Source organism: Neophocaena asiaeorientalis, unplaced genomic scaffold, assembly GCF_003031525.2.
Source record: "Neophocaena asiaeorientalis asiaeorientalis breed wild unplaced genomic scaffold, Neophocaena_asiaeorientalis_V1.1 scaffold182, whole genome shotgun sequence".
Classification (NCBI taxonomy): Eukaryota; Metazoa; Chordata; class Mammalia; order Artiodactyla; family Phocoenidae; genus Neophocaena; species Neophocaena asiaeorientalis.
This window is the reverse complement of record NW_020174648.1, coordinates 5,550,809-5,622,398: the sequence shown is the minus strand read 5'-3', so window position 1 is coordinate 5,622,398 and position 71,590 is coordinate 5,550,809. Positions and strand designations below refer to the sequence as shown.

The following is a 71,590-nucleotide window of genomic DNA, read 5'->3' as shown; positions in this document are numbered from 1 at the left end:
TTACTGTTCTTATCCTGACTGTTGACTTGAACAGGCCAGTTTGGTCCTTTTGACTGATTGGAGAGAGCCACTTGAATCAGGTCAATCAACTTGATAAGAAACAAATTATGCTGTGTTTACTTAATTGATTAATCTCAAGATCAGTTTATCAAAGGGTATTTGTTAAGGACCTAGTGGGAACCTGGCACTTAAAAGTCACAACTATTAGGCACTGGACCCACTGATGTGTGGACATGGCCAATTGGACTGAGCGTTCCTAATCAACTGATAGAATAAGTAAACATTTCTTCCAGGTGAGCAGAGGTAAATACTCAAAAAAATACATGACTGTGATTTTCAAGATGGGTGCCAGGACAATTTAATTGGGGAAAGAATAGTCTTTCTAACAAATATTGCTGAGACAACTGGATATCCACATGCAAAAGAGTAGAGTCGAACCCTTACCTTACACCATATACCAAAATTAACTCAAAATGGATCACTGACCTAGATGTAAGAGCCTAAACCATAAAAAATTTAGAAGAAAACTTGTAAATCTCATGACCTTAGGTTAGTCAATGGTTTCTTATACATGACACCTAAAGCATAAATAACAAAATAAAAAATAATAAAAAAAATTTATTTTTAAAAATTAAAAAATTTTGTACTTCAAAGTACACTATCAAGAAGGTGAAAAGACAATCCAAAGAATGGGAGAAAATATTTACACATCATACATTTATTGAGTCTCTTGTCCAGAATATATAATGAACTCTTACAACTCAACAATAAAAATATGAATAATTCAATTAAAAAGTGGACAAAGGATTTGAATAGACATGTCTCCAAAGAAGATATACAAATGGCCAATAAGCACATAAAAAGAAGCTCAACGTTATTAATCATTGATGAAGTGCAAATCAAAACCTCAAGATATTACTTCACACACACTAGGATGACTATAATAAAAAAGACAGATAATAACAAGTGTTGGAGGGGACATGGAGAAACTGGAACTCCTATACATGGCCAGTGAGAATGTAAAACGGTGTAGCCACTTTGGAAACCATTTGACAGTTCCTTAAAAAGTTAAACATAATAAAGTTACCATATGGCCTAGCAATCAATTTCATTCCTAGGTAAATATGAAGAGAAATGAAAACATAACATCCACACAAAAACTTGTGCACAAATGTTCATAGCAGTAACATTCATTATAGGCAAAAAGTGGAAACAACCTAAATTTCCATCAGTGGATGAATGGATAAACAAAATGTGATATATCTACATGATGGAATTTCATTTGGCCAGGAAAAGGAATGAACTACTGATATGTGCTATAGAATGGATAAATTTTAAAAACACTATGTTAAGTGAAAGAAACCACTCACAAAAGATCATATACTGTATGATTCCATCTATTTGAAATATCTAGAATAGATAAATTCGTAGAGACTGCAAGCATATTAGGGTTTGTCACGGGCTGGAGGAGGGGGAAATGAGAAGTGACTATTAATGGATATGGTGTTTGTTTTTAGGTTGAAGAAAATGTTCTCAAAGTAAATAATAGTGATGGCTACACAACCTCACTAATATACTAAGAACCACTGAACTTTACACTTTAAAAGAATGAATTCTATAGTATTTGAGTTATATTACAACAAAAATATTTATAGGACTGTCTCAGGCCTTGGCGCGGGGGACAAAAAAAATCAGTGAGCTAATAAATGTTTAGTTTGCAAAATTTACAAAATTCTTTTACGATTCTGAAATTTACACATTCCATTTTATCTCCTTCTGCCTCTTTGGTCCAAAGAATTATTGTACAGACCAGTGGATCTCAACCCTGGCTGCGCATTTTGGAAATCACCAAGGGAGCTTTCAGAAAACATAATGCTTTGGCCCCACCCATGGCCAATCAAATCAGAGCCTCTGGTTTCCTTCCCCAAAGCCCTGGCATCTTATTTCATTAAAAACTCCCAAGTGATTCCCATGTGTTGTCAAGACAGAAATTTAAAAGTAGACCAAGATCTGGGCAGCACTGGTTCATAGTTTGAGATGGTTCTTTAGCTAATTCTTTTTTCCCCCTTGAGTTTATTGAGATATAACTTATATACATTAAAATTTACCCTTTTAAAGTATACAGTTTAATGAATTTTGACAAATGTATACAGTCCTATGATAACCACAACAATCAAGATAGAGACCATTTCTATTACTCCCCCAAATGCCTTCCTTTCCCTTTGTAATCAGTCCTTTCCCTGATGTATTAGATGCATGTACTAGAATACTACGAAACATTAAAAAGCAGGTCCTTGAAAATACATATAAGAAAATGGAGAAAAAAATTTACTATGTACAGTTAAGAGCAAAGAGCAGAAAAAATATATAAAGTAATCTTAATTGTTAATCTTTTTTTACGTGTGTGCACAGATATATACATCTCTTCATATAGGTATACATTTGTGGAAAACAAACCAGTGGTTATCTCGGGTTGTGGGAATTTTAGGAAACGTTAATTTTCTTCTTTACATTTTTCTCCATGTTCTAGTTGGTCTATAATAATGTTACTTTTATAATGAAAATAGCAATGATATCTACAAAAGAGTGATCTATGGGCAAGTGATACATGAAGAGCCTCTTACAGGCCAAACTGCCATCCCCTACACGGTTCCAGGCCCCTACCTGCAAATCTAGCCCTCTGACCCCATCCACTTCAGGTCATGGGCTCATAGCAACTGTTATAGCCAGAAGAGATTAATAAGAAGATATTGACTTCTACTGAGATAGATGTCAAAAAATATTGAACCAGAGAAGAAAATATTGATGGAAGAAGAATCAAGGTCTTCCATTGCCTTGAAGGGAGTAATAAACCTTCCTGTTTGTCGAATGCCATATTCTGTTTATTTCGCAAACACTTGTGCATTTAAAGCCAAAGATGGCACATCCCTGTCACGCTATTAGAAGTTTGAATTCAGAAACTACCACGAAGGGAAAGTGTCCGTATGGGTACAAAATAGATATAATTTATAGCGGAGAGAGGAGTAAGTGAGCTGAGACAAGATCTTGACAGTGGAAGTCTATTCAGGTTTGGTTTCAGTTCCTGTAGATTCAGCAGAATCCTAATGAAAGATACTAAAGACATATCTTCCAACCAGCTCAAACCAGACCCAAACCAGCTGAAACCAGCTCCAGGTCTCCAAACTAGACACAATTGATTCAAGCTCCCTCAGAGCCAGCACACTGGTCTTCTGGATTTGGGGTGATTTCTTAGGACAAATAAAATTGGATATGACTGCAGTTGGCATGCTTTTTCCAACATTTTTCTCAAATAAAAGAAGCTGATATAATAACATGTTGGGTGAACCACCATTTGATCCAGCAACTTTGGTGTTCTGGAATGGGTTACACTTATTTGGATGAAATAAAGGGGTGAAATTAGTTTCAAGTTAAACTATTCCCCTAGTTTGGGTAGAGGCTCTGTATCATTTTTCCATTGTTGCATAGCAAACCTGTCCAAAATACAGAGACTTAAAATAATTACTTCTTTGCTCATCATTCTGTGGGTTGGCAGTTTGGGGTAGACTGAACTGGGATGGCCCACATAGTATTGGCTGGGCTCATTCATGTGTCTGCGGCCTCAGCTAGGACAGTGAGGCCTCTTTGTCCTCGTGCTCCTTCATCCTCAGAAGGCACTTGTATTCCAAGAGGGTGAGAGCAGAAGCTGCAAGGCCACTTAAGGCCCAAGCTCAGGTTCATAGTGTCACTTAGTGTCACATTCTCTAGGGCAAAGGAAATCACAAAGGTAGGCCAGGTTCAAGTGGTAGGGAAGTGGACCCAACCTCTTGCAGGGAGAAGCTGCAAAGAATCTATGGCCATTGAAAATCCACATGGACTCTCAAACTGAAGGCAATACAGTGTAGCTAGAAAAACAGAAAGCTTTGGAAACTGACTTCCCAGACTCCAAGTTATGGCCTGTCCCTGGCTGTAATGATTTCTTCCTGGAGTTCCCTACATCTCTCTCTCTATGTTCTCAGCAGGATGTCAATAAATCTCTTTGCTACCAAGAAATTAACTGAGCAATGTGGAATCCCTTAGAATGCTTTCAATTCTAAGAAACAAAATCCTAACTCAAGAAAGTTCCGAAGTAGAAAAACTTGAGGGGCAGTGAATTCAGTAGCTCAGTAGTGATACATTTTCTTTGTCTTTGGCTAGGACCCCTTACATTTGGTTACAAGGTGTCTGACACAGTTTCAGGAATTATATAAAGATGTAACGATGTCTGTCTCTTCTTTGGGTCATTTATTTATTTTTTGAGTGAAGACTTTTCCTCGAAGCCCCACCAGCAGCCTCTCTCCACAACTCACTGATCCCAAATGCATTGCATGTTCCTATCTGAATCAGTCAGTGGCAAAGACCATGGGATTACTGGTTGGTTTAGGTCAGTCAGAAGTCACCTCCTGGAGCCCAGACTCCCCTGAAGCCCAAGATCAGGAAGAGGTGAGTGGATATCTAAATAAAATTGGGGTTCTCTTGGGAAAGAGGAAGGGCAAGGCTCTTCAATAGGCAGACAAACCAATGCCTTCCACCGCGGATTAGGCCTCATATGTTTGGGGAATCTGCTTTGTCCTTAGGCATCTTGAGGCATAAATGATGGAAGTTAAGGGAACATATTATGTACTTTGTAACACCATAGATAGTGAGGGGAAAAGAGGAAAACTAAGTCCTTATTCTCCAGGAGCTCATATTGAAGTTACGGAGCCTCTGCATAAACACATGGAAAAGCCAACCAGCACTACGGGTCTCGATATGAAGACTACTGAGAAGAAATCCTGTAACTCACGTTCCAGCTGAAGTCACCCTTCTTAGAGAGTTAACTAAAATCAGCTCCAGCGTCCCCCTAACAACCTGTGGCAAATCCAAAGCACCCTCTGCCCCTGTTCCCATCACCAATCTCTGTGAATTCTGTCTTGGACAGGGCGAAGGGGCTTATGGCCTGTGGTCACATCTGGCTCTGGATTCTTGCTTCCTCTGAACTCTATTGCACTGTGTCTTACATCTTATGGCTGTTTCCTTCTCTTTGTGCAATGCTGACCTGATGAAGGACCCCACTCCTCTCCTCTGATTTTTTTTTCTTCCCTTCAGGCCAGTGGGGTGAAAAAAAGTCCTTTTCAGGTTCTTTTCCATTATAGGTTATTACAAGATAATTGGGTTTTGTTTTGTTTTTGTTTTTGTTTTTTTGGCCACACCGCGTGGCACAAAGGATCTTAGTTCCCCAACCACGGATTGAACCTGCACCCCCTGCATTGGAGCAGCAGAGTCTTAAACAACGGACCACCAGGAAAGTCCTTATTACAAGATATTGAATAAAGTTCCCTGTGCTGTACAGTAGGTCCTTGTTATTTATTTTATATATAGTAGTATGTATCTGTTAATCCCCAATTCTTAATTTATCCCTTCCCCACCCCAAAACTAACGTTTATTGAACCATCATTGTGTCCCTGGGACTAGTCAAAATTCTTTACACGTATCAACTCATTTAATCCTCACCATAACCATATTATTCCTCTTTTAGAGAGACGTAAAAGGAGGCAGGAAGGCGTTAAGTCAAAGGTCATTTGCAAGTAGCAGACACAAGCTTCAGACACAAGCAATCTGGTTCTGGACACACCCTCACACTTCTGGGGGCAACTCCTTGATCCCCCATCTCTCCTGTCCTCTTCCTTCTCCTTCTCTCCCTCTGACAACATTTGATTTCTATGGAGGTGAATGGAAAACACGTGGGCTCCTTCCATCACGTAGATCTGCGCTCCAGAATCTGCCTCAGGCAGGGCAGGAGAGGGGTGGAGGGTAGGGCTGTGACCTATTGGAATAGCTCTGGTTTGTAGAAAGTGTAAAGGCCTGGCCATCTGATGGCAAAAGAGGAAGGGTGCTGTGAAAGTGTACCTCTATGCTTTCCTGGTGATGGGGGTCTTCTGTGTGTGGTGTGTGGGAGGCCTCTGGGAAGGGGTAGGGGCCAGAATGGGCTGTGGAATGGACTCCCTGGGTCTGCCATTGCTCTCAGGTGTCCTCAGAACCCTGCCACTCCCAGCTGTGAGCTGATGCAGGGAGGAGGTGGGAGAATCACAGGAAGTTCTGTCTCTGAGGGTCTCTGATCATTTCTTTCTGTGATGAAGGTCTCTTCCTATTTTAAAAATGGTAGACAATAAATCCCAGAGTGGCTGAAACAGAAAAAGAGAGAAAGAGACTTTATGAATGCACTTGCAAACCAAGCTCTTGGCCAGGAGACATGCAAACTCTTTCAATAACCTTATTCTGGACCTACTTAAATGGAAACAGCCTCCTGTATTTTTAGCTGCTGTGTAATTGAAGTAAAAATGAAGGGGGAAATGTGTATTTTTTTTTCCTTTCCTAGTTAGAGGAAGAAAGAGTTGCTCTTTATCTCTTAATAGAATTTTTGCCTGGAAGAGAAAGGAAGACCCCAGAGTCCTTGTTGGCTCCTCCCCTTGTCTGGATGGGATTTAAACCCAGAGAGGGAAGCCGAGGAGAGGAGAGAACGAGGGACAGACAAGCACCAAGGTCTGCAGCCCCAGGGGCCTGGCTCCTGGGTGGCAGAATTGTTGGAAGTGGTGCCCAGCAGCCTCCAAGGTAAGAGCACTAATCTCTGAAGATTTTACCTGTGTGAGGGAGGATGGTGGCCAGGTGGGATGAAATTCACATGCCTCAGTTCCTGAGCCTGAATATCCAGGCAGTGTAACTGGTCTCCTGTCACCTCCATAAGGAGTGAAAACGCAATTACGAAATATTTCCCAGGACCTGAGTAACGTGTCCTTAGATAGTAGTATACTTGGTTCCGCGACAGGGCCAAGTACAATATTCTTCTTACTTGGCCAGATGCAGTCTGTGTTGTAGGGAAATTTCTACCTGGAGTAATAGATTTCTATGTTAAATGTTTCTTTTAAGTCTAGCGTGTTCTCATCTCTATTTTTTTGTTGTTGTTTGCTTCTTTACCATGTCAAAGATCTCTCTTTTTGTAATTTATCTGTTATAGCTCACTTTTTTAATCCTAAAATGGCACTTTTATTTCGGTTGTGATCAGGAAACTATTATAACTTTTCCTTTTTCTGGATTTTGTATATACCAATTAAGATGATGTTTGTGAATGTACTTGAAGAGCTTTAAAGTTTATTCAAATGTTAAGTTTCATCAGTTTTGATTCTTATTTGTAAGAGGACAACTTCTCAACATTCTTATGCTATTACCCTCACAATGCTGCAAAGGAAATATTTTGAAACATTTCAAGAAATGATATGGTGGGCTAATTTTTGGAAGTCTTTTTATTTATTTATCCATTTGTTTATTTTTATGTTTGAGAGAGAGCTGGGGGAAGGAGAGAGAAAGAATGAGTCAGAACAATCACTTAAAAGCACAGAACTGAGTTGCTTATATAAGCATTAAAAAAAAGAACAAGTCTTAACATAAAAACGAGAAACTGCCCACATCTGGACATAGGTTAACCACAGTGCCCGAAGTCCATTGGTTCGTGGAGAAGCCAAAGTATCACTAAAGTATCAGGTGACACCTGATCAGCCAGGACTATAGATTGGTAGCTGGCAGAACACAGGATCTTCATGGGAAAAAATCAGTGATTTTTGGCCTTTGGGCATTTGTTGGAGACTCAGAGTTAAGGTGTTGGAAGAAGGGACTCAGGAAGGAATAAAGAGTACCAACATCAGTATCATTTTCCCAGGGAGGAGGGAAAAAAAACCACCTGACATTCTTTTATGCAATTCTGAATCCTGCTATGTCCCCAAGTATGTGGGCCGCAACTGACTCCTAGAAGAGGGAAAATAGGACAGCATGACTTCAAATCATCTTGTGGCTTCTGTTTCCATTCTAGCCCTGTTCTGTGGTTTGAAATGAAGGGTAGACTGAGGTCTGTTCCTGAGAAGTTGCTTGAGGAAATTGTGCCCAGACCCAGTGGAAACTCTTGTCCACCCAGTGCTCATTCCAGAGCCTTTGTTCCTACAGGGTCTGGATACAGACATGAGATCATGGTTTAGGTTCTGCGGCAGCATCTGGAGCTGCCAATCTGTGAGCTGATGATGCTAAGATCTCAGACCTGATCCCTGGATGGGCAGGGGCTTTGCCGGGTTTCACCGCAGTAGACTCACTGCTAATGCCAACCAGCCACCATCTGAATATGTGCTGTTGGCTTCAGAGAGGCCCAGGGAGAGTGGGTGGAGCAGTGCAAGTCCTCGGAAATTAACAAGGAAAAGCCTCTCCTCTTTGATAGAAGGCTGGAACTTTGAAGTTATTTCAATATGTGGAAAACCACACACTAAACTAAAGAAAGGAATTGCAACTTTTTCATCAGGTGCCTCTCTTCATTATCAATCAGTTGAAGTAGAGTTTGTCATCAGATGCCCTAAGGACCATGGGGAATAAGGCTAATTGTATATAAGGTAATACTTAGTCATTTTGGATACTGGGTATTTGGTTTGATGTGATGTGAGGTTCCTGAATTCTTGTCCTTGTGTCCATTTTATCTCCTCCTTGTAGAAAATGGTAGCCACCATTCTCATCACCCATTTGAGCCTTTACAAGGTGGATCAAGATTCAGTTGATAGAAAAAAACAATCACACAAGCCTGTGGCCACCCGTGAAAAAGTGATTGAGTGCTGAGGCTGAGTCAGCAAATGCCATCCTTTATCTTTTCCAGCCTATGGCATATGGCAGACTTGATGGAAAGAGTTCTTTTGGGAGAAGGGGTATTGCATGGCAGTGTGCGGTCTCTACAAAGATTTCTTGGGCATTCATTGGGTATATTCTACTGAACTACAAGAGTGGCCGGGGTGGGGCGGGGGGAGAAATGATGCCTGCAATATGACTATATTAAGCCTTATGACATGAAATCAATTTTTCATTCTCATCCACACTCAGCTGCCTCGTGTCCTATAGGGCAGGGGTCCCCAGCCCCCAGGCCGTGGACCGGTTGAGCCATCCCCCTCATTGCTCACGTTACTGCCTGAACCCTCCTCCCCCTGCCACCCTCCCTGTCCATGGGAAAACTGTCTTCCACGAAACTGGTCCCTGGTGCCAAAAAGGTTGGGGACCGCTGCTATAGGGAATGCCTGTGTAGAGAGTTCAATGTTGCAGAGATTAGAAATAAAAGTGTTGTATATAATTGGTCTGTCTGGAGTTGGACCCAACAGAAACAGTACGGCCTTGTGCATCATATGTGCTTGCAAACTGAAGGAGGAAGAGACACAGAGGTGAAACCCGTTACCTAAGGTCTCCAGTCCAGGATGAGTTGAGCCAGGGCAAGTCCTCAGCTGCACAAGAACTTGCTCTCCTAGACTGAGTATTTGGGTCAAAAGATCCTAGATTCACTCAGTGTCCAGGCTGTAGATCACTGGTAGAATACACCCAAGGGAGTTTGGGGAAGGAGTAAATTTTCCAGGGGACTTTTGTGACATCGATGTATCCCTAGCTACCCACCTCCCTCACTTTTTCTTCATAGTCCAATGATGTCCACCCTGTCATTTGGGGATAGAATATCTTCTTTTTAAGTGATTCCACTAGAAACCCAAGATAATACAGTTTTTCTAAAACCCAAAGTAGCGCTCTTATTTGCTTGTGGTTAACTGTAAGGGCAAGATGAAGTCATAAGGGAACCCGAGAAAACCCTAAATTTAAGTAGTAAGATCTGTAACGGTGGCTAAGGAATTGGCTGCCACTCTATTTGGTGTAAGTAGTATATTTTATTCCTGCCCTTCTTTGGAGAAAACGAGGTGACACGAAGATCATCAGCTCTAAGATGGGAGAGGACCATCTGGGATCAGAGTCCATCCTTCTCCTCTGGCCAAAGGCTTGGTTGGTAACTGACCCTACAGACAGAAGTCTTCGTCTGCTTTGTGTTTCCTAGGAAGGGAATTTTCCAGCCTCTCATGAGAAGTGACTAGAATTTAACCTCTCTATGGGACAAACACTAATTTATCTTTCCAGGGAATCATCCTCGGTACTGCGCAGAGAAAAGTACAGGCATAGGATTTAGTTACTGAGCAACTAATGTTTAACTGAGCGCTCAGTACACCTTGGGTTTCCTTTATTTCCAGGAGAACCCCTCTCTTAAATATCCAGGAAGGAGGACATTTGGTCTCTTTTTCACATGTAGTAATCTTCTCATTGGATTTTTTTCATTTGAGGCAGTACATATAGCAAAGAGATAAAGAACACAGATATGGGGAATGGGCTGACCTGGTGCTGGTCCCAGCTTTGCTGCTTATTAGCTGTGTGTCCTTAGGCAACTTAACCTCTCTGAGCACGTGTAACAAAGAATGACATCAATTGACTCCCAGGATTTTGAGGATTAAATGAGAATAATGTCTATAAACTGTCCAGCACAGTACCTGTCACCTAAAAAAGACACATGCAGAAAACCCGGTGGCTATTATTATTTACATAAAATATTACTTTGGCCGGGACTGTGCTGTGAGGCTGTGAGTATGGAGGGAATCAACGCAGTCATGGCCACTGTCATCCCTGAGCTTATAGGGATGTCTGGGCTTAGGAACTCACACACAGATTTGGGAGATGTCAGTGTTTGGCTGGAAGTTAAAGCCACAGGGGTAGATGTGGCCACCAAGAGAGAATGAATAGGGCATAGATGTAGAGGCCAGTGACATCAGTGCGCCTCCAGGGCTGAACCAGGAGGACCATCCACCCTTTTCATGGTGCTTCCAGTTCATCGTCACCAGGACACACCTCAAAGAGCCTTTCTCGAAATAGCAACAGCAGGCAGCTTCATCCTGAGTCTTAATGTGCCCTGGCTCCCATTTCCCATGTCACCTACCACCCTTCCTGCAGTCAGAATTAAAGACATGTTCAGTCAATGAGACTGATTCTTGCGGACGTCTGGTTTCCTGCGTGCACATTCCCAGCATGCAAATGGCCTTCGGTACATTCCTTTAGCAGTTACCTCTCTTTCGGTGGGAAACTATTCCTCAACAGAATAATCATCCCCATTCAGAAACTTATTACCCTGCATTTGTCTGAGTGACATTAGCTGCCCTCACCACCCCTCCCCATCCTTGTAGAGCTCGGTCTGTGGTCGCTGTGCACAGAAGAGGCGGGGAAGTCATCCCTTCCTTATGCTGATTTTCCTGCCACGTGTCGAAGGGAGAGAGCCAGAAGGCTTCTCCTGCTGCTCATTAACCTTGACAGAAGTGCTAGGCTGAGGACTTCCCTGCTCTCATCTTCTTTCGAGCAATCACCCTGCCCAGGAAAATCTGAGCTCAATGTGTGGCATCTGAGAGGCTGTAATTAACGGGAACGTCTTGCTATAACTCAGAAGGACGGGTGACAGCGAACGTTCCTACAAGGGCTTCTGGGGTTACTCCTATTCCAGGCTTCAAACACAAACACTGTGAGACGGCTACGCACAGCCCTGCTGCGGCTTGTGGCAAGAGTCCATGGCTTTTTTGCATTAGTTCAGAACTGCTGAAAACCATCTGCACTCCATTTATATCTCGGAGAATAGTGAGCCGCAGGCTGGGGTTGGGGGGTTGGATGCCAACAGTGGACAGAGAGGTCTGAAGCCTGTCTTTTTAACTCTATCGTTGCCTGGGAAGGGGAGATTTGACAGTGCAAACTCGCGTGCAGCCCATCCATAGTAGGTGCTTTTCAGATCCATCGGTGTGGTTATTGGTGATGGCAGAGCGCTCAGGTGTTAACAGCTCAGTTAGTGGACACCATGTGTCTGGGTTCCAATCTGCGATCTTGCAGTCTCATTGCATAATCAGGGGCACATTGCTTGTTGCCTCTGAGCCTCAGTTTCCATCCTAGGGAGTAAACAGAGAATGAGTGTGTGTGACTGACTTATCATTGGGCTGAACTTTTGAAGATAGCAACGGTGAAAAATCATAATTTTTATCCTATACCTGCCTTCCAATCACTCTACTGGTGTTCTTCACCTCCCCCATCCTCTGACAAAAGTCTCAAGCAGATTCCAGGGCTTTTCTGGTCATTTGGGGGGTTGGAAGAGAGCGTTTTTGTGAAAGCCAGGTCCATTCCCCATATCAGAGCCTCAGTGTCCTATCCAGACCACGTCTTTTCTTTTCACCCAGTTTAGGCCGATGCTGGAATCCACAGATGAGCGGGAGGGCAGGGGACCTCGGTTGGCCCGGTGCTTTCTTTCCTGCATCCCCCCCAGTCCAACTGGCACGTTGCTGACTGAGGCAGGGACGGATGTCAGAAGAGAAGGAAAAAGGTGTCTTTATTTAGCGGGGGCTGGTGCAGTTCCCTCCGGTTGTCAGAAGCCCTTGTTATGGCAGCTGCTCCCAGTGCTGGCTCCATCTGCCCCCTCTTTTATTCAGACAGTCCGCATTCTACCTTTTGTCACCTCCTCTGGTAGTTTGCCCACTGGGGTGAGCTGTGGGGCTGCACCGTAACTCTGGCCCCAGCGGCATTGTTTCTGTGACATGGACTTGACCTATGGCAGGACTTAGATATCTTTGTCTCCCCACACTCTGGGGTGCAACCCCCTCCCTCTGTGGCCTCCCTCCACTGTCTGCTATGCAGCCTGTTCCAGGCAAAATCCCATCTCTGAATTCCTCCGGGCACGGGGCAGGCACTGGTCTCTTACCCTCCACCTCCTGTTTACCTCAATCTCCCAGCCCCAGAAAAACCTTCGGTAGAGCAGCTTTCTTTAAACTGTGTGGACATTTATTACCCACTGTCCAAATCGCCTGACAACAAGAAATGTCTCACCGACCATTCCATTACCTCTGCAAGGTGTTGCATCCAGTTTCTGGGATGTAGTAGGTGCTCAGAAAAGGTGAGCTATTACTATTATCAAGAATACATGCTTCAGATAAGAGAAAGAGCCAAGAAGGAGCGTGGGGCAAAGGGGTAACATGAAGAAGAACTTTCCTTTGGAGTCATTCTGTTGAGTTCGCAGTGGTGGCATGACCTTTGGGTACAACATACAGGACATTTTTCCAAAGGAGGACATTGCATAGAAATGGTATACACTGAACTCATTTGTTCTTTGTATCGGAATGTCAGTTGTATCGATGCAGAACAAGCACAGGCTTGCAATCAAATGCACTTAAATTAGAATCCTGACTGTGCCGCTTACTAGTTGAGCAACTCCTGGTAAGTGAGTTTCCTTTCAACACCTGGTTCTTCACCCGGGGTAAGCAGAGTAGCACCAATCTTACATGAGGATTAAGTATGAGGATTAATGCACGTAGCCAGTGCCTAGCACGTAGCGGCAACCTGACAAATAACCTTTAATATTATTGTAATGTTATTATTATTTTTTCACATAACAATTCTGCCAGGGTCCTTCAGCCTCTATTTCCTCCACTTTCTGATACTGAATAAATGATGACTATTAAGAATTAAAGATTTTACACAGTATTAGAATTTGGTTTCATGACTAGGAAGTTGTCTTCCTTTTCTGAAGTTATCTGCCCAGGTCAATTCTTTTGATGGTGTTTTCAACTATGTATTTGGAGAAGAGGCAGCATCCCATGAGGGCACATGGGGGACTTCTAGGAGCTAGCAATATTCTTATTCTTTTTAAAAAATTTCTAACTGAAGTGTAGTTGACTTACTACATTATATTAGTTTCAGGTGTACAACATAGTAATTTGATATTTTCATAAGTTACAAGCCATACAAAGTTATAAAATATTGACCATATTCCCTCTGCTGTACGTTATATCCTTGTAACTTATTTATTTTATACCTAGTAGTGTGTACCTCTTAATCCACTTCACCTCTTTTGTCCCTCCCCTAACCCCACACCCTCTGGTAACCACTAGTTTATTCTCTGTATCTGTGAGTCTGTTTCTGTTTTGTTATATTTATTCATTTGTTTTGTTTTTTAGATTGCACATATAAGTGAAAACATACAGTATTTGTTTTTCTCTGTCTGACTTATTTCACTAAGTATGATACCTTTCAGGTCCACATTATTCTAGTTCTTAACTTGGGTGGTGGTTCCATGGCTGTTGCCTTTATAACAATCCATTAAAACTATACAATTTATGTTGTATATTCTTTTCAATATTGATATCACCCTTCCCAATAAAAAAAAGATAACAGAGAAAAGGAAGTCATACTCAGTAGTTGATTAAAAACCAAACAAACCTCAAAACATTTATTGGGCCCTTACTATGTGCTTGGCATGGCGCTAAGTGCTTTCCACATACAACGCAGTCAAGCAGGCACTGTCATTCCCACTTTACGGCTGAGGAGACTAAAGCTTAGGATAAGGTAGTCTTCGCAAGGCTAGACACCTAGGACCTGTCGATTCGCCCTTTCAGTACGTCGCAGTTGCCTTGCACAATGGGGAAGGAGAGCCCGGGCTTGCATGGGACACCAGGAAAGGACTAGGCTTCCTGACTTCTTCAATCTCTGGTCCAAATGCTTACGAGTCTCGAGTTGGTCACAGAAGTCCATTGTCAAGAGGCAGCTCTGAGATTGGTTTCTGGATGACAGCCTGACTGAGAGATGTCCTGGTGACTGAGTGCCTGTAAGTCAATGCGAGGCACAAACCCAGTCCCTGTGGTCTGCCCTGACTCGGTTTGTTAGTGGTCAAGAATGTGCCGTCCCAGAGGGGGGTCAGGGGCACCAGGGGAGAGGGGTCCTCTTACACACTGATGGTGCTGGAGGCCCTCACCTCCTGCTGGCGGTAGAGGTGGCAGAACCTAACAGCCAGCTCTGGTCCGGGTGGTCTGACTTACTAACCATCTAAGCGCTGGAGGAGTGGAGGCTGACTGAACCCCTCAGCACATGCGCTTCTGTGCTCCTGCCTTGGGAGGTCCCCGAGAGGAATTGGCCTTGGGTCCTATCCTTACGAGGCTTACAGCCTCGCATGGACACGAGCTGCATACAAGAGTGATTACAACACAAGAATAACCGCCAAGAGATGCACAGAGGGACCGATACATTTTTCTGAACGCTTAGCAGAAGGAGAGCTAGTTTCCAGCTGGGGTGAGGCAGGGGGTGTGAGAGAAGACTTCGTGCAGAAGGTATTTTTATTAGAAATTCTCTTCCTTTGCTGGCTTGTGGGCAGAGGTGGTGAGCAGCACACTGGTCCGGGGACCGAGTACAGGCTCTGCCCTTTCCTACCATGGTACCCAGGTCAACATGCTCTATCCCTTGAGCCTTTGCCTCCTCATCTGTGTGAGGCAGTATGATGTTATCGTGACCAGAACAGACTCTGGAGCCAGATTTCCTGGGTTCAAAATCTGCCACTCTCGGCCGTGTGCCTGCGGGCAAGTCATTTGAGGTAGCTGTGCCTCAGTTTCCCTATCTCTAAAATGGGGGTAACAGTATATTCCATGAAGGGTTGTTGTGACGATTGAATGAACTTATAAATGTAGAACATTTAGGATAGTGCCTGGCACACAGCTTGTGCTCTATGTGCAGCTATAATTGTTGGTGTTGTTACTGTGGGGGTGGTATTAGTGTCAATGTATAGATCAGGGATTAGGGTGAGCAAAGCCTGGCACACAGTATGCCCTGACTACAAGACGTTGTTCTTGTTATTACTGAAGTGCAGGTGAAATACAGAATTAGAAATGAAAAGGAGGGCCTCGAGGGAGTAGGAACAGTGTCAGCAAAGACAGGAGGCAAGAATGTGCAATGTGTGAAGAAGGAACAAAAAATAATCTAGGAGGCAATCTCTCTTCTGGTTTCTCAGCTTCCTGTGGACTCTTAGAATCTGTTAAAAAGGCCAATTTCCATCAGCTAATCTCCATGGCTTGCTTTTGCATGTTTTTCTGGATGCAGGCCTCCTGGAGCATCTGCTCCCCGTCACTCCTAGGATGGGTCTCCAGGGGATGTTCTGCTTCCCCCTGGGGCTCCTGTTTGGCTCTGTGCTCTTGGTGGCCTCAGCCCCGTCCGCTCTCGAGTCTACCGGCTGCAGCGAGAAGGAGCAACAGGTCACCGTCAGCCACACCTACAAGATTGATGTGCCCAAGTCCGCCCTGGTCCAGGTGGAGGCTGACCCCCAGCCCCTCCGTGATGATGGAGCCTCACTCCTGGCCCCAGGGGAGGCTGAGGAACAGAACATCATCTTCAGGCACAACATCCGCCTGCAGACGCCCCAGAAGGACTGCGAGTTAGCACGCAGCATCCAGGACCTCCTGGCTCGGGTGAAGAAGCTGGAGGAAGAGATAGCGGAGGTGAAGGAGCGGTGTAGTGCCCAGCGCTGCTGCCCGGGAGCTGCTGGTGAGCTCACCACCTGGTATCCATTCAACAAACACTGAATGAGCACCTTCATGTGTTCCGCCAGCCTCATGAGCACCCCGCCTCTCACTCTGGGTTTTCTCTAGGGGGTGCCACCATTGGCGCTTAGCTTCCAGGGGTTACCTTCAAGCCTGAGCAGGGAGGGACCAGCAACCCTTAAAGTGAGTCTGGACTCTTGGGTCAGTGCTTCCGGATGAGAACGCTTTTGGGTGCAGTTTTACCTGGGGATCCAGTCTCTATTGTAAGGGAAAGCAACGGGTTAGAGAGGAAAGCTCAATGGCCTTGGAGCTAGACAGGATTGGGTACAAATCCCAGTTCTGCCATTCTTTAGCTGTGTGACTTTGGGCAAATTCCTTAAGTTTCCTCAACTGTCCATTGAGGAGAATTCTATCAGCTAGTCTAGTTCTGAGAACTATGGATGATGTACAGAAGATTCCCGGCCATTAGGCAGAAAATCATGAACTCTTTTATCAGTAATAAAGCACTACAATTATTTTTTTTTTTTTGCGGTATGCGGGCCTCTCACTGTTGGGACCTCTCCCGTTGCGGAGCACAGGCTCCAGACGCGCAGGCTCAGCGGCCATGGCTCACGGGCCCAGCAGCTCCGCAGCATGTGGGATCTTCCCGGACCAGGGCACGAACCCATGTCCCCTGCATCAGCAGGCGGACTCTCAACCACTGCGCCACCAGGGGAGCCCCTAGTACTACAATTTGATTTTACAAATAGTGAGTCCCCCCATCACCACATTTGTTTTTCAGCATAAACGGCCAGGCTGATCCAGATGATACTAACCAGTAATACTTTGGCATATATTTTAAGGCCTGAAGAAATCGCTACCGTTAAGAGCACCTCTCATAAGCCAGACACAGAACTAGGCACGGAGGATGCTGTCATGAATAAAACAGCATGGAACTGCCCCTGAGGGACCTCGATGTCTAAAGTTTTTAGGAAGGAAAGAGGGTGTTCTGAGACAGGAGCTGGGGCTGGTGAAGAGACAGGGCTGACTGGCCCGCCCTCCAATTGCCTCTTGCTGTCTGGGGTTAGAGAGGGGAGCCTGGTTAATCCTTCTCCCTCCCGTCTGCCACCCGCATAATGAGACTGGGCTATTTGATAGCTTCTGCAGGTCCACTTTTCCAGGCTTCACTTTGGGATCATTTCCCAAGGACCCAGCCTTGCTAGGTCCAGCCCCCTCCAACCAAGGCAAGCTCTCACTCAGCCTGGAGCTCTGATGCCTGGCCCAGGAGCCCTGTCCCTTAGTGTAAGCTGGCCCGCTGACATCCAGGTTGGAGCATTTAAGGCGGCTTCATAGAAAGGTACTAAACAATCAGCACCTTTCACAGGGGAAGGAACCAAGAGAAGTCAAAGGAGCGCTCGGGATGAAAAGGGAAAGGCAAATGTGGTCCCTGTGGCTATTCAGGCATAAAATATATCAATAGATTGCGCAGGTCCTCCTCTGGCCTAGGTTGGAAAAGGCAGACTCCTTGTCTTCCCCATAGGCCCTACCCTCCTCCACAGAAAGAGCCGTGCAGGACCCTGAAATCACCAGCCTGCTCTTAGGGGCCCCAGGGAAGGAGATTCCCCGCTCACAAGCCCTCAAGTCCCAGCTGACTGTTTTCCTCTCTCGGGCAGGTCTGAGTCACCACTGCAGCGGCCACGGGACCTTCTCCCCGGACACCTGCAGCTGCCACTGTGTGCAGGGCTGGGAGGGCGCCGACTGCGAGCGGCCCGCCTGCCCCGGCGCATGCAGCGGTCACGGGCGCTGCGTGGACGGCCGCTGCCTGTGCGAGCAGCCCTACGTGGGGGCCGACTGCGCCTACCCCGCCTGCGCAGAGAACTGCAGCGGGCACGGCGTGTGCGTGCGCGGCGTCTGTCAGTGCCACGAGGACTTCATGTCTGAGGACTGCAGCGAGCGGCGCTGCCCCGGCGACTGCAGCGGCCAAGGCTTCTGCGACGCGGGCGAGTGCTACTGCGAGGAGGGCTTCACAGGCCTCGACTGCGCCCAGGGTGAGAGCAGAGATGCGCCTTGGCCCGCCTCTCTTCTTAACTTGCCCTGGCGGTCCCCACGGCACCGTTTAACCATTAATTACCTTTTGTCCTAAGAAGGGCACCCCCCCCCCCAACCTTTCGCCTGCATCAGAATCCCCTGGAGGGCCTGTTAAAACACAGATTCCTGGGCCCCTCCCGCAGGTTCTGGTTCAGCAGGTCTGAGGGACGGCCTGAGAACTTGCATTTCTAACAAGTTCCATGCTGATACTGCTGGTTTGAGAACCATAGTCTTACCTGATGGTGTGTGCCTGTGTTAGGTGTTACTGAATGAAGTCTTATGGCCCCTGCTCCGGCCCTAGCCCTGCTGAGGCTCTCTGCCTGGTTAGGGGAGGGTTCTGGCTCTAGCAGCCAGTAACAAAACTTGAGCTGAAATCCACAAAGCACAAGCTTTGCTCAGTGGCCAAAGAATGGAGAAATGGGAACTAAGTTCACAGATCACCATCTCGCACACCTGGCAAGAGAGATTTAATCCTAATGAGTAAAGACAAAGGGAGTAGGAGTGAGGCTAATGGTGGGGAGGCATATGCTTTAGTCTACCTGAGAAGGAGCAGTGCTTTTTCAAGGGAGTGGGGAGCCACTCTGTTTTCATCCTTGTTTGGTCCTTAAAGTCCCAGTCATGGCTGCTGGTAGGTGTGTCATTTAATATGCTAACGTAGTAAAATAAGTGTAGAGTGAAACTCAGGGTCTGTCAGAGGTCAGGTTCACCATCTTGGTCCCAGCTGCTTCCATCTTTTTTGTTTGTTTGTTTGTAGCTTCCTTTCTCATCCCTGGACCATTTAATTTAACGATTTGTGTTAACTCCTGCTAAACGTGGAGGTTGGAGGGTTTTGAACAAAGACTTGGAGCAGCTCTGGCAACATAGGGGGTCAGTATTAACTCCTAACCAGATAATAACTTTTGGGGGTCCACAATGGTGACTTACACAGGCTCTGTATCCTCCACACCCACCGTCATAGTGTTAAGTATAAAGTAGGTGCTCAATGAATACATATGGGCTGTGGATTCCCACCCTTCTTTCCTTACCGTCTGCATGCTTGTTCCTGTTCTGTGTGCAGTGGTCGCCCCCCAGGGTCTGCAGCTGCTCAAAAACACAGAGGATTCCCTGCTGGTGAGCTGGGAGCCCTCCAGCCAGGTGGACCACTACCTCCTCAGCTACTACCCCCTGGGGAAGGAGCTCTCTGTCAAGCAGATCCAAGTGCCCAAGGAGCAGCACAGCTATGAGATCCTTGGCTTGCTGCCTGGAACCAAGTACATAGTCACCCTGCGCAACGTGAAGAAAGAGATTTCCAGCAGCCCACAGCATCTACTTGCCACCACAGGTGAGGAAGCAGCCAGATGCCCCAGGTCTCCCAGTAGAGGCTCTGTTTTAAGCATTTTCTTCCATTGTCCCCACAAGTACCCTTCTACTACCCCAGGCCATTGCCCTGATTTGGGGTTTGGAAAACATAGCTGCTGCAATCCTAGGTTCTGAAGAAAAGTCTCCATTCTTGTTCCTCTCTCTTTCCTCCATGATTATTGGGTCCTCCAAGCCAGTGATGGAGCCTGCTGGTTTGCGGCTCACAGCATCTTCTCCATCCCTGAGATTAGTGAGGTCTGATTGCCCTGCACCCACATACAAGCAGCCTTGGAGTACACCTGCCTCCGTAGGCCCTCACTGAGCCACTGTGACCATTCAGCAAGATAAAGGTGGTATGGATGGGGGTCTGCTGAAGTCACCTGTATAAATTAGATTCATCTCAGCAGAAAAGAGAGGGTACAAACAGGGTAGCTGAAGGAGGTTTAATGAAGAGGTTATTTATAGAGGTATAGGTAGGGTTTGGAGGATGAAACACTCTAGGGCTAGCATCAGTGGGGATCCACCCCAGTCTGAAGGGGCAGGGGATGGAAGTTTGTACTGAGACCCAGAAAGGACTTTAGGAGAGGGCTGCCTGATGGTAGAGGGATGCAGGCAGTCTGCTGTGTCCCCACCAGGAGGGAGTGAGGAGATCAGTTGCCCTCTTCTGGTGACTCTCAATGGCTGAACATGACCAGAAACCAGAGGTCCAGGGAACCAGGCTAATGCATTTCATAGAGGTCATAATCTGGGGTACAGAGCAGGAAGGAGGATGGATCTGGAGGGATGGAGTCTCCAGGGCACCACTAAATGCTATCAAAATGCTTGGAAGGACAAGCATCATTGCTTATTCTTTAGAAATTCTTATTTTCTCATGGAAGTACTTGAGGCAGCCTAGATCTTCAAGGGTTTGGAGAAACCTAGTTGTTTGAGTGATTCGGATTCATTCCTTTTCTCAGCATACTTTATTGAACATTTACTATGTGCCAGGCACAGTCCTAGATGCTAATAAAAATGAGCTGTCTCCATCCTGCCCTCAACTCTTGAGGAAAATCCAGGGACATCCAGGTGGATGGGCCTTTGACATGCAGTGTCTTTGGAGAATCATCAGACTGCCTGTCCTTTTTGGTGGTAAGGGTAGAATAGGGTAGGGATAGCTCAGTGTTGGAAAGAGCCACGAAGGACTTGTCATGCCTGGGAGGGCAATTTGTGATTGCCTTTGTCAACGCCCTCCAGCCAAAGACCCCTCAGGGCACCCCTGTAGTTGAACAAGTTGGGTTTATTGATGGTTGCAGCATCGGAGCACACACACCATGGGGGACCATGGGTGTCTCAGTAAGACAGTGTAAGAGGGGACTGGTGTAGAAGTTGGGCTTGTATTAGGGGATTTGCGGAAAGAGTTAAGGAAGCAGGGATTTGCTTTGGATTGCATGCTGTCAGGAACTGGGGGTAATCCTTTGATTGGTATCTTAGTGAATCTTATGCAGAAAGAGGGCAGACTAGATGGAGGCTAAAGCTGTCATTGGTAAAAAAGGAACAGTCACTCATACCAGTCAGGAGGGAGGATGTTTAGTCACTTCTGTGAGTTGGACAATGTTTCGTTCATGTTTTGCCTGGGTGCAGATGTGATCTTGGAATCGTCTCGTTTGGTCTTAATTTGGCATGGCCACAGAGCACCTTGTCTGCTGTTGATGTCCTGTGGAATTGTTTATGTTCAACAGGAGAGCACTAAGGCCCACCTGTGAGAGCCAGGCCAGCTCCCAGCTGTCGGGCTCCTTTTCTCTTTCCCCATTTTTTTTTTTTTGCGGTACACAGGCCTCTCACTGTTGTGGCCTCTCCCGTTGTGGAGCACAGGCTCTGGACGCGCAGGCTCAGCGGCCACAGCTCACGGGCCCAGCCGCTCTGCGGCATCTGGGATCTTCCCGGACCAGGGCACGAACCCGTGTCCCCTGCATTGGCAGGCGGACTCTCAACCACTGCGCCACCAGGGAAGCCCTCTTTCCCCATTTTTGTCTGTGGCTGCCTCTGCATTTAGACAGGACGGTGCTCACAGCCTCTCAATGAAGAGCCGAGACACCTGTTCTGAAAGTCTTAGCAACCCCTCTAGGCTTCTTGCTCTAGGGACTTGTAAAATCCTGTGACTGTGAAGTTGTCTTTCTAATCTGATTCAAGTGAAACCCATTCTGGTTTGCTCCTCGGGGGAGCCTCAGCCAGAGAGACACTTATCCCCATAATCATCTTGAACATTTTCATTAAGATCCTGCTTTTTCACTTGTGAGCCACGTAGGGCCCCTTCTGTAATCCTTGAGTCACTTTCATTACTCGCCTCTTGACCTGTTCCCTCAAGGAATTCCCATCTTTGAGGGAACAACCTGGAGGCGGGCAGGTAGAAGGCAGAGTTTGGGCAGGAGTGCTTCAGAGGAAACGCTCCGTGAGCTTCTTTATCCATAACAGAGGGAATCAGAAACATTCAGAGCCATGGGACCTTGAAAGCGTAGAGTTCACCCCTTGACTGATGCACAAATTCTCTGTCCTACGTCCTTGACAAGGGGTCAGTGAGTCTGGTGGGAACACCTTCAGCACCAAGGCACTGGAGGTGAGGAAGGGGCGAGGCTGAAAGTCTGGGGGCTTGTCTTTCCTGTTACAAACTTCAGGCCAGGTGACATTGGCCTGGGATATGGACATTGGAACTCAAAGTATTCCCAGAGACCCCAGACCCCTCTTCAACACCACCCAACGGTTCTTCCCACAGAGCCACATCAGCGATCCATTCCTTTGTAATAAGGATTATATCTTCATCTTTTTCTGAGTGGAGGGGTGAACATTTAGCCATTAATACTTTACTATGGGAGTTCCCTGGTCGTCTAGTGGTTGGGATTGCAGAGGCCTGGGTTTGGCTCAGCGTGGCCAAAGTACAAATAAAATGAAATAAAGCACTGCACTCTCTTTAAAAAAGTACTTTACTATGAATAAATGTACACAGTAACTCTCTTCCTTCACAGGATGGACCGGTGGGGCAGCTGAGGACACCGGGTACCTGGTGGAGGTGCTAAAATTTGGTAGAAGGTGCAGGAAGAATGCTCAGAAGGACCAACTTAAAATTCTCCTACTTTATAGCTTTGCCTGTGTTTAATCCTTATAGGAGAATTTGAGAGAAGGGAAGGAGCTGTGATTTGGGAGACTGAGGAAAGAGCTGGTTGTATTACCAGTGTTATACTCCAGAAAATTGGAAATGCATTTCCCAAACTCTACCTGGAGGGGCCTTGAGCTTCTCATCCTGAGGTTGAGTCTCTGTGGGCAGGGGCTCTGCAGCTAAAGGGTGAGTGTTTAGTTCAGAGCTGTGTGAACCCTGGCCAAGTGGGTTGGCTGGCTGGCCTAGGAGGCGAGGTTCAGGACTTGGCCACAGCAGCGTGGACAGGGCGGACTGCATGGCATCTGATGGGGTGGGATGGGGGAGAGGCTTTCCTGAAGGACAGTCTATCCTCCATGGACAAAGTAAAAACCAACAATTATTTGCTACTTCGGTAGTTCTGGGACACCTTCTAAGGACTGTGTCCTGGGGCTGAAGCCAGCTTTCAGTGTGTCAAGAAAGGGAGCTGACCTGGTAGCCAGTGTCTTGCTACAGACCTGCGGGCCCCTGCTGTTCATTGCTTTCTCTTGCCCTCCCTGGCCCCTGCCCTAGATCTTGCTGTGCTTGGCACTGCCTGGGTGACGGATGAGACTGAGAACTCCCTCCACGTGGAGTGGGAGAACCCCCCGACCAAGGTGGAATACTACAAGCTGCAGTATGGCCCCCTGACAGGGCAAGAGGTGGCCGAGGTCACCGTGCCCAAGAGCAGTGACCCCAAGAGCCAATATGACATCACGGGTAAGAGCCAACACTGGGGATGTGAGATGTTTGCTGGTGGATGCTGAGGCGGGGACAGTGTGTGCAGAGGGGACCAGCATCTGTAGCGCTCAGGTGTGCACAGAAGATCCTGGGGCCTTGGGAATCACCTGAACACTGACCCGGGAACTCCCAGAGGTGAGCCCACTCTGGGGGCCCGAGGTCTCTGCTCCAGCATTCCAGCACTGCCTCTGGAAGCTTGGAGCACCTGGGTAACAGATTACACATCCGAAATGTTCTCCCAAGTCAGTTAACCCTCTGGAAGCCCCTGTCTGTGTCTCAGGGTGGGACACAGACATTCCTTTTGGAAGAACTGTGTGTGTGTGTGTGTGTGTGAGAGAGAGAGAGAGAGAGAGAGAGAGAGAGAGAGAGAGAGAGAAATTGGTTGACTGAGGTTGGTTTGTTCAGTGCCATATGTGGAAGGAGTTGAGCTAGGCGGCCTGGGGTAGGGCGCTCCTATGCCAGGTGACGGAGCTAACTCTGGCAGAGCTGGAAATCAGGCGGCTGCAAACAGAATGGGGCCACGTAGGGCTGGGTAATGTTTTGTGACACCTGAAGTTTGTACAATTTTCAGTGTCCTCTTTAAGGAAAGTAATACACAAGCACGGAAACCCAATTCAGCACATGGCCTTGGAAGGGGCTGGTGCAGGTGAGGGGCCCTGAGGCTTTTTAGCTCCACGGTGAGTCCTCCTCTGGGGCCTTGTCCTGCCATCTACTCCCTGCGTTCTGTCTTGAGAGGTCATCTTGCAGTTCTCAATGTTTTGTGCGGTGGCAAATCACGTGTGTGCCTCATACATGCTGCTGTTTGCCCGCAGTTCACCACCAGAGTCTGAATATTTGTGTCATGAGGAACAGTCATTCAAGTTGCCGCTACAGAGAAACAACAAACAAAGATAAAGAAAAAAGAAAAAGAAAGGGCAAATTAAAGCAAAGAAAATAAAGAGGGGAAAATTAAGCTAATTATTACAATGGGGAGGAAAGAAACTTTTGAGGGAAAAGGATTGTCGGGAGCAGAAAAACATTTGGGCTGTAAATACAATTGGGAAATAAGGTCTCAGTGGTCCAAGGAAGGGGCTGGAACTCCATTAACTTCATCTCATCCTCTCTGGCCCGCGCTTCATGACTGATAAGCTCCGCAGTGATGCCTTGTATTCCACTGGTCCTGCAGCTCTTTAGCTGCCTTAGGTAGATTATAGTCTTGAGGAGAGAAGCTTAGCCCTCTCCACACCCTCACAGGAGAAATCCTGGGGAAGAGCAGTGCTGGGGCTCGAGGGTCTGGAGCCTGTACTCACACCCAGCACTGGCTGCTTGTTTCTAGGTCTGCAGCCCGGGACAGAATATAAGATCACAGTCGTCCCCATGAGGGGAGACCTCGAGGGCAAGCCGATTCTCCTGAATGGCAGGACAGGTAAGAACAACGGGGAGGCACTATGAATGCATCTCATGTTTGTATTCTGATATTTTCTTGGCTGACTCCTCTTTGGATAAAAACTCTGGGATCTGTGTGTAGAGACAGCCTGTCTCTTTGTGTACTGACATCTTTTGGGGGGCAGGAGTAGGGGAAGCAAACTTCTTCTATTTCAAATATGTTTTGCCGTTGAAAATCTCTTCCAGGATCCTGGAGTCAAGGGGAAAGGCCATTTCCAGCACCTTTCTGCTTATTTTAATAGCTTCAATCACTGGGTTTTTTTTTAAGGCATTTATTATCTTGGACCTAGGCACACAGCTCCACATTACTTAAGACAGGTGATTTATAATTTTTTTCTTGTCATTCCTGTGGTGTTTTCATGGCAAACACACTCAGGGAGTTTGCTTTAAAATGTCAAAAGATATTAAAGACTTTCACATGGGAGTAGCAAGAGATTTAGCATCTGCAGATTGAGAAAATATACAATGACCAACGTTGCTATAAATGAGTAACATGTGACAGTAAGTTTGTAATTTATTAATCAGAAAAGAATTTGAAATCCTTGTAGTTATATATGCAAGATACCCTATGTAAGTTTTAGTTTTTAGGCAGTGCTTGAGCCTGTATTGAATTGTGAGCCTCCTGTGGTCACCCTGTGCTCCTGCCAAGTCGAGTCGGGAGGTGGTGATCTAGAGCCTACAGTCACCCACTAGAGGCTAATCCTTGGAGCTGGCAAAGAAGGGATCTTTGAGTTTTGAGACTTCCTTGAAAAGTTTCGTAGTTCTTTTCAGTTCAGTCCTGGCAGTAGCTGGTTAGGGTGGTGAGAATAAGGGTGAGATGGTACAAGAATTGAATTCACTATTTCAGCTGCCAGATAGGTTGCATATCTGGAGTGTGAAAGAGTTATAGAGTTGGGCAATTATAAAAGATACTTTAATTTTCAACCATACAGTATAGACTGTGCAGCCTGCATGAATGGTGAACTAGTGAAACACGTTGGTGTATTAGAAAATGGCAAGTCCTTCCTTGCTTCTAGTGCCTTTCTCTTTAGCTGTGAATTAATTGAGAGCCTACCATGCACAAGGCATTATACCACTAAGCACTTCTCATAAATTATCTCATTTAGTTCTCATCATAATCCTGTGTGGTAGGTCCTATTATTATTTCCAAGTCACATATAAGACAACTGAGGCTTGGAGAAATTAAGCTCAAGGTCGCCCAGCCAGGAAATGATAGGGCTGGGATTTGAACCCAGGATGTCCACTTTGGTGGACCCAAAACTAAAATGCCACCTACTTTTACTTCTCTGTCCATTATTTCTGGTTAATTTTCATACTTTTTACTCCCTAACTAAAAAAAAAAAAAAAAATTCTGTGAGTCCTCATTGTCTTTGGATAACATAGACTTCTTTTATCTTGGCCTCTGTGGACCCCTCCAACCTGGGCCATTGTTCTCAAAACTTCCCAACAGGAAGCCTTCCTGCAGCTGGACTGTTCTTGGGGCTCCCTAACACAGAAGGCTTATCTCTACCTCGTGGGTTTGGTCATGTTGTTACCCCTGCCTAGGAAATTCTCCATTGTTATCTCTAGCTATCAATTAATTCAGTTCAACAAACATTAATTGCAGAGTACCATTGGGTCCTAGAGACACAAGCCCTTTAGATACTTCCAAAGATGATGAGCTCTGGTCCCTGCCCTTAGGGGGCTCACAGCAGTAATATCACTCATCCTTCTGGGTCATCTCCAGCGTTAGCTGCTCCACTGAGGCCTTCTCGGACAATATTAAATGGCAGCCATCTTTGCCTTTGAATTTCTAGAGCATTTAATTACATATGGCCTTGAATTGCTAGTTAACCTTTCAAGCATATTATGCCAACTAGAAGTTGAGCACTCAAGAAATGTTTTTTTATTGTCAATACTATTCTAAAAGCAGGATGGGATATTTTATTGGATTGCAAATAAATTTGTGTTATGTGTCTTACCAACCTGAAAATAAAAGACACAATAATTTCTAAGGTCAGGAAGCACTCTCAAACCTGGCTAGACAATTAATGTAAGGGGGAAAAAAAAAGAATCTCTCTTTTCTCCAGGTGTTCTGCATTCCGTGAGATGGAGAAACACTGGAATATAAGAATGGCATAAGCATGTGCAGGGAGGAAATGGCACAGTTCAGGTATTTTCCATTTAACGAGTCACTCAGTGGAACTAATACCATGAAAGTGAAAGTGTCGATTGGAAGTGCTCACCCTGTTAACGTACTCAAAGTGCACTGAAAGGCACTTCTAGAAAGGCAAGGCTTTAGAAACGGATCAGTTTCCGGAGAAGCAAGCACCGGCCAGGCCAGTGTCTCCAGGGAGAAATGTCCCTGAACTCCTCCATCAGACTGTCACAGCCACTTCACATCAAATGACAAGAGAGGCAGGCCCCTAACTAAGAGGTGATGCTATCCCTTTTTTCTTCATTTCTCCATCTGTAAAATGAAAGGTTGGACTAAATGCGTTTCAAGTCCCTTCTCTTATTTTTTTTATGATTATGATTTTTTAATCATGTCTGTAAGTCATGCCTTTCCATGGTAAGTCTAAAACAAAGGACCGCTTGCTTTGTTATAATCTCCCACGCTCCCACGCACAGCAGAGCATAGAGCCTAGCATATTCGCTTAACAATTTTCTCAGAACTTTTCCCCTTAGACTATGTTAGGAAATAGAAGTTTTGGCAACTCTTATTATCCTTTTCGCTTTTTATTCCTTCCCAAACACAATGGTTCATTTTGAAATGGCCCAGCCCCCAAAACGTTCCTTCTCAAACTCCTTCATGTTTCAAGATGAGCTCCTGTCAACACTCAGAACTCCTGTCTCTCACAGCCTCCCCACACATACACCCAATAGCTGAAAAACAATGAGGATCTCTAGCATTTGTGTGTTCTAGGTACCGTGGGGTTTCATAAACATTATATTCGGTCCTTCTAAAAGCATTGTAAGCATTATTATTCCCGTTTCACAGGTGAGAAAATTGAAGCCTGCAAAGTTTAGGAGATTCAGAGTGAACTAGTGAATGGCATTTGAATTTAGGTTCGCTTTCCAGAAGCAAAGCTAGAGGATAGCAGGAAGGTGGGTTGATCTCTTTGCGTACATTCTCTACAAATGGTGCCTTTTGAATAATTTTATTGCCACAATGAAAAGCAGTAGAGGAGACCTGAGAAAGCATAGCTACTGTAGTCCAGAGGCACCTCTTCCGTGAACTCACCTTCAAACCAGTAGTATAGGCCCTGTCCCCCATCTCTGCCTCCAAACCCATAATATCCTCATGGATTTCAGACATTGGTTGTTCCATTTTCCACTACGCCACCTGGGTGACTCACAAGTGGCCGTTGTGAATGGAGAAGGCTGTCCCTAATGCCTGTGGCCATGGGTTGGAGTGTGGACCCGTGCTGTTGGGATTGCCAGCATAGACTGAGGACAGCCGTGCCCTACCCAATCCTGTGGTGAATCCTGTTATAAAGTGGAATGATCTTTCCTGATGTGTCTAGAGCTCTTAATTAGCCTTTTCTGTATCCTCAGTTTTGTAAATTAAATCCCTGACATGGGACTTACTTTTATTCCAATACGTGCACTCAAAAGTGAATCCTACCTATCAAGCCTCTTAAATCTTGTTTTAAATCTCCCTAACCTCAGTGGTCCTGAGAAAGGTCCCACCAGGGCAGCTGGTGTCCAGCAGGTGGGAAGTTGCAGCCTGAGGAGGAAGTTGGGGCTGGGGTGGCAGGGCCTGTCTCCCAGTTGAGGCTGCCGCTGGGACTCCTGTAGGATTTGGCCAGCTGCTGCAGCTACTGGAAGGCTTTGTTCCACGGCTTTGTTCCTCTCTTCTTGGCAGAGAGGGAGGTTTTGGTCCTGCTAAGCTGGCTTCTTCCAATGATGTGGCGTATTGTGCGGGGTCACAGTATCACTGAGGCTTTCCTTCTACATCTGTATCTTGGCGTCTGATTCCCATCCTGAAATTTATCAAAAAAAGAGCAGCTCTTTGAAGAGCCGCCTACTGACTTAAGTTGTTGTTGTTGTTAGGGAGTTGAGAGAAAAGGGGCAGGGAGTCCTGAGTTCCAGGCTGGCCCAGCCTCTCACTGGCTTTATGGGTTTGGAGAAGTCCCATCTCCTCTCTGGGCTTGGTCTCTGTAACCCTGACATGGTGTGATTCTATTTTTCCTTCCTACCTTCTCACTCTTCATAGCCAAGATGTCTTTTCCTGGTTCTCCTCCATTCCTGGGGTTTCTGGGACTGTTGGCGGGGGAAGGAGCTTCAGGGCTGTGTGTCAGAAATCAGGCCTTGTGTCAGAAATCTATACTCTCCTGAATTGGTTCCCATAATCACTGGTGGCAGCTTATCCCTGTTCAGCCAAGTGGGATGGACTGGCCTCAATCCATAGAAAGTGATGGAAAGACAACATTCAGTTTCTCCTTTGAGGGTCATTCTCTCATCTTTCTGATCTCTGCTTTCCTAGATGTTAGAGCATTATAGTGGCTGCCACAGAGCTAAATTGTGTAATCCCCAGAGGTAGCCCCTCATCTCACGTTCATTCCTATGTGCTTTTTATCTCTAAGAAAAGGTGTGTTACATAAGCTTACTTTTTGCAAATAACCTACAAAACTCTAATGTGTCTAAAAAACCAACTGCCGTTGATTGACCACATACTATGTGCCAGGAGCTTTTCATACATTACTCTATCAAACCTCATAATAATAACATAATATTTCCTCCATCCACCCAGCTGGATGTGATGGATCTTGAGAGGGCTGCACACACAGGCAGCCCTGACCCTTCAAAGCCATGGACCTGGGCTGAGGGTCCTGGCAGCCGTGGTGGCACGCACTGATCTGGGGCAGGGAGTGGTGGTGGGAGGCACTTCTGGGACTGCGGGTTGTACAGATGTGGGAGAGGATGAGGGCCAGGGACTTCAAGAGGCAGGACTCTCTGGGTGTTCCCCATCTTCACTTTTCCAGTCCAAATGTCCCCACTCCCGATTTCGCACCAACTTCCCCCTGTTGACATATCACCGTTGGAGGCTCTCTTCATTACCTCCCTGTCACATGCAGAATCATGCTATGCACAGAAAGGGGCAATGGGATGAGGTGGGGGTCCTCTCCCCCGCTGTGTACACCTTTTCCTGAGCATCCTCTTAGAGCCTACTCGAGCCCCCAGAGGCCCAGGACATGGCCCTGTCGGTGTCTGTGTTCTGACTGCACTGCCCTTTCATCCCAAGAGGCCCACTCTACCAAATGGGTATGAGGTATGCCCAGACCCTGTCTCCCAGAGGCAACAGTCTGGGACCATTTCCTCTTTCTAGTTTCCACTCCAAGTTCCAATCCACTAGTGCTTCTGGGTTTCAGGTTGCAAGAAATTTTCAGGTCATACTTTATCTATTTTATCTGTAGTTTAGTATTATCGTTCTTAGTAGTAGTCGTAGTTCCATAAGAAGAGGCCGATGGTAGTGCCGCTTAGCCTATAGTGGTATAAGGTGGAAATGTGTAGTCTTTGGTAGATAGGACTGGGTTCAAATCTTGGCTCTACCAGTTAATATGTCCAAAAGTAAACCCTTGGTCCCATTCCTCTCCCTAGCTTCTACTGCAAACCCTGCCCTCCCTCAGATCTCCCCATCTCTGTAAATGGTCACTCCTTTCTGCAAATTGCTAAAGACCCAAACCAACAAGTCATTATAGCCCACATCAAATTCGTGAGCAGATTCTGGCAGCTCTGTCTTTGAAATCTCCCCAACCCACTTTCGTCTGCCACAGTTGTCCACGTTCCTGTCATCTCATACATAAACTGTTGTAGCAGCTTCCTAGGTGACCTCCACTCTTGACCTGCAATAGTCTGTACTCTCTGCAGCAGCCAGAGGGGTCCTTTTATAAAACAAGTCAGATCATGTCATTCTCCTGTGAAAACCCCCCAGAAGCTTCTCATCTCATTCAGTGCAAAAGCCAAGTTGTTACAATGACTTTCAAAGGCATCTGTTTGCCTCTTCACCTCATTGGCCTCACCTCCAGCCACTCGACCTCCTCACTTACTCTGTCCGGATGCACTGGCCTCCTGCTGTTCCCCAAATACGTGGAGCAGGGTCTTTGAACTTGCTGCTCCCTCTGCCTGGAATGAGGTTGCCCAGATTGCATGTGGCCCAATGCCTCATTTCATTTCAGTCTTTGCTCAGCTGTTACCTTCTCGCTGACCTTCCTTCTAAAATCACAAATATCTTCTGTTCCTCACTTTCTAATTCCTTTACCTTACCCTATTGGGCTTCCCAATACTATCCCCACTTGTTTATTGTCTGGCTCTTCCAGGAGAATGTAAGCTCCCTGGTAGGGAGTCTTTATTCTCTTCATTGCTTATATTAGTTTCCTAGGGCTGCTATAACCAAGTACCAAAAACTGGGTGGCTTAAAACAGAAATTGAGTGTCTCACGGTTATAGAGGCTAGACGTCTGAAATCAAGGTGTCAGCAGGGCCACGCTGTCTCTGACAGCTCAAGGTGTTCCTTCTTTGTCTCTTCCAGCCTCTGGTGTTCGTTGGCAGTCCTTGCGTTCTTTGACTCGTAGATGAAGCGCTGCAATCACATGACTGTCTTTTTCCTGCGTGTCTTTGTCTTGTCTTTCCTTGTATGTGTCTGTCTCTGTGTCCAAATTTCCCCCTTTTATAAGCACAGCAGTCATATTGGATCAGGCCCACCCTAATGACCTCATTTTAACTTGATTATCTCTAGAAAGACCCTATTTCTAAATGAGGTCACATGTTGATGTACTTCGGTTTAGCACTTAGATATACCTCTGCAAAAGGTGGGGGACACAACTCATAACACTGCTGAGTCCCCAGCTCCAAGTAGGCACTCAGTGATTGTTTAAAGAATGAGTCAGGGACTACCATTTACTATCTGTGTGACCTTGGGCAAATTATCTAATCTCTCTGAGTCTTGCATATAATTAGTGATCTAAAAATGGTAACCGTTATTAATTTCCCCAATTAGTACATGGAGAATCTGATAAATGCCTTATGTTGTTGCTATGAAGTCTGCTAAAGTAACGTATGAAAAGCACCTGGCACTTAATATGTGGTCAGTAGATGGCAGTTGATTTATTAAATAAAATATGCACTGTCTCTGGTGATGGAATGTATTTCATTTCCTTGCACACAAGTAAAACATGGCCACTGTGCTTAAGAAAGGTGCATTGTAGCTGATGTTAAAGAATGTAGCTATGTAAAGTTGTAACATCTCTGCTGGAAAACTCTTGGCCAAGAGAACTACAACAGGATGGGGAAGAAGAAAAATGCTTAGGTTTCTGAGAGTAAGAGATTTTTTGTGTGTCTTTAACCAAAAGGATCCCGATCTACTTGTAAGTAGGGTTCTCAGGGCAAGCATCTTTTTTTTTTTTTTTTTTTTTTTTTTTTTTTTTGTGTGTGTGTCTTTAACCAAAAAGATCCCGATCTACTTGTAAGTAGAGTTCTCAGGGCAAGCATCTTTATTAGTGACCTTGATGGATGCACTCAGATGGTTTGCAAATGATAAGTAGCTGGAAAGGAAAGTGGCCATGTTGGATGAAAGACTAAATTATAAATGGAATCCATAAGATAAAATATAACAAGGATAATTGGTGGATCCAGGACATGTATTATATGCAAAAAATGGGGGAGATGTAGCTTAATGTGAAGGTTCTCAACATCTGAGGTACATCAGAATAACCTGTAGAGTTTTGCCTACTTGTTTTTAAAATAGAGATGTCAGGGCGTATTTCAGACATGCTGAAGTAGACCCTCTGGTGGTGGTACTTAGTAGGTGTCCAATGTTGGCAAAGGTTGAGAGCCCCTGGGGTAACTGGGACAAGTATGAAAAACTTAGGGATTTTTCTGAGACTGTGGGATGAGGCTATGTTATTGGGGGGTAAAGTGTCTGGGACATGGAGGGCATTTTGTTCTGGGTTGGTGCTTCTAGAATATAAAGTCTGCATGAGCAGGGATTTCTGACTATTTTGTTAATTGGTGATTCCTGAGTGCCATTACATGGCCATGGCATGGGATGGATGCTCAGTGAATTGTTGAATGAATGAGCTAAGTTTTGGGAATTTTTCTCTGAAAAGGGAAAGACAAGAGCATGTTTAGATGTAATAACTAGGTCTAGAAACTCTAAGTTGGAAGTTGGGAAGTTGATAATATAAATTTATAATATAATATAGTATGACATGATATAATTGTTTTTATAAGTTGGAAGTTGATAATATAAGTTTATAATGTAATATAATATAATACTTTTTAACTTATAAGTGCATAAATTAGTGAGGTAAAGCTGTTTGATTAAAGGAGAATTAGGAAGGAGAATGAGAATTGTTCTTGAATACTTGCTGGATGGTCTCCAGGAAGAGGAATTAGGTGTATTCTATATGCCCACCAAGGGTAGACATACTCGAAGGAGTACTACTTTAAGTGGCCACACTTGGAGGAGTTTTCTCTAATGTGCTCATTGATTATAAAATGGAAGTCCATCAGTAAGACCTTTCTCAGCTTAGGGTTCAAGCAGAGGCCAGTTGTCTACCTGTCACAGATGATGGAGAGGGCCTCTTGCATTGCATAGACTATGGAACCAGGTCACCCAGATGCACTCGATCTTGAAACATTTGTGATCTTGACCAGCCAGATGCCTTCTCTACTTTTTCTTTCTCATATATTTTTATGAAGAGATTGATAGCCCAACCAATTTGGTCACTGATCGAGTGACAGAAGACACAGCGGTGGTCTCCTGGAACCCAGTCCAGGCTGTCATTGATAAGTATGTGGTGCGCTACATCTCCACTGATGGGGAGACGAAGGACACAGCTGTGTACAGGGAGCAGAGCAGCACCGTCCTGACAGGCCTGAAGCCGGGAGAGGTGTACAAAGTCTACGTGTGGGCTGAGAGGGGCAACCAGGAGAGCAAGAAGGCCGACACCAAGGCCCTCACAGGTAACAGAAGGATGGGAGTCTTCACTCATTCTTACTCTCTCCCGTCTCTAAAGAAACAAGTTTCCTCATGGCAAGGAGAAGGTTGATTTTTGAGTCAGGAGGCTGATGCCCACCTAGCATCAACTTTTTCGTTTGCAGGTGTGTGGGTGGGGGATTGCAAAGGCAATTTCAAATTTCATAATTATGAATTTTTTCCTTTTTAACCTCAAGCAAAAGAGACCATCCTTTTTATTTGATACAGAAGGTCATACTTATTTGGGTTGGAATTCCATATGCAACTCCCTTGGAGTAGAGGAACACTTTCTAATTTTCATTTTTGGACATTAAAACTCAAAACATTGGGCTGACAGTGAATTTGAATGCTCATCTCAGTTTGCAGTGACTGTACAGGCATGTTGCATATAATCTGGAGCTCTCTTTCAGACCATGGAAATGGTTTGCCTCCTGAGTCAACATTTACCAAATGTACCAATTCTGACTTGAAGCTTTCAGAAAGTGTGAGGGCTCCCTTACTCCTTCCAGTTGTTCTGCTCAGCTGGGGCCTGTGGGTGTCCTGAGGCTGCATGGGGGTGTATCCCAGATATTCCTTCTGCTTAAAACCTCCTCTGGCACTGTCCCTGAGTTCAGAGAAGCCTAATCCTGGAGTCCACTTGAAGTTCCAAACACTTGACAGGAATCATAGAAAACAATTCACTTATTGATTGGCCTTTTTTGTGGACACTTAGTGTAGAGACTCTCAGAGAAGCTGATAATTGGTTAGGAATATGGTTTCAGAAGCTTGACTGTCCAAGTTTTAATCTCAGCTCTACCATTTACTAGCTGAGTGATTTGGGGCAAGTTGCTTTGCCTCTGTTCCTCAGATTCTTGTCTGTAAAATGGGACATATGAATGTCTACATCACTGGGTTAGTGTGAGGGTTACATGAGTTAATTCATGTAAGGCCTGACATAGAGAGTGCTACATAAATGATAGTCATGCTTATTTCTTAAAATGTGTCTTAGTCTGTTCGGGCTGCTATAGCAAAATACCATAGACTGGGTGGCTTAAATAACAGAAATTTATTTCCAGCAGTTCTGGAGCCTGGAACGTCCCATGATCTGGGTGCCAGTTGGTTCATTTATTGGTGAGAGCTCTCTTCTTGGCTTACAGATGGCCACCTTCTTCCTTACATGGTGGAGAGAGGAAGTTCTGGTCTCCTCTTCTTCTTAGGAAGGCACTAATCCCATCATGGGGGCCCCCATCCTCATGACCTCTTCTAAACCTAATTACCTCCCAAAGGTTCCACCTCCAAATACCATCAAATTGGAGGTTAGGGCTTCAACATATAAACTTTTGTGGGGGGACACAAACATTCAGTGCACAGAAATGTTAATCTGCATTTGGCCTTGAAGCACTTTGTGTTGCATAGCCTACTGGGGCCAGATGGGCCTTGTCTCCTCCAGGGGAAGGAGAAATTGACAGTAAGGATGGTGAGACCTAGTTTGTTTAAAGTCGAGGTCAGGAAACCTTCTGTAAAAGGCCAGATAGTAAATATTTTCAGCTTTGGGGACCATAAAGTCTCTGTTGCAACCGCTCAACTCTGCCATTGAAATGAGAAAACAGCCATAGACAGTATGGAAATGAACTAGCATGACTGTGTTCCAATAAAACTTGATTTATAAAAATAGGCAGTGGGTCAGATTTGACCCATGAGCTCTAGATTACCAGCTCCTGGTTTATATTACACACGGCCCTCCATTCACTAGGATTTTGAGTGCTATGAAAAGAAAGAGCATGTGGGTCAACCTTTTTAAGACAGTGGAAGCTGGAATAGAGAAGAGGCTTCCCCTTTCTCAGGTGGGCATGGTGCAAGTAAAGCACCCCAGATCATGGGGAGCCACTGGGGTGTGGTATTGCTGGGGATGTCAGGCACAGGGCTAGGCTCTGGGGGTACAAAGGTAAAAGCACAGTTTGTGCTCATATGGCATTCACAATCCTGAGGAGACAAGTGAAAAAGACAAAGTGCAGTGAGTTATGTTCCAGAGCAAACAAATAACCCTGGAAGTTTGGGAACCTGAAAAAAAGTGGGGATTAGAGGGGTCATGGCAGCCTATAGGAATAGGTGACCCCTGAACGGAATCTAGAAGGATGTGCGGCTGTTAGCAGTGGGAGCAGCATATGCAGAGACCTAAAGGTGTGGGAATATGACAGGTTGGTTTTCTGTCATGTCTTAATATGCATTTATGTTAATAATGTCATCTTTAGTGGTGTTTATGGTGGGTAGGTCTGTGAGGGAGTGCAGTAGGGAAAGATGAGGCTGGGGCGTTGAAGCCAGCATAGAATCCCAGGGTAAATTGTTTGTCCTTTCATGTCAGCTGTCTGTGTGTCTTTCATGTCAGGTGTCCTGTGCTCCTTCTAGCAAGGCCTCCCTTGGCTGTGTATCCCACTGAGCTGGCCTGGCCGAGCTGGCAAGTGGTGGTGCACAGGTTTGAAATGCAGCTGCTATCACAGAAAGCTCAGTTTTTCAAGGAGGTGGTTTTTGAAACACGATCATAAGGGCAGGCTAATCATTGCACCCAATTCCTTGTTTTTTTGACTTTTTAAGAGTTTATATTTTTGAGGAGAAAGTGATATTTCATACCTCAGGTGACATTAGTAATAATAAAGAGCTCATATTTCAGCACTTACTGTGTAATATCTCAGGTACTATTCACCATAACCCAGAAGCAGTTACTGATAGTTCCTTCTTTGTAGCGATGAGGAGACCAAGACTTAAGCTATACAGTTTGTCCAAAGTTAGCAACCAGGAAATAGTGTAGCCCACGTTTCAACCCAGTTTAACTGCCTAGAAACCCAGACAGAAAATCCCTACAAGTAGGATTATTTTTATCAGCCTAGACCTCAAATACCTTCACTTTAAAAGTCTCCCATTTCTCTGGCCTCAGACATAATGTTTTATATGGAAAGAACTGACAGGTCCTACTTCTGGGATATTTTTCTTCCAAAAGAAAATACTAGAGAGGATGCACAGATTTATTGAAATATAATTGCTTTCAGGTACAAGGAGCCAGGAACTAAAACAGTATATTCTGTAAACCCAGGGTAAAGGAGAAATTTATATATGAAGATGAATTCTTTTTATCCAAAGGCAACTTGTGGAAAAAGTTTATAGAGTTGAGACTGAATATTGGCTTCGTCTGAATGCAAATAGCTCATTCTTGGAAATTTCAGACCACTTGTTTAATTAAACCCTTAAGTTATCCAAACCATTGGCATATAACAGACTCTGAAATTTGTTGAGGTCATCATTTTGGTTGTTTGTGTGCTGGCCTTTCACGAATTACAGAGTTGGCAAATGATACACTCCTTCATCTCTCTTAAAGAAATTGACAGCCCGCAAAACCTGGTGACCAACGGGGTGACAGAGAACACGGCCACCGTCTCCTGGGACCCAGTGCAGGCCGTGATTGACAGGTACCTGGTGCGCTACACGTCTGCTGACGGAGACTCCGGGGAGATTCCAGTGGGGAAGGAGAAGAGCAGCACCGTCCTGACTGGCCTGAGGCCGGGCGTGGAGTACACAGTACACGTCTGGGCCCAGAAGGGGGACCAGGAGAGCAGGGAGGCGGACACCAAGGCCCCGACAGGTAATGGAACATGCATCATCACTGTGTCACTGCTAAGCTGATGTCCGTCTAGGTTGGTTTTCCTTCTCTGACCTTGGCTGAAAGGGAGGCTCAAGGATGAGCAGGCTGGTGTCCTTGCATAGTAAATTGTGTACCCCTTCCTTAAATAGAATGGCTTCTCTTAGAATGCATAGCTTGTTCTGTTTGGTTAAAAACTAAAGCTTGGTCTTTAAACATTGACATTATTGCTCATTGTCATTTGTTCTCTGCCTGTGCACCTGCTTTGTTTTTAATGCCTAAAGCCTTCCCCTTCATATAGAATAAATATAAAGAAAGCACAAGTAACTATCATGCTGAGGGATGGTTGATCCAAAACCAAATTTTCTTCACTCCTCACTGGTTTAAAACCTTTCTTATCACAAGCACTGAAATTGAGACTGTGATTAAAAATCTTCCAACAAACAAAAACCCAGGACCAGATGGCTTCACAGGTAAATTCTATCAAATATTTAGAGAAGAGCTAACACTTATCCTTCTCAAAGTGTTCCAAGATATAGCAGAGGGAGAAACACTCCCAAACTCATTCTATGAGGCCACTACCACCCTGATACCAAAACCAGACAAAGATGCCACAAAGAAAGAAAACTATAGGCCAATGTCACTGATGAACATAGATGCAAAAATCCTCAATAGAATACTAGCAACAGAATCCAACAGCACATTAAAAGGATCATAAACCATGATCAAGTGGGGTTTATCCCAGGAATGCAAGGTTTCTTCAATATACGCAAATCAATCAACGTGATAAACCATATTAGCAAATTGAAGGAGAAAAACCATATGATCATCTCAATAGATGCGGAAAAAGCTTTTGACAAAATTCAACACCCATTTATGATAAAACCCCCCAGAAAGTAGGCATAGAGGGAACTTACCTCAACATAATAAAGGTCATATATGACAGACCCATAGCCAACATCATTTCAATGGTGAAAAACTGAAACCATTTCCTCTAAGATCATGAACAAGACAAGGTTGTGCACTCTCACCACTAGTATTCAACATACTTTTGGAAGTTTTAGCCACAGCAATCAGAGAAGAAAAAGAAATAAATGGAATCTAAATCAGAAAACAAGAAGTAAAGCTGTCACTGTTTGAAGATGACATGATACTATACATAGAGAATCCTAAAGAGGTTACCAGAAAACTACTGGAGCTAATCAATGAGTTTGGTAAAGTAGCAGGATACAAAATTAATGCACAGAAATCTCTTGCAGTCCTATACACATTCATCATTTTTCAATGATGAAAAATCTGAAAGAGAAATTAAGGAAACACTCCCATTTACCATTGCAACAAGAAGAATAAAATACCTAGGAATAAATCTACCTAAGGAGACAAAAGAGCTGTATGCAGAAAACTGTAAGACACTGATGAAAGAAATTAAAGATGGTACAGACAGATGGAGAGATATACCATGTTCTTGGATTGGAAGAATAAACATTGTGAAAATGATTATACTACCCAAAGCAGTCTACAGATTCAGTGCAATACCTATCAAACTACCAATGACATTTTTCACAGAACTAGAACAAAAAATTTTGCAATTTGTATGGAAACACAAAAGACTCCGAATAGCCAAAGCAATCTTGAGAACGAAAAAAGGAGCTGGAGGAATCAGGCTCCCTGACTTCAGACTATACTACAAAGCTACAGTAATCAAGACAGTATGGTACTGGCACAAAAACAGAAATATAGATCAATGGAACAGGATAGAAAGCCCAGAGAAAAACCCATGCACATATGGTCACCTTATCTTTGATAAAGGAGGCAAGAATATACAATGGAGAAAAGTCAGCCTCTTCAATAAGTGGTGCTGGGTAAACTGGACAGCTACATGGAAAAGAATGAAATTAGAACATTCCCCAACACCATACACACAAAAAAAAACTCAATATGGATTAAAGACCTAAATGTAAGGGCAGACACTGTAAAACTCTAGAGGAAAACATAGGCAGAACACTCTATGACATAAATCACAGCAAGATCCTTTTTGACCCACCTCCTAGAGAAATGGAAATAGAAACAAAAACAAATGGGACCTAATGAAACTTAAAAGCTCTTGCACAGCAAAGGACACCATAAGACGAAAAGACAACCCTCAGAATGGAAGAAAATATTTGCAAACGAAGCAATGGACAAAGGATTAATATCCAAAATATACAAGCAGCTCATGCAGCTCAAATCAAAAACACAAACAACCAAATTAAAAAATGGTCAGAAGATCTAAATAGATATTTCTCCAGAGAAGATATACAGATTGACAATAAACAGATGAAAAGATGCTGAACATCACTAATCATTAGAGAAATGCAAATTAACACTACAATGAGGTATCACCTTGCACTGGTCAGAATGGCCGTCATCAAAAATCTACAAACAATAAATGCTGGTGAGGGTGTGGAGAAAAGGGAACCTTCTTACACATTATGGCTGATTCAATTTGTTATACAGCAGAAACTAACACACCATTGTAAAGCAATTATACTCCAATAAAGATGTTAAATAAATAAATAAATAAAGCCTTTCTGTGGTGCTTCTTTTTGTTTCTGCTCTTTGGATGAGCGTTTTTTGCAGAAATAATAACGTTTTATTAGCTCAAACTAAGCAAATGTCTAGTCACTTTTAGCATCCAATATGTATCATTTTAGTAATTAAGATGTCTACATCCATGTAATTGTACATACTTTATGTAACTTTAAACCTGCTCCTCTCCATCAGCTTGGGCCATTTGTGGGCTAACTGCCTGCCCTTGAAGGGGGCGTGCTCAGCTTCTCTTGTATTTCCAGTCCATTCGTTAAGCACTGTCCTTCCAGAGTGCTAACTCGAGTTCCTGACCCATTTATGTTTGGTATGTGGGAGGTAAGGGGTGTCAGGAGGAGGAGAGGTGAGGGATCTTGCTTGACAGTAATAGTCACAGCTGGCTCGGGTCTGTCGTGGGGCCTAACAAGGGTTAAAACTAACTTTTCCTTCATGGAACACTTCCTTGTGTTCTTCAGAGACACCTCATCTGTCCTCTTTCACTGTAGTGATTCTGTAGATACATGCATGTCTCCTACTGGTCTCCTACTCCCTTCTGCCCATACATCTGGGGGTGCCCTCCAGTGCCCTTCTCTGGTGAGGCGTGAGGTGAGCCCACCTCACCCCTCTGGGCGATCCTCTTGGACAGCTTCTAAAACAGTCCCAGGTGGGCTTTCCTTTCTTCGGCCCACATCTGGTCCGTGGGGAACACACATGCATCCTTTGTCCATGCAACCAGATGTATGGGTCTGTTGCAATGCTGCAGCCTCTTGCTGCTCACAACCAGCTATTTTCTCACCTCTCAGATATTTTAGGCACATGTCAGACACCAGCCCACGGTGTTCCCCAAGCTTTGGGCAGGGTTTCTCAACCTTGGCACTGTTGATAATTCTTTGTTGCAGGGGTCTGTCTTGTGCATTGTAGGATGTTTAGCTGCATCCCTGACCTCTACCCATTTGATGCCATGAGCCTCCCCATTCCACACTGAACTGAGAGAAGCAAAAATATCTTCAGACATTGCTGATCACCCCTGGTTGAGAACTTTTGCTCTGGAGTATATATAAGCAGCTCTGTAAGGGATCCCATTGCAACTGCTTACTCGAGGCTTGGCTCTCACCCATGAGACTCACGGTATAACTCTCTCCAAAGAAATCCACTCTTTTAAGTCCCACCTGTTTGTACTCTCCAGCCTCTTTTGTAATCTGGAGTTGGTTGGTCAATCAAAGGCCACAAAACTGTTGGTCCTGCCTTGGCTGTGGGCCTTCAGGTTGGAAAGTAAATACCAATTTTCTTGGGGGTCACAGCCTAAACCAAGATAAGAATAGTCCCACTTGAACATACTGTTGCATATATGTGATAGGACCTTAGGGTAATGGCTTTTGCAGGGAACTATAGGCATACCTCAGAGATGTCGTGAGTTCGCTTCCAGACGAACACAATAAAGTGAACATCGCAGTACAGAAAGTCACATGAGTTTTTTGTTTCCCAGTACATATAAAAGTTGCGTTTACATTGCACTGTATCTATAAAGTGTGCCATAGTGTTATGTCTAAAAAAGCTTAATTTAAAAATATTTTATTGCTAAAAAATATTAATCATCATGTAAGCCTTCAGCAAATTGTAGTCACATCAAAGATCACTGGTCACAGATTACCATAACAAATAAAATAATAACGACAAAGTTTGAAATATTATGGGAATTACCAAAATGTGACACAGAGACACAAAGTGAGCAAATGCTATTGGCACATGCAGAATGGTGCCAGTAGACTTGCTGGATACAGGGTTGCCACAAACTCTCAATTTGTAAAAAGTGCAATAGCTTTGATGCATAATAAAGAGAAGCACAGTAAAATGAGGTATGCCCGTATGTGGAACAAAGAAACGCTATTATTTTCTTGGTGAATACATACGCAAACACCTTCCCTGTGTGTAGTATGGAGGAACATAATCCTGTACATTCATAAAATATCAACAAACTGATATCATTTAAAATAGCTTATGGTCATAGGGCATCCACTCTGCCAGGAGCTGTCGTAAGGGGCATGTTATTAACTCACATAATACCCATCTCTACAGGGTATACACTAATATTATTTCTGCCTCCTTTTTTTTCCTATAAGCACTGTGATACTTTTAATATTTTCAAGGCCCCTTTCTTCTTATTTATTTGTTTATTTATTTATCTTTGGCTGCATTGGGCCTTCATTGCTGTGCACGGGCTTTCTCTAGTTGTGGCGAGCGGGGGCTACTCTTCGTTGCGGTGCGCAGGCTTCTCATTGAGGTGGCTTCTCTTGTAGCATCTCAGCGGCCATGGCTCACGGGCCTAGCCGCTCCGCAGCATGTGGGATCTTCCCAGACTGGGTCACGAACCCGTGTCCCCTGCATCGGCAGGCAGACTCTCAACCACTGCGCCACCAGGGAAGCCCGGCAGGCGGATTCTTAACCACTGCACCACCAGGGAAGCCCTCAAGGCCCCTTTCTACATGACATTTTTTGTCTTGGTTTTCAGAACTACTCAGAGAGATATGTACAATAACTATTAACAACTCAATGTTACGAATGCAGAGAAGTGAAGTGCCTTGCCCAAGTTCACAAAACAAGTTAGTAATTTATGAAATGAGATGCATGCATGGAACATTAGTTCTTGAAGGAACCCTGGAGTCCATCCAACCTGAAGTCCAGATTTACAGATCAAGAAACTGAAGCCCAGCCAGAGGCAGCAGAGTTGTCCAGGGCCACAGCTCTTCTGACTCTGGTCCTACTGTTCATTCTGCTGTCCTGTTCTGCCACCTTGAAAACCCACAAGTCCAGATGTAGAAAGAGGTCTACACCCATGAAACAACTGAAAACTGACATGTGAGATAGGAAGATTCTAAGAAGAGGAAGCTGCCCCAGCCCAAACAGCATGGCCACAAGATCTCACTCTAGTAATAGTGTTTATTGATCCTCATTTTCCTTTCAGACATTGACAGCCCCAAAAACCTAGTGACCGACCAGGTGACAGAGAACACGGTCACCGTCTCCTGGGACCCGGTGCAGGCCGTCATCGACAGGTACCTGGTGTGCTACACCTCTGCTGATGGAGACTCCAGGGAGGTCCTGGTGGGGAAGGAGCAGAGCAGCGCCGTCCTGACGGGCCTGAGGCCGGGCGTGGAGTACACGGTGCACGTGTGGGCCCAGAAGGGGGACCGGGAGAGCAGGAAGGCCAACACCACGGCCCCGACAGGTAACAGGAGCGAAGAGAAAAGCAAACTAGGGTGTTTACTGTGGGCTGATCTACTACTGTTGAATTATGGCACTGCTGCTTTTGTGGCCCATGACCTCAAGGACTGTAGACTATTTTAGGAGAGTTTGCTGTAAAAAAAAACTCTGTTCACCTAAAGAAAGAACAAAGCACAGTAATGGGCTCAGTACTGAGCAGTTCCATGAATGTCTGAAAACTGTTTTCCAAAGCCTGTGTTTTTAATCAGTTATAGGAAATCATAGGGAATTAGGTAAAGCCAATATAAAATTCTTAAAAACACTGGGTTAAAGTACTTTTTTGTGGCAAGGTATTTTATTTTTTACTTAATATATGGTGCTTAGTTTAAAGGAACAGGTGTTACCCTTGGCAGCTGGAGCTCTGTGTTCATTTCAACATATAGCTAAATTTTTTTTTTTTTTTTTGGTGGTACGCGGGCCTCTCACTGTTGTGGCCTCTCCTGTCGTGGAGCACAGGATCCGGGCATGCAGGCTCAGCAGCCATGGCTCACTGGCCCAGCCGCTCCGTGGCATGTGGTATCTTCCCGGACCGGGGCACAAGCCCGTGTCCCCTGCATCGGCAGGCGGACTCTCAACCACTGTGCCACCAGGGAAGCCCCATGTAGCTAAATTTTAATGAATATTTATAAGTGCCAGGCCTCGGCTACAGCAGTGAACAAAATAAATACGTTTCCTACTCTCTTGAAGTCCAGTGGGAAAGACAATCAACCAGCAAACACATTTATAAGTATAAATTATAATAAGTTCTATGAACAAGATAAACATGGTGTAGGTGTAGAAAATAACAGGGCAAGGATGGAATGGGGGAGCAATAGTTAAGATACACATTGACAAAAACACCCAAATAACCGTGGCTTAAATAAGAAAGAAGTTTATTTCTCTCTTGTGGAATGGTCAGAGTGTAGGGGACCAAGGCTGATAGGGTAGCTCCGTGGTACAGGAGACCTATGCTCCTTCCGTACTGTTGCTCAGCCATTCCTAGGGAGTTGCCTGCATCTACGTGGTCATCACCTATCCTCACTCCAACCAGTGGAAAGGGGTAATGGAAAGGGAAGGGCATGACTGCACTGCACACATCACTTCTCACATTCCACCGGCCAGATCCAAGACACAGTGCCAGACCTCAGTACAAGGGGGGCTGGGAAATGAAGTCTTTAGCTGGAGGGCTGTGTGCCCAGCTTACAATTCTGTTCTACTATCCCACCCAAAACAGTGGCCACTAGCTACATGTGGCTCTTTAAATTTTTTTTTTGCGGTACGCGGGCCTCTCACTGTTGTGGCCTCTCCCATTGCGGAGCACAGGCTCCGGGCACGCAGGCTCAGCGGTCATGGCCCACGGGCCCAGCCGCTCTGCGGCATGTGGGATCTTCCCGGACCGGGGCACAAACCCGTGTCCCCTGCATCGGCAGGTGGACTCTCAACCACTGCGCCACCAGGGAAGCCCTAAATTTTAATTAATTAACAAAAATTTAAAAATTATTCCCTCAGTGATACTAGCCACATTTCCAATAGTCAGTAGCCACGTTTGACTAATTGCTACTGTATTGGGCAGTGCAGATTATGGACTATTCCCATCGTTGCAGAGAGATCTGTTGGGCAGTGTGCTTGCAGAGGAAGGGGAGAATGTGTATTGGGGAAAACTAGCCATTTTGGGAAGAATATGTGTGATGGCCCTGAGCTGGAACAGCATGAGATGGTTGAAGAACTGAAAGAAGGCTGGTGTTGCTGGAGCATTGAGGATGGGAGAGAGAGTGGCATGAGACGATGGGGGAAGGAAGAAGGGTCAGATCATACAAGACCACATGGTGCTTCAAGGAGGGAGCGTGCTACACTTATTAGAAGAAGAGTGGCATGATGCAATATTCATTGTTAAACAGTTATTCACGCTAGAGGAGAATAAATGGAAGAGATGATAAGGGTAGAAGGGGGAAGTTTAGTAAAGTCAGGGGAGAGGTGGTGATGACTTGGACATGTGTGATGGCAGTAGGGATGAGAAAAGGGGATATCTGGGCACATATTTGGGAGGCATAAATGACAGTATTTGTTGATGGATGAGGTGTGGGACAGGAAGAAAGTGAGGGACCAAGTATGACCTGTGTTTCTGACTTGAGTAACATGGATGATTGGGGCATCATTTTCTGAGCGATAAATAGGTTTGAGGAGGAACGTTAAGACGTTTAGATATTTGAGCTTGAGATACTCATGAGATTCCCTGGTTAACTGAGTGACTTATTTATTGATTCCACAAATATTTATTGAGTGTCTAATACATGCTAGGCAATGTGGTGGATATGCTGTTGTAGATACAAGTCAAGGGCTCAGAGTTGATACATACTGGGGAGCTGTGAGCATCTGGCTGGGATTGAAAGCTGTGGACATGGGTGAGATCACCTGTAGGGAGAGAGGAAGAGAGGAAACCTTGGGCACCCTGACATTTTTAGGCTGCTGATGAAGGAGACTGAAGAGGAGGAGTTAGGGGTTAGGAGAAACCCAGGGGAGTGTGTAGTCATGAAAGCCAAGAGCCGAGAGTGTTTCAAGGCAGAGGGAGTGGCTCAGCTCTGACAAATGCTGCTCAAAGGTGGAGCAACGCGAGGATGGCAAGTGTCCATAGGATTTGGCAACATGGAGTTGTTGGTGACCTAGACTAGCAGTTGTAGTGCTGTGCTGTAGAAAATGCCAAGCTTCATTGAGCTGAGGAGTGAATGGGAGGAGAGGAGTGAAACTGAGATATGCAGACGGTTCTCCTGAGAAGCCTGTCAGTTGAGCAGGGGGATGAGAGATCTAGAGCTTGTTTGTCTGGGAATAATGGTAGAGGAGGAGAGATTGATGCTGCAGGTAAGAGGGTAGGTGAAAGGGAACAAAGTCCTTGAGAAGGTGGGAGGGCTCAAAATTCAGAGGAAACTGGTCTAGGTTTTAGCACAAGAAAACAGTTGGATCTCGGAGTCTTTTCATTTTGCTGGGTCTCCCTTCTCCTCCCCTTTTATACAAGAGAAGAAGCTTGAAAGATGTAACTTCTCAGCTCTCAAATTCTGTGAAACAAAATAGCTAGATACCATGGAGATAGCAAAAGAGGTTGTTTCAGTTGCCATTTGGGTGGCTTATCTTGTTGCTCAGGAGATTTTTATTTTCGTGGGAACTAGAAGGACAGAAAACTTCCATGTTGATAAATTTGGAGAAGATCTAATTCCTTCCTGTTTTAATATCCAGTGGCTTGTTTCCCTGGAAAATGTTTTCAATGGAATTGTATTGCTAATAAAGATAAAGTGAATGACGATAAGGAGTTGGGATGTCCCCGCTTGGCTCTAAAATTCAGCCTTTCCTTTTTAAAAAGAAATCGACAGCCCCCAAAACCTGGTGACTGACCAGGTGACAGAGAACACGGCCACCATCTCCTGGGACCCAGTGCAGGCCGTGATTGACAGGTATCTGGTATACTACACCTCTGCTGACGGAGACTCCGGGGAGGTCCTGGTGGGGAAGGAGCAGAGCAGCGCCGTCCTGACGGGCCTGAGGCCGGGCGTGGAGTACACGGTGCACGTGTGGGCCCAGAAGGGGGACCGGGAGAGCAGGAAGGCCGACACCACGGCCCCGACAGGTAATAAGAAAAAGATGGTCAATTAGAATTGAATTTTGAGGGTGTGAATTTGGGTGTACACGGTACCAAAAGATGCGGCTTGAGTTGAGAGACTTTGCAAAGAGAATCTTAAAGATCAAAAAAGACGGTGAGTTCTAGTGGTGATCTCAAGTGCTGCGCTTCCCTGACATTGACAGCTGCCAATGGAGCCACTCAATCAAGCAGAAGACAGAAGTAAAGTTGTGCAGTGGCCGTGTTTTTAGCAGGCCCAGCAAAGACACTGATAGGCTCTGGTCATTGCAACGCTCGTGATAATACTTTCAGAATGATTGCTTGGGAAGTAGCCCCTGATAAAGTGATAAATTAGATACCCTGAAGTCATGGCAGATGTCTAATTGATTGCTTTGATGTGCCATAATGTTGCTAAGAAGACATTGTTCCTCCCACATTTTAGGGAGCTGAAAGCCAGGGAAGCATGTCAAGTTTATAATGAGCAGTCCTTTGAGATGGAGAACCAGGGGTTACTTTCTTCCTCGACTCCCACCAGGCCCTCTGGATGGGAATATCATTGCCTTGTGCCAGTAGGGCTCTAGGAGATAAAAATCGCAGTGATGGGGTGGTGGGTATCTCTTACATGGCTTCAAAGCTTAGGTTTTCCCAAACATTTTCTTTTTTCTTTTTTTCCAAACATTTTCTTAAAGAAATTGACAGCCCCCAAAACCTGGTGACTGACCAGGTGACAGAGAACACGGCCACCATCTCCTGGGACCCGGTGCAGGCCGTCATCGACAGGTACCTGGTGTGCTACACCTCTGCTGACGGAGACTCCGGGGAGGTTCCAGTGGGGAAGGAGCAGAGCAGCGCTGTTCTGACGGGCCTGAGGCCGGGCATGGAGTACACGGTGCACGTGTGGGCCCAAAAGGGGGACCGGGAGAGCAGGAAGGCCGACACCAAGGCTCCAACAGGTAATGGAGCATTGTTCTTTGAAAATGTAAGCCCTGTCATACCGTCTATGGCACATCAAGTTTTGTCTTTCTGTTCTAAAACTGGCAGAATTGATGATTTCTGGAAGAGCAGGATGGTAGACTCCTGTCAAACCACACACCAACCCTCACTCTATTTTTACACATTATATCATAATGAAGAGCTCATACTTGGCCTCACACTTTGATCTCGTGAAGGTAAATGGTGATTGGTGTTATCCACCGACTGTTCCTCCAATTGTATATTTCCTTTGTGATCAATCATTAAATATTTCTTCTTGAAAGGGAAGAAATAAAAAGAAACCACATGTTAGGATCTGTGAGCTAAGTACTTTAGGAAAATGGCTTCTGGCGTAATCTCTTTGGAACAGGGAAGAGTTATTGCTGTCTTAGTGGATAAATCCTCTTTGAGTACTGTGTGCTCTGTTCTCAGGATCCTAAGCTTGCATTTTTATACAGTAACGGTTCATACTTTGTAAAGTTCTTTCATCTCTGTTTCCTCATTTTTTAAGAACAGACTTATTGAGTTATAATTTACACACTATGAAATCTACCCTTTTAAAGTGTGTAATTTAGTATGTGCAGAGTGGTGCAACCATCACCACTGTCTAATTCAGAATATTTTCATCACCCCAGAAGCTAACCCCATACCATTAGCAGTCTTTCCCATCCCTACTTCCCCCAGCCTTAGGAAACTACTACTGTCTATCTCTAGAGATTTCCTTATTCTGGACATTTCATATAAATAGATTCATATAATATGTGGCCTTTTGTGACTGGCTTCATCACTAAGCATAATATTTTCAAGGTTTATCCATGTTGTAGCTTGTGTCAATATTTCACTTTATTGCTAAATAATATTCCATTATATGGATATAATACATTTTGTTTATCCATTTGTCAGTTTATGAGCATTTGGGTTGTTTCCACTTTTTGGCTATTATAAATAATGACGCTACAAGTTTTTGTGTACAAATTTTTGTATGGCCATATGTTTTCAATTCTTCTGGCTACATACTTTGGAGTGGAATCCTGGGCCATATGGTAATTCTATGTTTAACTTTTTGAGGAGCTGCCAAATTGTTTCCAGAGCGGTGGCACTATTTTGCATTCCTACCAGCAAATAATGAGAATTATATTCCTCATTTAGTTGGTACTCAGAGGGCTTTGTTGAGACGGGTAGAGCAAGAATCAATATGCCCATTTTACAGTTGAGAAACCTCAGGTACAGAGAAGTGAATGATTTCTACAGTTCACAAAGTTAGCTGATGATTCATGGAGTCAGATTTGTGGAATATTCATGGAATATTATGGTACCTTAAAATCTGTTTGGCAAGGCCCACGTTTTACAAATGAGGAGTGGAGACCCAGCCAGAGGCAGCAGAGTTGTCCAGGGCCACCGCTGGCTGATGGCAGAGCTGGGCCTAGTTCCCTGGCTCCAGCCCAAGGCTCCACCTGCTCCTCCACTCTGCCTCTCAGGCTGGGACTGGATTGGAGCTCCTGTGACTCTGACCTAGTGCTCATTCTGCTGTCCTGTGCTGCCTCCTTGAGGATCCAAAGAGTCCAGCTGTGGTGAGATCTACGTCCATGAAACAACTGAAAATCCACAAAGGAGATGGGAAAACCTTTAGAACGGAGGCTACCTCACCCAAGAAACATCGTCTCACTCTTTGGTGCTTATCAATAGTGCACTTTTCCTTTCAGACATTGACAGCCCCCAAAACCTGGTGACCGACCGGGTGACAGAGAACACGGCCACCATCTCCTGGGACCCGGTGCAGGCCGTCATCGACAGGTACCTGGTGCGCTACACCTCTGCTGAAGGAGACTCTGGGGAGGTTCCGGTGGGGAAGGAGCGGAGCAGCGCCGTCCTGACGGGCCTGAGGCCGGGCATGGAGTACACGGTGCATGTGTGGGCCCAGAAGGGGGACCGGGAGAGCAGGAAGGCCGACACCACGGCCCCGACAGGTAATGGAGCATCTTTCTTCGGGAACGTAAGCCCTGTCCTGTTAAGCCTACGGCTGGTCATGTTTTGTTTTCCTGAACTCACACTGGCAGAGTTGATGATTTAATGAAGAGCATGATGGTGTTCCTTCATAATAGACTACAAGCCATCTCTTATTTCCCTTTAACTTGACAAGTCAGGTCCACCTGGCAGTCTCCAAGCTACAAGTCTGCTATGACTGCATGGTATGTCCAGCCACTGTTCCTCTGAGTGTGTGAATCTTTTGTTCAGTATTGAGGGTCTCCTATTGAGTTTGTGATTGGAAACAGGAAATGAATTGAAATGTCATTAATATTAATCATAATATGTTCAAAATTCAACTTCAAAAAAGTAGACTTTATATCCACCAGAGTGAGTAGTTGTATGTGGTTTACTTTACTGTAAATGAATCATATGATAATTCTAGTTTGGAGGATAAGAGTAATTTCTATGTTATGCTCTTTTTCTTAATCGAAGTATAGTTGATTTACAATATTGTGTTTTTTTCAGGTATAATTTCTAGGTTATATTCTCATTTTATTGTGAAAGAGATGTATGATCATATTTCTATACCATGATTTAGCCAGCAAACCATCATTACAAGTGAATCTATATATGCTAAAGGATATTAAAACTCGATTTTAATTTTGCTGATTTGTTTAACAACACATATTGAGCATTTTCCATGAGCCCTTTTCCTTACTAGGCAGTGGGAACCCCGAGGGAGTAGAATACAGCCCTCTTCCTCTGGGAGCTTACATTTGCACCTGGCTAGTAGAATCTTCTTGTATGAAATGGGAGGTCTTCGTTGACATGATGCTAGAAACAAAATTATCAATATTAGCTGCTTGTGAGCAGAGACCATGTCTTCTTGAACTGGACCCTGCACCCTGCCTGGTCCCATGCCTTACATCTAGTGGGTGTTTTGACATATGCTTATAAAACGAAAAAAGAAATTTGTTTTGCTAAACTCTTGGTAGAGGTAATAGTATAGATGCTTAGACTTTGGTCTATTGTGCCTTCTCTTTGAGGAGTCAGAGTCTTCCTGGGGAGAGAAGACATATGTCCATGATGCAGTTAGAGCATGCAAGATGGAAAAAACCACAAAACATGAAAGGGTGTCACCCCAAGAAAAATGGCTGTGAGCTTCCGCACTCTGTGGCCTATAAATAGTGCATATTGATCAGCATTTTTCCTTTCAGACATTGACAGCCCCAAAAACCTGGTGACCGACCAGGTGACAGAGAACACGGCCACCGTCTCCTGGGACCCGGTGCAGGCCGTGATTGACAGGTACCTGGTGCGCTACACCTCTGCTGAAGGAGACTCCGGGGAGGTTCCGGTGGGGAAGGAGCAGAGCAGCGCCGTCCTGACGGGCCTGAGGCCGGGCGTGGAGTACACGGTGCACGTGTGGGCCCAGAAGGGGGACCGGGAGAGCAGGAAGGCCGACACCACGGCCCCGACAGGTACTGTCAGGGACGATGGGGGGCATCAAACTCTTCACTCCTATCAGGAAACAGTCTTCCTCCACATCGGCTGGGGAGCGGAGCAGGGAACACAGTGTTTCTCCTGTGGGCATTCTTCAAAGTGCTTCCCTTTTCACCTTTTTAAGGTAATGTATGTTGACAGGACAGTTCAGATGAAGATGAAAGAGTGTAGAGGAAGTGGTGTGAAAGTAAGACTGTGTGACTCTTCAAGATGGCTGTGCAAAAGGTAGCCTCCCTTCCTACCCCACCTCACCCAGCCAAGCTCCCAGACTCTCTGCCCTGGCTATGAGAACCTGGCTGGGCCTCAGTTTAGGGAGGAGGGAGGCAAGGAGCCTCTTCTGCTTCCATCTCCAGACTGGGGGCAGTGGTGGATCATCTTCATCCCCTTACTACAGTTGGCGACCAATGGGGCCTGGACTGCTTGTCTTTTCTGTGCGTGATGAGGCCCCTGGTGTCGCCGAGCATCACCACGATCAGGCCTCAGAGGGACCTGACAGGATCACTGAGCCCACCCTGACATCCGTGGGCCTCTTTAGACAGTCTGGGCAAGGCCTGGGCCATCCCCTGTGTGGCCGAGTATGCCATGCGTGGCCACTGGCATTAGAAGTGCCTTGATTCCTTTATTATTTTTGTTAGTTGCAATGAACAGAAGTTTTTAATCAAAAAAGTAATACATGCTGATAGTAAAATTTTTCAAACTAAACAAAGATATGTAGAAAGAAAAACTCTTGTCCACATCCCAGTGCTGACATCCAGTGCCGCTCTCCCGAGGCAACCAGCACCTTCCTCCTTCCTTCTCCCCTCCCCTTCCCTCCCTTCCTCCTTCCCCTCTCTCTCTGTCTTCCTGTCTCTTCTTCTTTCCTTTATTCCTTCCTTCCACTCTTCCTTCTTCATCTTCTCTTTGCTTCACTTTCCCCATTTTTAAAGACAAAAATATTTCCTCTTTCTACTTTGCAGAAATGTGGAAATAACTAAGACGACATCTGAAGTTCATAACCCAGGGATGGGTGGGCAGTCAAAGAGGTGGCAGAAGCCAACTTGAGATATTTAAATAGTTAAGGTTTTGCTTTGATTTTGAAAGCAGGAAATTCAGTTTTTCCGTGTGATGGATGGAAGAAAATCCATACCAGATATTATGTTTTAGAAAGTCACACTAAGCTGATGTTACAGAAGCTCAAAATTTGTCAAAATATCCTAATTCAAAGCGATAGCTGCCTGATTTCTATTAAAATACTGCAATTCAGTTCTCAGCTGAAATGCTACTAGGTAGAAAATAGCTTGGAGACATCTTTTTTGGAAACTTCTAAATTAAAATCACCTCCTATGATAATGATTTTTCAAAATGGAAATTTCCATTCATATCTTGTTTGGTTAAAAGAATCTGGCCAATTATCGTGGTGTTGACTAGAATTTTTGCTGAGATTTAGTTTTCCTGGTCTACAGTGCACACACGCACCCACACTTTCCCTCTGGTGTTTTGAGTGGGAAAGTGCATAGGAGCCAGAAGAAATCTCTGGTTTTCCTACATCTCTACAACCCTTTCTTCCTTTCTCTCCTCCTTTATACAAGCACCTCCCCCGCTTCCCCATTCTGTACAGGGTATGCATCTTAGACTGCATACTTAGTTATATAAGACATAGAACTTTATATTTCTTTTCTTTTCTTTTTTTTTTTTTTTTGGCTATGCCACCATGGGGCTGTGGGATCTTAGTTCCCTGACCAGGGATCAAACCCGGGACCCCTTCTGTGGAAGCATGGAGTTCTAACCACTGGACTGCCAGGGAATTCCCCAAACTTTATATTTCTATACCAACTTAATTTCCATCATAAGCTCCCATTCTGCTGGTTAGTTGGAAATCTCAGGAAATTTAGGGTCACGCTCCTTCCCCAGGGCTGTATGTAAGGTCTTGGGTGGTTTTCCAAGGCCAGGGAGTCCCATCCAGTATTTCGGTCATCCTTCTGGGTAGCTGTTTGCTGAGTGCCTCTGTGTGCAGGGACCTTCCAGATCTGCCTTCCCCCATCCTTCCTTGCCACTTTGGGAGCCCTGCGATCTCAGGGAATCTGTCTGCTGATTGAGATTGCCCGTACCCACTGCTCTCTGGAGATCTGCTGGGGAGGTGGGAGCCCAGGTTCACTCCCTCTGGGACTCACCTAACTCCCTGTTCCTTAATCCTCTTGTCCTCGGTGGGTTTATACTTTTAGAAACACAGATCCTAAAGGCCTTGTGGCAAGGAAGAATGGAGCCTGCTACCTGCTTGATGGGAGGAAGAAAAATGGGAGAATATATAGGGAGAAAACATAAGCCAACACCTCAAAAATTACCTCTTCTCATTACCTTAGTAATAATAATTACTTGGTGTTTTATATACAGACATTGACCCTCCCCAAAACCTTCATCCGTCTGCTGTAACACAGTCTGGTGGGGTATTGACCTGGACACCCCCCTCTGCTCAGATCGATGGCTATATTCTGACCTACCAATTCCCAGATGGCACTGTCAAGGTACTGGATGCTCCTTGTCTTTTCTCTTCTGCCCCTGCCCAGCCTCCCTGTGAAGCAACTCACTTGGGCCAGCCAGCTTGATAGGTGGCCCCATGGCAACCTGCCGATGAACACGTTGATCCTTATTGATCACCACCTATGTGCAAGGGGCAATGCTAAACTTGGTCATCTGTGGACAATTTATGTTTGGTCTCATTTTTTAAAAAATAAATTTATTTATTTGTTTATTTTTGGCTGCGTTGGGTCTTTGTTGCTGCGCTCGGGCTTTCTCTAGTTGTGGCGAGTGGGGGCTACTCTTTGTTGCAGTGCACGGGCTTCTCGTTGCGGTGTCTTATCTTGTTGTGGAGCACGGGCTCTAGGTGCGCGGTCTTCAGTAGTTGTGGCTTGCGGGCTCTAGAGCGCAGGCTCAGTAGTTGTGGCTCATGGGCTTAGTTGCTCCGCGGCATGTGGGATCTTCGTGGACCAGAGCTCGAACCCGCATTGGCAGGCGGATTCTTAACCACTGCGCCACCGGGGAAGTCCCGTGTGGTCTCATTTTATAGGACTAAACTTTGTGCCTGCTCCTTCCTAGCTGACCGTCACATATCTGCTGGCCACACAATCTGCTCCATGTTATTTGGTTTAATGTCTGTCTTCCCCAATAAATGTTAGCACCATGAGGACGGGGAATTTTTGTCTGTTTTGACTATCCTTGTATCTAAAGTGCTTGGAACTTAGCACTTGGTTGGTGTTCGATAAATATTTATTGAATGAATTGATTAACCCTTATTTCAAGAATTATACCTCCCGTCTGGAATCTGAAGGCCAGCACATTTTCGTAACTTGTCCAAGTGGGAAGTTATTATTCTCTCTCCTTCACAAGGAAAAAAGAAGAGAGGAAGGAGAAAAGGAAGGGCCCCTTGATTTATTCATTATCTCAGTTAATGCTTATGACAGTCCTGCCAGGAAAGTTCACCCTATGTTTATAGAGCAAGTAGGACAGTTTCAGAAGAAAGGTTATTGAAAAACCAACTCTCTCCCTGCCTCACAGATAACCATAGCCTGCTTCACCTTCCCATTAACTTCTCAGCCTGGTGTTGCCAGCCTGTTTCTTCCAGTGGTGGCTGAGGTTGGTGCCCCAGCATGTATTTGGGGGGCAGAGGTCGCCAGGACACCTAGTGGGTGCTCTCCCAGTGGTAGTGCCAGGTGCTGGTTTCCAGCTAGAGCTCCCAGAAGTGCTGAATCTCCATGGCACAGCCCTTCAGAGAAGCAGCTAGAACCTACTTGGATTCTGGGTTGCCAATGAGCCTTCAAAGAGACAAAACTCTACCCTCCCAGGTAGCTTCTGTCATTAGCACCAGGGAATACTATTGACACCTAGGGTGCTGGGGGCGATAAATGAATGTCTACTGTCTCCTTTGTTTGGTAGGAGGTGCAGCTTGGAAGAGGGGACCAGAGGTTTGAGTTGCAAGGCCTTGAGCAGGGTGTCACCCTCCCTGTCTCCTTGGTTGCCTTGAAGGGTGATCGCCGGAGCAGGAGTGTATCCACCACGCTTTCCACAGGTAACGTGAGCTCGTGCACTCTGCGTAAGAATGCAGTGGAGGACAAGCATTGGAGAGGCCAGAAGAGGTGTCCAAGGAAGAGCAAGTAGCTACAGGATTCTGGATTTCTCTAGACAGGGGGAAATGGAAGTGGGGTCATGAGTTCAAAAGAAACCCATCCCATGGTAGAGAGACGAAGGAGGGGAGTGGAATAGTGTTATTTGGTGAGAGAGGAGTTGGGTCGGAGGAGGAGGAAATGATGTGAACTTGACCTTATTTCTAATACGTTTGGAGGGTTTCATGAGAGCAGAATGAGTGAGAAAAAAAAGACGTGAGTGAAGAGTTGGAAGAAGCAAAGTAGTAGGGGGTTCCAAAATAATTTCTAAACATAATAATGTTAAAATAGGGGACAAGCCCCACTCCCCTCCTCCCTCGCCCTTCTCCTAACAACACTGTCCCTCTGCTTGGCTCCCAGTTGGTGCCCGTTTTCCACACCCTTCGGACTGCAGTCAAGTTCAGCAGAATAGCAACGTCGCCAGTGGTCTCTACACCGTCTACCTGCACGGGGATGCCAGTTGGCCCCTGCAGGTGTACTGTGACATGGACACGGATGGAGGTGGCTGGATCGTGAGTCCCACGGAGCCCTGGGCAGTGTCTTGTTTCTCAGGCCAGGAAGCTCTATTTCTTCTTCATACATGGGAGGGAGGAGCTTTGGTGGCTTGCTGCTGTTTTTAAAGAGATCCCACCCCACTGGAAGAATAGAGCCTGAAGTACTTCACTCCTGGGGTAGAGCAGGCTTTGTAAACTAAGGCTGATGATTGGGAAGGCTTGTGGGTTTATCACTGTCTACTAATGCCCTTTACACATGTGTTAGCCTACATTTTACTCTGTGCAAAGCACTCTCATAAACATGACCCTCACACATAAGCTATAGAGTAAGTGAGAGAGATTATTGTTCATATTTTATAGGTAAATTGAAGCCCAAGAGCAGAAGTGCCTTGGCTAAATCACATGAGTTAATAACAAAGTTGGGACCAGATTTTAGGACTCCAGCCTCCTGGGTCATTGGTCTTCCCAGTGGGTCATCTCAGGCCATCCAAGATGGAAACACATGGCCTCTTTGTGGGCTCAGTCCTCTGAATTGGAGCCGTTGTCCAAGTTCTGTATCCTGGCTCCACGGTACAGAAGCAAGGCCTTTGGAACTTTGATACGAAAGGCTAAAACCTGAGAGAAGGAAACTTGGCAATGTTCTGACTGTCCCTCTTGCATGCGGAGGTTTTACTCTCTGTGGACCAGTAAACCACATGGTACCTTCTTTGATTGCATCTGCCTGATCCAATTATATGATGAGCTGCTTTTGAGAGTTTCAATCTGATCTTTCCATCTCCCCCACCCCCTTCTTCCTGTACCCGAACAGAGAGAGGATCTCACTGCTCCAAATCAGCCTGCAGTCCTACCCACTGTGCTTCCACCACTCACTGTGGGGAGGAGAAAGCATGATCTCATAGAGCTCCAACTATGTTCATTTACACATTCGCTCAGGGGCCTGCAAAACCAAAGACACTTGAACAGCCACCGATACAATGATACCATCTAATAAGCAGCAAAGAAGAAAACTTATTATCCACACAGCTGCATCTGATGGCTGAAAGGCAGTAATGGGATTGGATGGGGGAAATTCCTGATTGATTTATAAAAAATAATGGAACAGAATGTAACACGGGAGGCCTTCCACCTGACCAGACTCACAGGGCTGTACCTGCTGCTTCTCATCAGCACCATTGTAGCTCTAAGCATTCTGTCCTTTCAGGCTTGAAGCCGGTTCCCTGCATTTGTGCCCATAGATGCCCATTGGCAGGATGTTTGTTCTGTCCAATGTGACCTTTCTGAAAGCCAGCCTCGCCCAGGGCAGGAGATGTGTGTCTAGGGCAACCTTTCGAAAGAGACCTGCTAGTCTGTCTGCCTGGGAGTACCCATGATTTTTCCACAAATATTTATTGAGTGCCTACTATGTGTCAAGTACTGTTTGACGTACTCAAGAACCAGCAGTAAACCACACAGACAAAAGTCCCTGACCTCAAGGATCTTGCCTCCTACATCTTGCCCATGCAAGTGACCTTTACCGGAACACAGACGTCAGTTCTAGAAATAATAGAATCACTCTGGGTTCTAAACAATGCCAGTCCCCCACCCCCTCCCAAGTCTTGTTTTCTCACCCAGACTCCTGAAGATAATACATGAACTGAAATTCTGTAGGGTTCTCCTCAAAGCTACCACACTCCAGAAAATATACAGAGTCCTGAAAACTTCTCTACCAAATCTTTTACTGACGGTTTCCATGTTTTGCGGGGGTTCAGGAGTCTGCTGTCATTGAAAGATGATCATCTTATGAATACATTGCTCTTCTAAATTGAGCTTCTCAAATCCCTTTAAGGAGATTCTTCTCCATTCCAGGCAGCAGAAACCCAATTTGATTAACAGGCCAGGACTCTGCCGTGAGTTAACTGAGGCTATGGGTGGGAGGCTGGAATGAAGACCCTCAGGGAACACTTAAGTGTCTCACATATTTTCGTCTTTGTTTTCCATCCTGCAAGTCCTAAGGACTACACGAGAGGCTCTTTCCACAGGCATTTAAATGAGATTTTCATTTTTTCCTCTTGGTTTAGACATTCAGGACTGTGAGTAAGTTCTAGGGTGCAGTGAAGCTCTGTTGTGTAGAACCAGGCAGAAAGAGATTCTTTTCTCCTTTGAGACTTACTTGCTAAGGGGCTTTTGTTACCCCAGGTAGTTCACTATAAGGTATTTTCACCTCATAGAAGGGAATAGACTAGATTCTGATTGAGTCAGTTAAGGCTGACTGATCAAGATGTACAAATGATCCCCGTGGGTCAGTTCATTTGGAATCTGATATCATAAAATGCAAGCTAACATTTACTGAGATCTAATAATCACTTATTATATCTGTATGTATGTGCCAGACTCTGGCCCCTATACTTTATGATTTATCATGATTGATGACCTTGCTGAAGCCTTGATTTAAGAGAATGGCAAATGGGCTATTAACATCTTGATCTAATAGTTTAGAGAAGTGAGGCTTGTCAAGGTTAATTAACTTGCCCAAGGACACCGCTAGTAAGTATAGAGCTGGGTCTAAACAGTGATGCCAAGAGCATCAGAACCATTTTTTTGGAGTTTCCCTAGCCAAGCTGAAGCATTAGTAAAACAAACAAAGAAAAAAACAAATTAAAAAATGCTTGGGCACTGTGTTCATTGATTAGAGATAGAGACCAAGTACCAGGATCAAATTTGAGCCTGACCTTATAGTATAACTAATTATATCAGTGGGAACAGAATTTGATGCAGGGTGTGTGGAACCAAACATTGGTGCCCACATCTGCCCTAGGATTCCAGTGTCGGTGATACAGGAGTAGTCCCAGGTGCTAGGAAGTTAACAGTTAGCCTCAGAATCTTACGACATGCTTTTTGAACAACAGGGTCAGTAGAGCTGGTTTTTTCAGGCTTTCTCATGGAAAGATGAGGAGGCAGTGTTTTATATTTGCATCAGCAACTGAATAGTTAGTTGTGTAACTCTGGCTGTTCGCTTTTCTGAACTTTCACATCTGTAAAATGGCATTGTATATTCTTGCCCTGGAGTCAGCCCTTAACAAATGCTCAACAAGTGATTGTTACACAAGTGAATAAATGAAAAAAGAAATGAAGGAAGCCAGTAAAGGAAGGGGACGTCTCTGAAAGACGGACACGTGAAAAGATGGGAAAGGGAACAGCAGTGTTAGTGCGGTGGGTCGTTGTTCGCCATGACGATCCCTAAGTTCTGCTCAGAGGCTCTGTATCCTTTTCATGTGTCCTGTCTCACGAGTCCTCCCAGCACCTCTGAGGTAGACACCTCCTTCCCGCTTCTAACCTGTTGGACAACAGGCTGACTGAGGCTCAGGAATAGAAATGATGGACTCACCAACGCCCTGCCAGGACTCCCACCCGTTGCCGTCTTCGTTCAGTGCCTCCTGGGCCAGCAGACAGGGAGCTGGCGGTGAGCTCCCACTCGGAGCTCTCGGCATTGTTGTGGGCAAGCTGCTCTCTCCTCCTTCCCCGTCTCTTCCCAGAGAAAAGTGTCAAGAATTCTCAAGTATCAGGAGGTTTACCTCATCAGATTCAAGATAAAGTGCTCGACTTCAAGGCACGTGGTGTGAAGCATGGTGGAAAGGAGGGGGGGATTGGATTTTGTGTTGGGCGTCTGCTTTTGAATGAACACGAAGGAAAGGAGGCGGAGAAGAAGATGCCACTCCAGCCTTGGGGAGTTCCAGACTCATTTGTGAAGTTAGCTAGGATGGTGTCTAGCGTGGCCCTCAAGGCCAGGAGGAATTAGCATACGTAGGTGTGTTTAGCTTTTAGGTACTTTTTAGGTTTACTTCATAGAAAAGAATCCAATGTACTCTGACTGGAACTGCCTCCCTTCCTCAGATAGAGGAAGTTTTGAAAAGAAAGCAGCCTGTACTCTCATGAAACAGTCGCACCTCCGTTTCCACGTTGTCCCTTCTCACTCACTCTTCAGCCCCGTCCGGTTTGCTTTCTGCTCTTGTCGCTCACTAGCACAGCCTTTGCTCAAGCCACTGGCGATTCTGTGTCACCAGATTCTGTGGACAGTTTGGACCTCGTGCTCCCTGACTTCTCACCAGCATTTGATACTATTGGGCACACCTTTCTCCAGCGGCCTTTCTGATTCCGCATTTTCCCAGTCGTCCTTCACGTCCCTAGTTGCTCCCCTTTCGCCTTAATGAACTTATCCTGCTGTGTGTGGCTCTTATATCTCGGGGTCTGCAAGGCTTCATTCTAGGCCACTTTCTCTTTTCAGTTCCTGTTTTCTTCCCAGGTGGTCTCATCCTTCCAGTGGCTTCATCTTCCTCTCTAACATCCTGGTGGCTTTCCATGTTAGTTAGGATAGAATGGGCTATGCTACAGTAGCAAACCAACCCCAAATTTCAATTATTTAACCCATAAAAGGTTTTTTCTCACATGTGCGAAGTCACTTCTCAGTGGTGACTCAGGAATTCAGGCTGATCACAGCTTGTGGCCCTGCCCTGTCATCACGTGGTCTTCCCCGTGGCACCATGGCCCAGGGCAATGGAAGAGAGAGTGTGGAGACCCCCAGCCCATAAGCTATGCTCCTGTTTACAGTCCTGTGGTTGGAGCAAGTCATATGGTTCCAGCTTAGCTGCAAGAAAGGCTGAAAAAGAAGGTCTCCCTGTGTTCAGAGGGTGAGGAGAGTGAAAGGGGACTTGCTGAGCACCCGGCACTGTCTCAGATACACAGGTACACCTTCTAAGTCCAGCCTGGCTCTCTCCTGCGAACTCTAGCCCTTACATTCAGTGGTTCCTATGGCATCTTTGTTCACCAGGATACCTCAGAAGTCACTCACACTTACCAGGTCCCCAGATGAGCTCTGCGGCACTCACAGAAACTGTCCTCTCTCACAGCCCCTTTCCCAGCGATCGGCTGAGTGAATTGCCCTCAGCGCTGCGAGCCCAAACCGCGAGAGGCAGTCTTGACATCCTCCTCTCTCTCAGCTCCACTTCCAGTCCATCGCCACGTCTGTCAGTTTTCCCTTCTGTCCCCTCTGCCCATCCTCAGGGCAGCCCCAGTCCACTGTGCTGCCCTCTGTCGCTCAGCCACGTCTGTTCAGGTATGTCAGAGGGAAACGTCCATCTCCCTCTTCAGGTCTTCCAGAGGCGGAACACTGGGCAGCTGGATTTCTTCAAGCGCTGGCGGACCTACGTGGAAGGCTTCGGGGACCCCATGAGGGAGTTCTGGCTTGGTATGACCTTTGAGCATGCATAAAGGCTGAGGTGCAAGTGGGAGACTCCCCTCTGAAAAGCTGGTCAGGCAGCGTTCAGGAAGAGCTCCGAGCGACAGGGACTCTCTGAGGAACCTGCCGACCGGGGCGTTGGTGTGGCTGTGTCGCTGGGAAGGTTCTCATGTGCTCTGGGCGTGTGAGAGGGTGGGACTGTCACAGGTGGGTGGGCTTTATGCTGCATCTAAGGCCCGCACAACCTGCCTGCAGCCTGAACTTTTCAGAAACCACAAGAGGAGAAAAATAGTTGATTGATTGGGACTCTGGGAGGTCATACGAGTCCCTGACATTCTGCTAGTAATGCCAGTCATTATGGCCTTGTTGTTTTTTCCCTTTTACGTCTGCTCTATTCTGGAGCAGATGTTTGTAGAGAATGAAATAGCCAAAAGCATCAATTGGTAAATGAAGAATTAAAAAATCATAACGCGGATACTCAGGGTCTGATAGAGTAGATGATGTTTGTGGTTTGCTTGGTACAAAAGTCCCTTCGGTGACCTTAGAGTCAGTAGGTGATCTCCTCTCCCACTTGGTGAGATAAGTGGATGATAACTAGAACAGCTTCTGCTTGAGGGAGAAGGAGTCAGTGGGGGCAGATTCATCCCACAATTAACCCCTCCGCTCCCTCCCAGAGGATGTGGCTTCCATGACTGTGCCAAAGACATAATGGGATGAGAGAATGAGCCCCCCAGAAGAGATGGTGTAGGGAAGGCCCCCATTAGCAGCAGAGGTAAAGGCTAAGGCAGCTTTGCGGGCTGAAAGTCTCCGATGCCACTGGTGGGTGCTCACACACCGGTTGATTGGTGACCGGAATTCCATTCCTGATTCCTAGGACTCGACAAGCTACACAACCTCACCACAGGCACGCCCACCCGCTATGAGGTGAGAGTGGACTTACAGACTGCCAACGAATCTGCCTATGCCATATATGACTCCTTCCGAGTAGCCTCCAGCAAGGAGCGGTACAGGCTGACAGTTGGGAAATACAGAGGCACAGCAGGTAAGACAAAACGTGTCCTTCCTGCTGGGGTCTCCTGCTCTGTGTGTCTGAGGATTGGTTGGCCACCTGCCATGGGTCTCGGGGGGATAGAATATTGTTCTGTGACGGTGAATTGTCCTCACTGACAAGTGAGGCCCCACGCCCCGCAGGGGATTAAACAGAATCATTGAAGCAGTCTTTTTTTTTTTTTTTAAACACATTATACATTTTTATTTTATTTTTTTCACCCTTCTTTATTTATTTTATTTTATATATATATATATACATATTTTTTTTTTCTGAATGAATGAATGAGGTTGCAGGACAAAAGTTCTCAATCTTTAGCTGGCATCAGAAGGGCTTGCTGTCATCTGAAGGGCTTGTTAAAGCACAGACTGCAGGGTATGACCGTGGAGTTTCTGGTTTTGTATGTCTGGGGTGGACCTGGGACCGTGCATTTCTAACGAGTTCCAGGTGTTGCAGCTGCTGACAGTTCAGGGTCCGCTTTGAGAACCATTGCTGTAGATGGTCAGAGACAGCTCGTCCTTGTTAGGCATAATCAAAGCCTGCTGTTGAAATAAAGAAGCTTCCTGTGGATCGGTGTCTCAGAAGGAACTCTGGGCTTGGAGTCTCAGGTCGGAGATTTGAGTCCTGGCTCTGCTGCTTGTGGACTGTGGGACCGTGACAAATTCCTAGAGTCTAACCTCTGTGAGTTTGTTTCCTTATGGGATTAAGGGCTGCCTGACCCACCCCTCAGGCTTGCTGTGGGCATCAAATGAGAATGTATATGTGAAGGTGATGGGTAACTCAGATATCAGATTAAATGGAAGTATTGTTATTGTAGGAACAGAACTTGATTAAGCTTGGGATTGATATGAGCCCTTATTGCATTTTATGAGCTGAATTAAAAAGTAAACTTATAAAAGGATGACAAATGTGATGGGGAAATAGTAGAATACAAGTAAAATAATTAAGGCAGATTTCTAGATAGGATTAACGAAGCACTTGATCGTACCTATGTGCCCAGAAGGTCCCTAGAAGTTCAGGTGTGTGTGTGGGAGGATTAATAAGGAGAATCTTCCTCAGGAGTGGGGTTGAGCTGGGCTTTGAGGAATGGTGAGGCTTTGGAATGATGAAGAGCAGAGAGAAACAGGTGAGAAGAGGCATGGAAGATGGCTGCGTCCACTTCACACGTGGAGGGCGCCTGTGCGGATAGTGGGCTGTGAGATTGTGCAAAGGGTACAGCCAAGTTACAGGCCTGAAAAGCCAGGAGGAGGAATTCACTCCACGTGGGAGGACGTAGGCCTGAGATGATGAAAATGGACGCTTAAGCTTCGGAAGAGCTAGGAAATCTGTGTGTTTACACAGGCCTGGAGAGAGATGAGAACAGCCCAGGGTGGCAGCCGTGGGTGCAGGGGTATATAGGAGTGACCTGCAGAAGGAAGGGCTTGATAATGGGGTACACAGGATTGTCAGATGTGGCTCGGGGGGACCCAGTCTGGGTGACTGGGAGGATGCTCAAGCAGAGACAGGAGCACAGAAAGGGGGTTAGTTGTGTGAGGGTGGTCAGGTACTATGGGGAGCGTCGAGGAGTTTGGTTTTGGGTGTTTGGATATTTTACTGTGAAGCCTCTAGGTGAAAATGCTTTTAAAGCTATTGGAGAAACAGGCCTGAAGTTTGGGTGACAAGCCTGGAAAGAGAATCTGTTCATCCTTATCATGTTCTCATCTTGGCGATTTTGAGAAAAGAGTGGCTCCTTGTGGCCTAACTGACTGGATCCCTGGCGTTTTCATGCTTGGAGGTTTTCCTGCCCCCAGTCCTCTTTCAGGCCAGAGTTTGATCACGCCCTCAGGGATGAAACTTGGGCTCTCCCCTCTCATGTCTTCTCTCCTGCAGGGGACGCTCTTACTTACCACAATGGATGGAAGTTTACAACCTTTGACAGAGACAATGATATCGCCCTCAGCAACTGTGCCCTGACGCATCATGGCGGCTGGTGGTACAAGAACTGCCACTTGGCCAACCCTAATGGCAGATACGGGGAGACCAAGCATAGTGAGGTAGGTGACAGGTGAACATCTTTTTTGTCCCAGGCTTTTCCCATATTGTGTTCCTAGAGTGACACCCTCCAGACTGGTTTGGCTGACCCTCTCCTTCTGCTGCCAGCAGTCAGGGCAGTAAGACTTCTTCTCCAGGCTCCATGGCCTTGAGGTCAAGGCCCTCCCTGCCCATCTGCTGCAGCCCCTCCCGCTCTACATTCCCACCAATGCTGTACCCTTACTCAGTGCAGGGAGGTACTCAGGCTGCCCACCGCTTAATAGAGATGATATGGGTCCCACACCATCTCACTTTACGAGTTCACACATGGACACTGTCTTGGTCAGCTCAAGCTGCTGTAACAAAATAATATAGCCGGCATGGCTTAGGCAGCAGACATTTATTTCTCATGGCTCTGGAGGCTGGGAAGTCCAAGATCAAGTTCCCAGCAGATTCAGTTCCTGATGAGAGCTCTTTCTGGCTTGTGGATGGCCACCTTTTCACAGCATCCTCACATAGTGTGGAGAGAGAGAGAGAGAGAGCTCTGGTCTGTCCTTCTCTTCTTATAAGGGCACTGATCCCACCATGGTTGACCTACCCTCATGACATCATCTAACCCTAATTACCTCCCAAAGGCGCCATCTCCAAATACCTTCACGTTGTGGGGTCGGGGCTTTAACAGATGCAATTTGGCGGGGGAGGGGCACAAACATTTTATCCGTAACAGACACTTCAGAATTCTTTCTAGTCGTTCATCCAGTTAAACCAGAGCTATTTTTCTCAGTCCTTTGATCACGGGGAAAACAAAGTTTTCTGTCTTATGTCAGACCCACCCTTGGATCCACTTCATCCAGAGCCACCCAAAGTCTGCCCAGAGCGTTGTGCTAAACTGGTTTCTCCAGTTCAGGAGTGTGCACACAGGGCCAGGAGCTGGCGAGGGCTCCTCCCCCGCTCCCTTGCTCTGCAACTTTCCAATCAGTGATTTCTTGAATCCTCTTGCCCTGGGAACATCGTCGTGGTTCCTCGCCAGCTTCCAGGCATCTCCTGCCTGCTCCCTCACAGATTCTTAAAAATTGCATCTTTGTTCCTACCCATCATGAATCCATCCCCTCCATGAACTCTCCCCTTCCTGGGTTTCTCATTTCCCATCCTAGATCTTGATCCTAGCCTTCAGGAAGCCACCTGTCCCCAGAACTCATACATAGGGTACCAATATGACTGTAAATATTAGGACATCTGAAGTCCAGGTACATTTTGATTCCTTTGGTCCTAACCAGGCAGCAGGGACTCCCAATCCTTATGTGATTTTTCAAAGGGAAGAAGAAATGTGTCCCCAGGGGAGCCATGGAGGGTGTGCCCGTGAATCGTGGTGGCAGCATGTGGGCTGACTCAGGGAAGCCTGTGACCAGAGATCAAATATTTGAAATGAGCAGCCAGCATGCCCTAAACCATCCCATATTTGCTAATAAAAGACATTCATCTGCTTAATGTGCTTTTCACAGTCTGCAAGGCATTTAGCTTCTTGTTTATTATTTACCTCACAAATTAAAATACATAAAATTGGTCACTTGGGCTCTTTATTGGCCAGGTTGCAAGGTTATTAAGTGAATTAAATATTATTGTACTCACCCATCAAAAGTTGTAAAATGAGATTTAGTTTTCAGCAGACTATTTATTACCCAGAGCTAATATCTAAACAGTCTAAATTGAAAATGATTTTCCACAATTGGCCAATTAATATGTTTACTGTTGCCTTTAATTTTTTGTAAAGGAAAAGTGAGGCAAAGATAATTCGATCATTGCTGGCCAGGTTGACCCCGGGTTACCTTTGCTGCTGCTCTGGCCTCACCCGCCTCCTGGGCTCACACCCCCCATCCTCCAACCACAGGGGACTTCCAAATTGTCAGCCTGTCTAACCTCAGCTGCCCAGCAGAGGGAGCACGCTTCTAGATTCCTGTCTCACTGCCTTTATAAATACCTTAGTCTCTCCCCTAGGCAGAGAGGGAGTAGTTTCCCTGGCAAAGAAACATTCTCTGGTACCATAATCCACCCCACCCTCTCCCAGGTGCCTCTTCTTGATGTTGGCTTATTTATTTATTTTTTGCGGTACGCGGGCTTCTCACTGTTGTGGCCCTCTCCCGTTGCGGAGCACACGCTCCGGACGCGCAGGCTCAGCGGCCATGGCTCACGTGGATCCACCCGGACCGGGGCACGAACCCGCGTCCCTTGCGTCGGCAGGCGGACTCCCAACCACTGCGCCACCAGGGAAGCCCTATTTATTTGTTTTATTTATTTTATTTACTTATTTATTTAATGTAGGGGGTGAACTGGGAGCCATGGAAAGGACATGAGTTCTCCATTCCTTTTGTGGAGTTGAAGATCCGCCCTCATGGCTACAGCGGGGAGCATGTCCTGGGCAGAAAGAAGCAAACACTGGGAGAAAATTCGAGAACATTCTGACGGCCCATTCATGCACTTATTGCACAAGAGGAGACCAGCCCGGGGTTGGGGCCTGTGTAAGCATGGGGTGGGGTGGGTACTAATGACTGGCTAATGGAAGTCTGAGGGGTGCTCATAGCCCTTGGCTTCTGAGATGGCTTGATAACCTGTAGGACAAAGCATGTCACCAAGCTTCCAACCATATGGCTCACTTCCTTGTCACCTGCATTTTGCTCACCTGCATTTTGCCCACCTGCATTTTGCCCACCTGTATTGTGGGCCTGAAAATCAACACAAAAATAGCTGCACAATGTGTATGGGCAAGACAGCACTGGAACTGCAAGGTTTTCTGCTCTATCTTCAGTAACAAACATACGGGATTAGGGCAAAAAAAAAAAGGGGCGGCAGATAAAGAATCACCTAGTGCTTCTTCAATTGGAAATCTCTGGAAATTGGTATATATATATTCAGGGCTCTGCTAATACAAATCTTCTGTCTAAAAAGAAACACCAAAGGGGTGTTTGACGACAAGGGGCTGAGGTAGCCTGAAACTTACCTTCCATTACCACTGGAAAATTGGTAAAATCTTTTTTGAGGAAAAAGACATAAATCTTCCCCTTTTAAAAATAATTGCTGATGTTATGAGGAAGAATAAAGGGAACCAAAAGGGACCAAGAGGGATTTGAATTTTGCTGTGTTCTGACCAGTTTCCGGCGTGCTGGAAACCCCAGCTTCCAGGTCACTGTTATTTTTAAGTGCCCCCTTTCCAGCCACCTGCATTATCACTCTTGTAGATCTGCGTATGTTGTGAATAAATTCTCACTTATTTCAACTTTAAATAATTTGACTCTCTTGGTAATTGGTTCCTCCCAAAGACCCTTTCCTGTGACTCCCTTTCGTACTGTCAAGTCCTCAGCCTTCCTCCTCTCTCCCTCCTGCCCCTGCCCTCCCCCTCCCCCACCCCGCCCGCCCTGTCGGACCCCTGGGGTTCCTGAAAGTGCTCAGCACCAGAGGCTTATTGTTTGAGTGGACACTTGGCAAGGTCAGATCCTTTTGGCTTATTTTCCTATCACTTTGGAAGGTTTTTCTGTGGCAAAGTCAGTGACCATTGAAGAAACTTAATTTCCTATTCGAGAAAAAAAAATAAACCACTTGATTAAAAAACATTTGCCTTGTGTTGTTTTCCCCACATAAGTACACTTGAATTCTAAATTTAACCTAAGTGCAAGCAAAGGTACCATCTGTGCATTATAATGGAGTTTGGTTGGCCGTGGCCTCTGACTGGTGTGATGGCCAATAATGGTATTTGGAACCGGGAAGTGGGTGAGTGGGGAGGAAGACAAGTGCCCTAAAAGCTGCGGTCCTCTTCGAGGGTGCTGGAGTCGTTTATTGCCTCGGGTTCTCCAGGTTTTAACCTCTGTCCGAATGCCAAGCCATACTTCGGAAACGGTGTTTGTCAACCTTTAAAATTTTCAGCATCCCCTTGGCTCCCTATACACGTGCACTGAGCAATGCCCTGGTTAACTTCTCGGTCTGGTAAAGTGTGGTCTGGATGAAGTACAGTGTCAGTGTTGGGGCTAATGGTTTAAAAACGTGCTTGCACCTCTCTCATCAATTCAAGGAGAATTTAAGTGTCTGCCTGTTTATCAGGCAGTGTTCTGGCACCGGGGAGCCAGCGGTGAGCTCACAGAGGTAAGCAAGCCAGACGTGGTCCTTGCACTACTGGATTATGTGTGCTGTCATTCATCCACTCATTAACTCATTCATTCAACAAACATTGATTAAGCCCTATTCTGTGCTGGGTTCTACTCTGTGCCCTGCTGCTATAGAAGTGAACCAAACACAAGATTCCTGCCCTTGTGCTTATATTCTACTTGTGGAGACTGACAATAAAAAACAGATACACGTACAATTCCCAGAAGTGATGAGTGCCATGGAAGAAAATTATAGTAGGATTAAGAGATGGAGGGGGAGATTGGTGGCAGAAGTGGGGGACTCCACGGGCCCCTCTGAGGAGTAGATATTTGCAGAGACTGGCCGGATGTCTTTAGTTTGATCCAACTTCCTCAGGGCTGGAGGCTGAGCTAATTTCCTTGTCCGTTTTAAAGCTCCCTTTCACAGCTTCTCAGTTCCGAGGCCTCTGGTCCCCTATTTGCACACGAAGTTCTCACCTTGGTGGCTCGGGAGCCCTGTGCTCATCCCAGTGGGTGCAGCCTCTTTAGAAAAGAAAAGCCTCCTTTGCAAAGTGGATCAAACCCTGGAATGATTCAGAGCGGGGGTGGGGTCGGGTGCATCGTGGGTGGTGCTTCCCAAATTTAACTGCACTTGTCACATGTGCCTGGTGGGGCAGGATTGCTGGGCCGCAGCCCTTCTGACTCAGCAGCTCTGGGCCAGGGCTGCTGTTGGATGGGTGACCGCTCTCTGAGTAGCTCTGGTGGCGCAGGGGGCACCCTCTGATGGCCTGTTTGCTCAGGAGGCGTCTGTGATGGTGGCAGCAGCACAGCCCCGTCTGTGTTCACCAACCCTGGTGTTTTCCCACCGCTGGCCAAGAAGAGGGCTTGTGGGAAACGGGAGCTGTTTCTTGCATTCTTTTGCCTGTAGGGTCCTTGCTGCCCTGAAGGGACAGGACAGAGAAAACCTCAGTTGACCCTTCAAGGATTCCACTGGGGCAAAGAAGAAAGTGCAGGAGGTGGGAAGCTCATTTTCAAAGGATGTTTGTCTGACTGAGGAGAACATTCCAGACCTAAATCTCTGTGCCTAACCTCATTTTAACATGACCAGCTCTGGCAACTCCTGCTCTGGTAGCTGAATATAGGCCCCAGAATAGATTTCTGGATAGACCTGCTTTTTCAAGGGTCCGACACATTTCTTAGAGCCAGGTTATGAGCCATCAGGGTTTTGAAGCTTAAGGGACAATTCCTACTGGGTAGGACAAACCAAAGAAAACAAAAGCTGTCATAGAAGGGACAGATGGCACAGCCAGGCACTAGGGTAAAAGCGAGGACAGAAGTATCACAAGCAGTTGATAAAGTCTCTGAGCCATTGCCTGTTGCATGCAAGATACTAGCAAAGCCTCGATGAGCAGAACACAGCCCCTGCTCGCAGTGTGGTGGGGATGGCCACGGGGACAGACCACGACAGTGGGCACTGCGACGGGGAGAATGCTGTGAACAGAGCGGGGTGCCCTAGAAAGCATTGTGGGCGTGGTGTCAGCATTGCGTCCGGAAGGGGGACTCTGAGTTTGCCAGGGGAGAAACGAGAGGCCTGGGGGAGGCAGGGCACCTTGGGAGGAGGACACTTGATGGCAAGGATGAAAAAGGGTGGCGTGTGGTGTGTTTGAGGGAAGAAGATGGTTTCTAGGTGGGGTGAGGAGTGGCTGGTGGGGAGCCTTGCTGGAGAGATGGGCAGGGACTGGTCTCGGCCGTGTAAGCACTGTGGTCTCACTGTTTAGCACAATCAGCTGGAGCTGTTACCAGCCTGATCCTACTTCACCTCCAGAGACACTGCTTCAGTGGGTCTCAGCTGAGTCCTGTGCCTCTGAGTATTTTTTGGTTTTTTTTTTTTTGCGGTACGTGGGCCTCTCACTGCCGCGGCCTCTCCCGTTGTGGAGCACAGGCTCCAGATGCGCAGGCTCAGCGGCCATGGCTCACGGGCCCAGCCGCTCCGCGGCATGTGGGATCCTCCCGGACCGGGGCACAAACCCGTGTCCCCTGCATCGGCAGGCGGACTCTTGACCACTGTGCCACCAGGGAAGCCCTGCCTCTGAGTTTTTTAAGGCTCCAGGGGCTTCTAACATGCAACTGGGGCTGAGAACCATGGCTGAGATGAAAAAGGGGGGCAGTGGAGAACACTCAGGGGTGTTTAAACCTTGGAGTGACACTTGTAGTGAGGCTTGTATTTTGGAAACATCAGTCTGGTGACAGCATAGAGAATAGGGGGAGGCGTGGAGGGCTGTTTTAGGGAAAGAGTGGAGATTCACAGACAAGTTAAGGGTTATTGCAATAGGCAATAGGTACTGACTTCCTTGGCCTGTGGCAGAAATTGTGGGAAAGGGAAGAAGAGCATAGATTAAATAATATTTCGGAGGAAGGATTAACAGGATTTGAGGGAGGTGGGTGGTAAAGGGAGGGGAGGGATCCTTTCATGCAGAGTTTAGGGCTGGTTCTTGACAGTAGCTTCCTCTGGGAAGAGGGTCCTAACTTTTATGTTTGTCACATGATGTCAAGAGTTCTACTTTTGGGAGTTCCCTGGTGGTCCCATGTTTAGGCCTCTGCACTTTCACTGCTGAAGGCTTGGATTCAATCCTGGTCGATCCCCCACACACAAACCCTGCGGCCAAAAAAAAAAAAAAAAGGAATTCTCCCTTTTTTTTTTTTTTTGCTGTACGCGGGCCTCTCACTGTTGTGGCCTCTCCCATTGCGGAGCACACGCTGCGGACGCGCAGACTCAGCGGCCATGGCTCACGGGCCCAGCCGCTCCACGGCATGTGGGATCTTCCCGGACCGGGGCACGAACCCGCGTCCCCTGCATCGGCAGGCGGACTCCCAACCACTGCGCCACCAGGGGAGCCCAGAGTTTCTACTTTTTAACTTGGAATTCTCAGGGATTCAAGGATCCTTCAAGCTAGGAAATGCTGAAGGGAGAAAGAAAAAAAAAATGACCCAAGGAACTGTGATCAAAGGGATGACATGAAAGAAAAGGACCAGGTATGGTGTGTGAAGAGAGACAGGCTGTGGACAGAGTGGAGTGTCAATGCGGGTACAGCATGGCAGTGGAAAAACAATTATAAATAATGAAATGCTCTCGGCGAAACGTACTCATTTACTGGAGGAAGTCTTCCGCTAAAAGAATTTCCAAGTCGTTCCCTTAAGCCTTTCCCCAGGGCG

General features: G+C 46.0%; 1 protein-coding gene across 1 annotated transcript; it reads left to right on the top strand.

The window, feature by feature from the left end:
* The first annotated feature begins 15,821 nt into the window (after positions 1-15,821).
* TNN (tenascin N) lies at positions 15,822-66,725 on the top strand. Its single transcript, XM_024758826.1, has 18 exons — positions 15,822-16,227; positions 17,876-18,250; positions 19,348-19,611; positions 23,308-23,493; positions 24,830-24,919; positions 33,624-33,887; positions 37,250-37,513; positions 46,668-46,931; positions 47,612-47,875; positions 49,598-49,861; positions 51,080-51,343; positions 53,736-53,866; positions 55,275-55,407; positions 55,862-56,013; positions 61,120-61,216; positions 62,082-62,249; positions 64,125-64,288; positions 66,585-66,725. Exons 1-18 carry the CDS (start codon positions 15,822-15,824, stop codon positions 66,723-66,725), a joined length of 3,891 nt encoding a protein of 1,296 aa, XP_024614594.1.
* The last annotated feature ends 4,865 nt before the right edge of the window (positions 66,726-71,590 follow it).

What these genes read in the sequence shown, in the direction of transcription:
- TNN (XM_024758826.1), top strand. Translation starts at nt 15,822, where the DNA reads ATGGGTCTCCAGGGGATGTTCTGCTTCCCCCTGGGGCTCCTGTTTGGC. An exon ending in TCCCAGATGGCACTGTCAAG is followed by an intron (nt 53,867 to 55,274) that starts GTACTGGATGCT and finishes TTTGTTTGGTAG; the next exon opens with GAGGTGCAGCTTGGAAGAGG. An exon ending in CATGAGGGAGTTCTGGCTTG is followed by an intron (nt 61,217 to 62,081) that starts GTATGACCTTTG and finishes CCTGATTCCTAG; the next exon opens with GACTCGACAAGCTACACAAC.